This window comes from Gopherus evgoodei, unplaced genomic scaffold (genome assembly GCF_007399415.2).
Source record: "Gopherus evgoodei ecotype Sinaloan lineage unplaced genomic scaffold, rGopEvg1_v1.p scaffold_31_arrow_ctg1, whole genome shotgun sequence".
NCBI classification, from domain to species: Eukaryota; Metazoa; Chordata; order Testudines; family Testudinidae; genus Gopherus; species Gopherus evgoodei.
This window is the reverse complement of record NW_022059983.1, coordinates 1095113-1166154: the sequence shown is the minus strand read 5'-3', so window position 1 is coordinate 1166154 and position 71042 is coordinate 1095113. Positions and strand designations below refer to the sequence as shown.

Genomic DNA, 71042 nt, shown 5'->3' with positions numbered 1-71042 from the left:
GGGCCACTGGAGCTAGGGAGAGGGGCCCCACCTGTGTATGGCCTCTGGAGCTAGTGTTAAGGGCCCTAGGATTAGGACACCTGGAGCTAAAGTTAGGGGTCCAAAGGATAGGGCCTCTGGAGCTCGGGTTACAGGCTCCAGGGTTTGGGCCCCTGGAGCTAGGGTTAGGGACCAAAGGGATGGGGCCTCTGGAGCTAAGCTAAGGGGTTCCAGGGGTGAGGACCCTCGAGATAGGGTTAGGAGCCCCACGGGAATTGCCCCAGGAGCGAGGGTTAGGGTCCCCAGGGGTAGGGCCCGTGGAGCAAGGGTTAGAGGTCCCACTGGTAGGGCCTCTGGAGCTAGGGTTAGGGGCCCTATGGGTAGGGTACCTGGAGCTAGGGGTATGGTACCCACGGGTAGGACCCCTCAAGCTAGTGTTAGGAGCAACACGGGTAGGGACCCTGGAACTAGAGTTAGGGGCCCCAGGGTTAGGGCCCCTGCACGTAGGGATAGGATCCCCACGAGTAAAGGCCCTGGAGCTAGGATTAGGGGCCCCTCGGTTAGGGCCCCTGGAATTAGGGTTAGGTTTCCCATGAGTAGAGCCCCTGGAGATATGTTTAGGGGCGCCAGACGTAGGGCCCCTGTAGATAGGGTTAGTGGCCCTATGGATAGGTTCCCTGGAGCTAGGGTTTGGGTCCCAGGCTTAGGGCCCCTGGAGTAAGGGTTAAGGGCACCATGTGTAGGGTACCTAGAGCTTGGGTTAGGGGCCTCATTTTCGGGACTGTGGAGTTAGAGTTAGGGGCCACAGGTATGGGTCTCCTGGAGCTAGAGTTAGGGGTCCCAGGGATGGTTCCCCTGGAGCTAGGGTTAGGGGCCCCACGACTAGGGCCCCTGCAGCCACGGTTAGGGGCCCCACTGGTAAGGACCTTGGAACTAGTGTTAGGGGTCCCAGGGATGGGGTCACTGGAACTAGAGTAAGGGGTCACAGGAGTGGGGACTCTAGAGCTAGGGTTAGGGACCCCACATGCAGGGCCCCTGGAGCTAGGGTCAGGGGCCCAATGAGTAGGGCCTCTGGAGCCAGCGATAGGTGCCCCACGGGAAGGGACCATGGAGCTATGGTTACGGACCCCAGGTATGGGACCCTTGGAGCTAGGGTAAGGGGTCCCAAGGTGGGGCCCCTGGAGATAGGGTTACGGGCCCCACGGGTTGGGCCCCTGGAGCTAGGGTTAGGGGCCCCAGGGATGGGGCCTCTGGAACTAAGGTAAGAGGTCCCAGGGGTGGGGCCCCTGGAGCTAGGGTAGGGGCTCCAGGGGTAGGATTCTTGGAGCTAGGGTTATGGGACACACGGGTAGGGCCCCTGGAGCTAGGGATGGGGCCCGAGGGATGGGGCCCGGGAGCTAGGGTTAGGGGTCCCATATGTGGGGCCCCTGGAGCTAAGGTTAGAGGCCCCACGGGTAGGGTTCCTTGAACTAGGGTTAGAGGTCCCACGGGTAGAGCCCCTGGAGTTAGGGTTAGCAGCCCTATGGGTAGGGTCCCTGGAACGAGGGTTAGGGGCCCCACAGGCAGTGCCCCTGTAGCTAGCATTAGGGGGGGACCAGGATGGGGGGCCTTGAGCTAGGGTTAGGTGTCCCAGGGGTGGGCCCCCTGGTGCAAGGGTTAGGGGCCCCACGGGTAGGGCACCTGGAGTTAGGGTTAGGGGTCCTACAGGTAGGGTCTCTGGAGCAAAGGTTACGGGCCCCACAGGCAGGGCCCTTAGAGCAGGGTTACGGGCCCCAGGGGTCGGGCCCCTGGAGCTAGGATTAGGGCCCCCAGGGGATGGGCCCATGGAACTAGGGTTAGGGGTCCACGGGAAGGGACTCTTGCACTAGGGTTGGGGTCCCACAGGGAAAGTCCCTGGAGATAAGGTTAGGGGCCCCATGCAAAGGGCCCCTGTAGCTAGGGTTAGGTGCCCCAAGGATGGGGAACCTGGAGCTAGGGTTAGGAGCCCCAGGGGTAGGGCCTCTGGAGCCAGTGAAATGAGCCCCAGGAGTAAGGCCCCTGGAGCTAGGCTTAGAGGTCCCAGGGGTAGGGCCCCTGAAGCTAGGGTTAAGGGTCTGAGGGTCAGAGCCCCTGAAGCTAGAGATAACGGTCCCACTGGTAGGGCCCGTGGAGCTATGGTTAGGGGTCTCACGGGTAGGGCCCCTGAAGCTAGGGTTAGGGGCCCCAGGGGAAGGCCCACTGGAGCTAGGGTTAGAAGTCCACGAGTAGGGCCCCTGGAACTAGTGTCAGTTGCCCCATGGATATGAACCCTGGTTCTGTGATAAGGGGTGCAAGGGGTAAGGCCCCTGGAGCTCGTGTAAGGGGCCCTACTTGTAGGGCCCTGGAGCCAGGGTTATGTTCCCCATGGGTAGGGCCACTGGGGCTCGTGTTAGGAACCTCACTTGTAGGGCCCTGGAGGCAGGGTTAGGTTCCCCACGGGTAGGTCCCGTGGAGCTACGTTTAGGGTTCCCAGGGGTGGTGCACCTGGAGTTAGGGATAAGGGCCCGATAGGTAGGGACCCTGGAGTTGGGATTAGGGGCCCTAGGTGTAAGGCCCCTGGAGCTAGGGTTAGGGATCCACAGGAAGGGCCCCTGGAGCTTGGATTAGGGGCCCCAGAGGTAGGGCCGCTGGAGCTAAGGATACAGGACCCACGGGTAGGGTCCCTGGAGCTAGGGTTAGGCGTCCCACGGGTAAGGCCTCTGGAGCTATAGTCAAGATCCCAAGGGGTACCTCCCGAGGAGCTAGGGTTTGAGGTCCCAGGGGTAGGTCCTCTGGAGCTAGGGATTGTGGCCCCACTGGTAGGGTCCCTGGAGCTAGGGTTATAGGTCCCAGGAGTGGGGCTAATGGAGCTAGGGTTAGGAGTCCAGGGGTAGGGCACCTGGAGCTAGGGTTAGGGTCCCAAGAGGCAGGGACCCAGAAGCTAGGGATAAAGGCCCCAGAGATGGGGCCCACGGAGCTAGGCTTAGCAGTCTCAGGGGTAGTGCCAGTGTAGCTAGTGTTAGGAGGCCAAAGGGTAGGTCCCCTGGACTAGGGTTAGGTGTCCCACGGGTAGGGCCCCTGGAACTAGATTTAGGATCCCCACGGGTAGGGGCCCTGGAGCTAGGGTTAGGGGCCCAACAGGTAGTGACCCTGGTGCTAGGGTTAGGGGTCCCGGGATAGGGCCCCTTGAGCTAGGGTTTGGGTCCACATGTGTAGGGCCCCTGAAGCCAATGTTAGGGGCCAGAGGGGTAGAGTCCCTGGAGCTAGTGTTAGAAAGCCCAAGGATGTGGTCTCTGGAGCTAGGGTTATGGTTCCCAGGGGTGGGGTACCTGGAGATATGGTTACGGGCCCCATGAGTAGGGCCCCTGGAGATAGGGTTAGAGGTACCACGGGTAGGGCCCCTGGAGCTAGGGTAAGGGTCCTAGAGGTGGAGCCCCTGGAGCTAGGGTTAGGAGGCCAAAGGGTTTTGTCCCCTGGAGCTAGGTTAAGGGGCCCCAGGGGAAGGTCACCTATAGCTAGGGTTATGGGTCCCATGATTAGGGGCCACTGAACTTGGGTTAGGGGCCCAATAGGTAGAGCCCCTTGAACTAGAGTTATTGGTCCCACGGGTAAAGCCCCTGGAGTTAGGGTTAGCGGCCCTATGGGTAGGGTCTCTGGAGCTAGGGTTAGGGGCCCCACGGGTAGGGGCTCTGGATCTAGAGTTAATGGTCCATGGGTAGGGCCCCTGGAGCTACGGATTGGGTCCCCAGGGATGAGGCCCTGGAGTTAGGGTTAGAAGTCCCCAGGGTCAGGTCCCTGGAACCAAGGTTAGGGGCCCCACGGGTAGGGCACCTGTTGCTAGGGTTAAGTGTCCCACGGGTAGGGCCCCTGGAGCTAGGTTTACTGGCCCCACGGGTAGGGGCCCTTCATTCAGGGTTAATGGCCCAAGGGGTTAGGCCTCTGGAGCTAGGGTTAGGGTTTCCATGGGTAGGGACCCTAGTGTAGGGTTCGGGGTCGCAGGGGAAAGACCCCTTGAGCTTGGGTTAAGGACCACACATGTAGGGCCCCTGGAGCTAGGGTAAGGGGCCCCAGGGATGGGGCCCCTGGAGCTAGAGTTAGGGGACCCGAGGTGGGGCCCCTGGAGCTAGGATTAGGGGCCCCACGGATAGGGCACCTGGAGCTTGGGCTATGGGCAACACAGTGAAGGGACTCTGGTTCTAGGACTAGGGGTACTAAGGATACGGCCCCTGGAGCTAAGATTATGGGTCCCACAGGTAGGGGCCCTTGATCTAGGGTTAGGGGCCCCATGGGTAGGGCCCCTGGAACAAGGGTTAGGGGTCCCACGGTTAGATCCCCTGGAGTTAGGGTTGGGGCCCCACGGATAGGGCCACTGGAGCTAGCATAAAAGGCCCGAGGGATATGGTCCCTGGAGCTAGGGTTTGGGTCCCAGGGGTGGTGCTGTCATAAACAGATAGTTAAGAACAGATAGGGAAATTCATGCTAGTACCCATATTTTGGATGCTAACGTCCAGATTTGGGAATTATACTATGACATGGTGTGTAGTGTGTGGGAAAGATAAGAATCCAAAAGCCAGTAAAATTATTAAGTTTCTTTCCTCTGCTAGCTGCTTGTAAGCAGAGAGAAGGGGTTTGTTTTTTGTTTTTTCTTAACTATAGCCAGAGATTTTTTTTTCCTTGCTCCGGTCTGGCTGTGCATAGATATGGCCTCAGGCAAGAGCCATTAAGTTTAACAGGGGTCTTTTGTTAGACAATAGAACTCCAGCTGTGAGTCAACTACACCAGCAGAACACACATGCAAATGAAAGGTTTCCTTTTGTTCTAGTTTTATTCGGGAAGGCTTGTTAGAAAGACTCTGCTGCTTAGCAACAGAGCAGGCAGCAGTGGAACAGTAATTCAGAGAGTAAACCAGCAGAGGGCGCCCAAACACACAAAAAAATAAAAGCAGGAAATATGACTTCCAGGGCAAAAGTGGGGGCAGAGGGACAAATCAAAGACGCAGAGCACAAGCGAGATATGGAAAAAAAATACAAGAACTAGAAATAAAACAAAAAGAGATGGAGCTAAGAGAAAGAGAAAGAGAGGTGGCCCACAGAAGAGAACAAGAAGACAGAGAGGCAGCCTACAAAAGAGAGCAAGCAGCCAAAGATGCAGACCACCAAAGACCGCTGGAACTCCAGAGGGAGACCTACCAGCAGGCCCTGCAATTAGAAAAGGCCAAGCAACAGAACCCAGACAATCCTAACAACGTGTCTCAAGTTGTTGTGCCACATCCCAAAATATTTCCCACCTACAAGGCAGGTGATGACACTGAGGTCTTCTTAGAAAATTTTGAAAGAGCCTGCCTTGGGTACAGCATCCCTGAAGACCAGTACATGATAGAGCTGAGACCACAGCTCAGTGGACCTTTAGCAGAGGTGGCGGCTGAAATGCCTAAGGAGAAAATGAACGACTATAAACTTTTTCAAACCAAGGCCAGATACCGAATGGGGATAACACCTGAACATGCCCGTCGGCGGTTCAGAGCTCTAAAATGGAAACCAGATATGTCATTTCCCCGACACGCCTACCACATTGCAAAGAATTATGAAGCCTGGATATCAGGAACAAAGGTTAACAATCTGGACGAGCTGCACCTCCTGATACAAATGGAGCAGTTCTTAGATGGTGTTCCTGAGGAAATAGAAAGGTACATCCTAGATGGGAAGCCCAAGACGGTAATCGAGGCGGGGGAGATTGGAGCCAAATGGATGGAAGTGGCAGAAAAGAAAAAACCTACTGTCAAGGGGAGCGAATACCCCAGGGGGCACACTGACAATAAACCCTATAACCGAGGGCAGCACAAGACCCCACCGACAACCCAAGGAAAGCCACAGACGCCCTATTCTTCCCCCTCACCAGTCTCCAGTAACCCACCTCGACCCAGTGACCAGTCAGCTGGAAGATGCTTTAAGTGTAATGAACTGGGACATATAAAGACCAACTGCTCAAAGAACCCCAACCGAGTGCAGTTCATTACACCACCATCACACCAAAGACCCCCGGGCCCAGATGCCTCTCAGATACCCTTCGAGCGAAGGGAAACTTTGAGAATGGGCGGAAAGAAGGTTACTGTGTGGAGAGACACGGGGGCACAAGTGTCAGCTATCCACTAATCCTTGTTGGACCCCAAATTCATCAACCCAAAGGCCCAAGTGACAATTTACCCCTTCATGTCACAAGCTGTTGACTTGCCTACAGCTGAACTACCTGTCCAGTACAAAGGCTGGTCAGGAATGTGGACTTTTGCAGTCTATGACAATTATTCCATCCCCATGCTACTGGGGGAAGATTTGGACAACCAGGTGAAGCTTGCCAAGAGAATGGGAATGGTTACACATAGCCAAACCAGGCAAGCTTCCAGACCCATTCCTGTTCCAGAGGCCCCATCTGTGTTACAAGAGACCCAGACAGAGGTAGTGGACCTGGATCCTATGCCAACAATGGAAACAGCCACAGTGCTTCCAGTCCCAGACCAGGAACTGGAAAAGCAGCCAGCACCAGAACCGTTGCCAGCACTGATGACAGTGCTTGCAAATCCATCTTCAACCCCAACACCAGAGGGAGCCAGCGAGCCTGAACTGGCAGAAGCAGCAGATAACCACACCCAAGAGGCTCAGTCAGAGCCTGAAATACCCCCTGGTGCACCAGCGGAGGGCGGATCACCAGCAACGGAAACAACCCCATCACCTACATCGCTTCCAGAGGGACCAAGCCCAAGTCCACAGTCTGAGGAAGAACTGGTGTCTCCAGCTTCAAGGGAACAGTTCCAGACTGAGCAGGAAGCAGATGACAGCCTTCAGAAGGCTTGGGCGGTGGCACCGAGCACCCCACAGCCTCTCAGCTCTTCTAATCGATCCCGGTTTGTTGTAGAACAAGGACTTTTATACAAGGAAACTCTTGGTGGTTCCAACTAATTACCGGGAAAAGCTCTTAAGCTTAGCCCATGATCACCCCAGTGGCCATGCTGGGGTGAACAGAACCAAGGACCGGTTTGGGAAGTCCTTCCACTGGGAGGGGATGGGCAAGGACATTGCCAAGTATGTCCAGTCTTGTGAGGTGTGCCAAAGAGTGGGAAAACCCCAAGACCAGGTCAAGGCCCCTCTCCAACCACTCCCCATAATTGAGGTCCCATTTCAGCCAGGAGCTGTGGAATTCTGGGTCCTTTCCCAAAAAAGACACTCAGAGGAAAGCAGTACATATTGACTTTCGTGGACTTTGCTACCCGATGGCCGGAAGCAGTAGCTCTACGCAACACCAGGGCTAACGCTATGTGCCAGGCACTAACAGACATTTTTGCCAGGGTAGGTTGGCCCTCCAACATCCTTACAGATTCAGGATCTAATTTCCTGGCAGGGACCATGAAAGACCTGTGGGAAACTCATGGGGTGAACCACTTGGTTGCCACCCCGTACCACCATCAAACCAATGGCCTGGTGGAAAGGTTTAATGGAAATTTGGGGGCTCCTGGAGCTTAGGTAATGGGCCTCACGGATAGTTACCCTGGAGCTAGGGTTAGGGGTCCCACTAGTAGGGCATCTGGTGCTAGGGTTAGGGGCCCCATGGTTAGGGCCCCTGCAGCTAGGGTTAAGGGTCCCACTGGTTAGGCCCCTGGAGATAGGATTGGCTCGTCAGGGGAAAGGCCCCTGGAGATAGAGTTAGGGATCCCACGGGAAGGGCCCCTAGAGCTAGGGTTAGAAGCCCCACAGGTAGAGCCCCTGGAGCTTAGGTTACGGGCTGCACGGGTAGGGACCCTATAGCTAGGGTTTGGGGTCCCACAAATAGGGATCCTGAAGCTTGGGTTAAGTGCCCCAGGGGTAGGACCCCTGAAGCTTGGGATAGGGGTCCCAGGGGTAGGGATCCTGGAGCTAGGGTTAGAGGGCGCATGGGTAGGGCTCCTGGAGCTAAGGTTAGAGGTCCCAGGGTTGGGGCCCCTGGAGCTAGGATTCCAGTTCTGATGGTTGGGGCCCCTGGAGCTAGGGTTAAGAGCCCCACAGTTAGGGCCACTGGAGCTGGGGTTAGGGGACCCAGGGGCTGGGCCCCTGCATCTATGGATATGTGCCCCACGGGTAGGGCCCCTGGAACTAGGTTTAGGGGTCCTACAGGTAGAGCCCCTGGAGCTATGGTTAGGGAACCCACAGGTAGGGAACCTGGAGCTAGGGTTAGGGGCCACACGGGTTTGGCCCCTGTAGCTAGGGTTAGAGGTCCCAGGGGTAGGGCCCCTGGATCTAGTTTTAGGGACCTCACATGAAGTTCCCCTTGTTACCAAAATATCGGGTTTGCCTAGCTTGAGAGCCAATTAACAGCCTGTCAGGAATAAGGAAAAATGCTTTAGAAAAAAGAGAGAGTGTACCTTGGTACAAAAGACTCTGTCTTACACAAATTTTACAAACCTTTTATATATATTCAGACAAAGACCCTTGTGTGTTAATACTTGGTTGGTAAGTGTAAAATTTTATGCTTCCGTTATCTGGTAGTACTGACTGGTTTGGAGCAGGATTTTCCTGCTTTGAGACAGAGGAAAAGTTCAGGCTACTGTGTCCATGAGCAGTACTTACCCCCCCACCCCACTGGCAGCTTGTAATCTATTAAGGGGGGTCAGCCAGCTTTCCCAATCCCCCCAAGCCCAGATTGCCAGGCCCGTTACATAATTTACCATTAAGCTGAAGAGACAGGTACTGAGTTGTCTTACGGACAGCAGAACCTTTGGTTACAGCATTATACAGACATTTTGCACATTGTATTACTATTTAAACAATGTATAGGAAGAACAGACAGAAAATAATTTATTTAACAATTGTACAGAAAAGGCCAGTAAACCGTGACCCAAGGTCTGGGAGAAGGTTCTTAAAATTAAAGGTGTGATTAAGAGATACAGCATGAAAAACAACAGCAGCGTTCTTAATAGCCTGTACATTTTGTTTAATTAAGCCAGAATGATTAATATAAAAACAGCATTTTTTTCCGATGCGAGTACAAGCCCCCCCTTTTTTAGCATTTATAGCATTTAGCACGTGTTTATTTTGCATAGCTATTTTTGCTAGTTTGCCATCTGGGTTACAGTCCCTGACACTCTCAAGCTAGGGATATGGGCCCCAGGGTTACGGCCATTGGAACTAGGGTTAGGGGTCTCAACGGTAGTGCACCTGAACCTAGGGATAAGGGTCTCATGGACAGGGCCTCTGGAGCTAAATTAGGGAACCCATGGGTAGGGCCCCTGGGGCTAGAGATAGCAGTCCCAAGGCTAGGGCCCCTGGAGCTATGGTTAGGGGTCCCATGGGCAGGGCCCATGGAGCTAGGTTTAGGGGCCCCAAGGGAAGGGCCCCTGGAGCTTGGGTTAGGGGTCCACGGGAAGGGCCCCACGAGCTAATGTTAGGCACCGTACGTGTAGGGACCCTGGAGCTAGGGTTAGGGTTCCCAGGAGTGGGGCTCCTGGAGCTAGGGTTCGGGGTCCAAGGAGGAGGGACCCGGGAGCTAGAGTTAGGGGCCCAATGTATAGGACCCCTGGAGCTAGGGTTAGAGGCCCCAGGGATGGGGCTCCTGGAGCTAGGGTTAGGGGTCCTAGGGGTCGGGCCCATGTAGCTAGGGTTAGGGACCCAACGGGCAGGGCCCCTTGAGCTTGAGTTAGGGGCCCCAGGGATGGGGCTCCTTTAGCTAGAGTTAGGAGTCTCAGGGGTGGGGCCCCTGGAGCCAGGGTTAGGGACCCCAGGGGAAGGGCCCCTGGAGCAACCGTTAGGTGCCCCACGGGTAATGACCCTGCTGTTAGAGTTAAGGGTCCCAGGGCTAGGTCCCCTTGAGCTAGGGTTAGGGATCCTACGTGTAGGGCCCCTGGAACCAGGGATAGGGGCCCGACTGGTAGGGACCCTGGAGATAGTGTTAGGGGCCCCAGGGATGGGGCCACTGTAGCTAAGAGTAGGGGTCCCACGAGTTGGGTTCCTGGAGCTAGGGATAGGATCCCCACGGGTAGGGAACCTGGTGGCTAGGGTGAGGTGTCCCAAGGGTAGGGCCCCTGGAGCTAGGGTTAGAGGCCCACTGATGTGCCCCCTGGAGCTAGGGTTAGGGGTCCCAGGGGTGGGGCCCCTAGAACTAGGGTTAGGAGACCAAAAAGTTAGGCCCCTGGAGCTAGGGTTAGGGGTCCCTGGGTTGGAGCCCCTGCAGAAAGGATTACGTGTCCCATGGATAGGGCCCCTGGAACTAGGGTTAGGAGTCCCAGGGTTAGAGCCCCTGGAGCTAGGTTTAGGGGCCCCACGGGTAGGGCCCCTGGAATAAGGGTTAGGAGCACAACAGGCAGGGCCCTGGAGCTAGCATTAGAGACCCCACTGGTAGGGCCCCTGGAGCTAGGAATAGGGGCCCCAGAGATGGGGCCCCTGGAGCTGGGGTTATGGGTCCCAGGGTTGGGGCCTCTGGAGCTAGGTTTAGGGGCGCCACTGGTAGGGCCCCGTAAATAGGGTTAGGGGCCTCAGGGGTAGGGACCCTGGAGCTAGGGTTAAGGGTCCCACGGGTAGGGCCCCTGGAGCTAGGGTTAGGGGAGCCACTGATAGGTCCCCTGTAGATAGGGTTAGGGGCCCTAGGGGTAGGGACCCAGGACCTAGGGTTAGGGGACCCATGGGTAGGGCCCCTGAAACTTGGGTTAGGGGTCTCATGGGTAAGGCCCCTGGAGCTAGGGTTAGGGGCTCCACGGGTATGAGGCCCCTGGAGCTAGGGTTAGAGGCCCAACGGGTAGGGCTCCTGTAGCTAGAGCTTAGGGACCCACAAATAAGGTCTCTGGAGCTATAGTTAGGGCACCAAGGGGTAGGGCCCCTGGAGCTAGGCTTAGGGGTCCCACGAATGGGGCCCCTGGAGCTAGTAATAGGGGTCCCACATGTAGCGCCCCTGGAGCTAGGGTTAGTGTCCCCACGGGAAGAGCCCCTGGAGCTTGGGTTAGGGGCCCCACAAGCAGGGCCCCTGGAGTTAGGGTTAGGGGCCCTAAGGGTAGGACAAGTGGAGCTAGAGTTAGGGGACCCAGGGATCCACTCTTCTTCTCCCCCACCCTGTCTCCAAAAGAAAAAGAAAAAAAATTGTTTCTTGCCTTTTTTTTCCATGTCACCCTATGTCTACTGCATGCTGGTGGTAGACAGGGTGCTGCAGCGCTGAGCACCAGTCTCCCCTTCTTGGTGGCAGATGGTGCAAAGTGGTGGGTAGTCATTGCTATCATCAGCTGATGAGTGCTCCTGGCTGGCCTTGGTGAGGACAGCAAGGGGAAAATGGGTAAAAATGGGAATGATTCCCAGTTGTTCCTGGCAGATGGTACAAAAGGCTTGGTAACAGTCCTCATCATAACAGCTGGAGACTGAGCTCCATCAGCCCCCCTCCCTTTCATGTCTAAAGAAGATTCTGTACTCCCTGGACTATCATAGCAGGGCTCCTCTCCCCCCCCGCACCCTTTAATGTCCTGCCAGGGCTATGATAGCAGCTGGAGCCTGCCTCCCCTTCATTTTATCTCACTAAAAACTCAGTGTTTCTTATTACTTCATCACACAAATGGGGGAACACTGCCATGGTAGCCAAGGAGGGTTGGGGGAGGAGGGAAGCACAAGGTGGAGTTGTTGCACAGGCAGCCTCTAGAATGGCATGCAGCTTAGCATTTCTGCAGGATCTCTGGGGCTTTTACCCCAAGCAGCTGTGCTCTCTGGTTCTCTAGTACACTTGCCCCATATTCTAGGCATAACATAAAGAAGGGAATGACCAGGGGAATCATTCCTATTTTTGTCCATGCAGCCCCAGCCAAGTTCAGCAAGGCCAGCCTGGAGCACCCATGACAGCAGCAGACAATACAAAAGGATTGATAGCGTTTAAGACTGGAAGGAACCAGCCGATCACCTCAGAGGGACTGGGGTGCACCAATGCCCGAGGCCCTACCATGGCAAGGAATTGATTTGATGCCATTGACCGTACGTTTGAGGTAGTTCTGCGGGAAAGGAGCAGAAAAGTCACTCATTGCCTTTTGGCAGCAGAAGGTGCATGATGATTGATAGCTATCGTTGTCATACTCTTAGGTGCTCTTTTAGTCAATTTTGGTGAGGTCAGTTGGGGTGCCTGGGCAAACATGGGAGTGACTCAGTCAGGTCATTCCCATCTTCTGTCAAGCACCCAGGAGATGATGATGACCAGCAGTCATACTGCACCATCTTCTGGTGAGTAACCAGAAGGTGACGATGGCTAGCAATTGTACTACCAGCCTAAGATGTAAAAGCTGGATGAGTCAAAACAAGAAATTGACCTGATTTGTTCTGTGAAATCAATGGCCTTCTAAACCCAGGGTTCTGAGTTCAATCCTTGAGTGGACCACTCTGTGAGACAGTTGTTTATGTTTCTCCTTGATGCAAAGCCACCCCTTTTGTTGATTTTAATTCCCTGTAAGCCATGCCATCATCTCCCCTCCTTCCATCAGCTCAATGGCAGACAATTGTTTCGTGCCTTTTTTCAGCACAGAACCAGAAGCTGCAAAAGCAAAACCAGGTAAGGAAGTGACAGCAGTGCGGTGACGAGAGTGATGAGGACATAGACATGGTCATAGATTTCTCACAAAGTACGGGCCGGGCAATGTGCCCCGGCAATGTGCACATCATGCTGATGAGCTCTGCATGGTCACCTGTGCTGATCAGCTCACCACGCTGGCCAAACAGGAAATGAAATTCAAAAGTTCATGGGCCTTTTCCTGTTTACCTGGCCAGTGCATCTGAGTTGAGAGCGCTGTCCAGAGCGGTCACAATGGAGCACTCTGGGATAGCTCTCGGAGGCCAATACCGTTGAGTTGCGTTCATACTACCCATAATTCGACCGGGCAAGGCCGATTTCAGTGCTAATCCCCTCGTTGGAAGTGGAGTAAAGAAATCAATTTAAAGAGCCCTTTAAGTTGAAAAAAAGGGCTTTGTCGTGTGGATGGGTCTAGGGTTAAATCGAGGTAACGCTGCTAAATTCAACCTAAAGTCATAGTGTAGACCAGGCCTCAGAGGGATTTTATAGTTACTGGCTGGCTGGGTGTACAAACAAGGGAGCAACCCACCCCCATACCCTTTCATTGATCACACTTGGTAACTACTACGGAGAAGCACAGAATCATAGATTGCTTCGCTGAGTCTCCTGCAGGCCTTTCTAACGGCACAGCAGGGCTGCTCTTGGTTCTGCACAATGTTGTTTCGTTTAGCAGTGACTGTGAAGGCACTTCCAGCTATTTGGCTGTGGGAACTCTAGTATTAAGTGGACACCCTGTCTTAGCTGTGTATGGCTGTATTGCTTGTAGATTGATATATTCTGTATTGGTGTTACCAAGGGGAGTATTTTCTAGCTGGCTTCTATAATTTGTTTAACTTGTATGAAATATGAATATGCTCCCTCAGGCTTAACCACTTGCCTTTCACACACTCCCTGCCCCTCGCTCTCTGGGGTGGGAAGAAGCCACCAGCATGTGTGTCCATTGAATTTTTTTTATTTAATTACTTCTCATTGTTAAATTATTTACGACCGTTTCTTAAATTTCATTGCAATGCGTTTTCTTCCTGCCACGGTCACCTGGCAGCTCAGGGATGTGAGATTCTCCTCCATTGCATTTCTGCTCACAGAAAAAGAAGAGAGATCACACTTCAGCACCTTTGGAAATAAAAGCAACCTGGAAGCAAACCAACTGTCTCCTCAGTCTGCAGTTTGTGTCTCTTTTGGTGCAGTTGATGTGTGTGCAGGGAGACTGTGTGCTCACATGGGAATTCACCAGCCTTGGTGCAGGATTTGACTTGTTCCTGGAGTGAATGTAGCACTGTCAGGCACAGGCTATATGATCCCCTCCATTTATCATTGGTGCAGATACAGCCCAGGCAGTGCTAGTGCAACTTCCTCTCCTGCTGCCCTCCACCATCATCTGCACAGCCCACCTGTCAGGGCAGGAGGGGAATGTTGCTCCATGGATCTTGGGTCTCAGATGGGATTGCCCTGGGATGGGGGTGTGTGGTTATATCCAGTAGGTCATCAGACTGAGCCTTCTAATATCCTTAGTGATTGTTCCCACAATCGAGGATTTTGTGCTCAAACATCACCCAGCTTCCTGGCTGAAAAGACAACCAAAGTTTCCTTGCAATACACAGGAAGGAAGCAGACTTTCACCCAGATGGGGCTCAAACTTGCAATCACTGGCTTCAGAAACCAATGCCTTATCCATTAGGCCACCAGGGCCCTGATATACAACTGCTGAAGAGATGAGAATTCCTCTCAGAAAGGCACATTCCTCGTATTTGCTTCAACACCAAATAGCCCCTTTATGTGCCTTACAGAAATGTCTGCATCCCCTGGCAGCCTGGCAACTGGGCAGGTGACTGACAGAGCTGAGCACCACCTTTCAGCCAGCCATCTTTAGAGAGGAACCACACTCTAGAGTCACCCCTCCCTCCTCCAGCACCTCCATGTCTGTGGCTCTGAGTGGCAGTAGGATGATTAGGGTGCAAATCTAGGGCTGGAAGGTGGGTAAGGTCGGCCTGTAAGGAGTAACCAGGTGGGGCAGACCCAGGGGGAGGCTGTGGGCTGCTGGTTGGTCGTTGGGACCGGAGCTCTAGATCAAAGTTGCACAGCGACCTGATACCCAGGTTTATAGGGCAGACATAGTGACCCCCTTACTGGCCTCTGTGAACCCCAAACCCTTGTAACTAAGGGCATTGAGGAGTCTCTGTCCCTTAAAGCTTCTGGGAGCTCCCCAGCATGCTGCAGGCATCAGCCACCTCCTGCCTCACAGGTTAGACTCTTGGCGCTGTGCCAGCCACCCCCTCACTTGAGGGCCCAGTGTTAGAAGAAGGAGGCCTGGTGCTGGCAGAAAAGGGTTTTGATTGATTGACCTCTGTGGTATGGGCACAGGACGCTTCCACTGTGTCACTCTGCTGGCTTTTCTTTAGCAGCGCCTAGAGGCCCTGGCTCCAGGCTAGTGCCTGGTGAGCTCTGGCACTGGCAGGAAGCACTGCAGGGTGCAGGGCAGCAGCCCTGGCAAACCAGCTGCTGGTAGGTGTCTCTGTGGTATCATGAGTCAGTGAGTTCAGCTGTTAATGGAAAGGAGGGGGGGTTATGCTCCCCCAGGGATGCCACTGAAGGCTCCTCGTGGGCTCCTCAAGGTCTGCTGGGAGCCGTGATGTTCCCCTTTTGCCACCTTGAAACAAAGATTCACCTGCTGCCTACAAGAGTCTGGGGATCGCACTGCAAAGCCCATCTCCCGGCAGCCGTGCTGGAGGCTCAGGCTTAATCCTCAAAGCCGAGCACAAAACCTTCTGCCAGGAGCATTTCGCTTCCTCCCGCCTCCACCCAAGGAGCAAGGAAGAAAAGAGCGAGACACGAAGGCTCAAAGATGCCTCTCTCCCACTTCCCTGTACGCTGTGCAAAGCCCCTGGCCTGCCTCATGCCTTGTCAGGAAAGCGCGGCCATGCTGCCCAAGCCTCAGTCACATCCACAGCCTGGCCCACCTTAGGTGATGGAGCGCAGAGCCACGTGAGTCAACGGCAGGTCAAGTTGGGAACCTCGGCTCTTTCCCCTGACAGCCACACAGGGCTGCCTAGCATCCCAAGAGCCTCTCTCGTATTCTCCTGCAACAGCCGCCTGCCGGTGCGGGTGGGAAAAGGGACAAGGAAGTACTGCGGCCTCAGGCTGGGACAGAAGGGCCTCACCCTGCCCAGCCCTGCCTCTTGCCTTCAGCCCAGGCAGCCAGAGGTGCCAGGGAGCTCCCTGGCAGGCCGCCGCCTCAGCCAGGAAATAAGGAAAAGGGGATGAATGAAGAAATCAGCAAATAACAAGGAAATGAAGAGGTTTGTCTAACAGGTTTCTGTCCGATTTACCATCTTCTCAGCTACCACTCAAAGTTAAAGACCTGAAGTCAAACTATCGGCATAAGTATAGATGGTTAAATGGGAGTTAAAAGGAGCTGCTGTCACAAGTGTTAGGTGCCTGCAAGCAGCATGCAGACCGTTTAAAAACACTGCAATTAGAGGCCCAGATGAAACTTTTGCCCTAAATCAGAAACGACAATAGGAGGACCAGCAGAAAGCCACTCTAGGTAAAAGGCTGAATAATGGAGGCTTTTAGAGGCAAAAAGTCATCCCTCAAAATTTGGAAATCAGATCCTAGTGAGGATAATAGGAAGGTGCACAAGCTCTGGCCTGTTAAGTGTCAAAGTGAAACAAGCCAGGCCAAGAAAGAATCTGAGAAGCAACATGCTAAAGACACAAAAGTTAAGCATAAAACCAGTCAATGCGAGTCCTGCTCTGTCCCCGCAGAAAGGTGAACCTCCTCTGTGGCTGGAGTGAGCTTCTCTAAGCTGACCTCACTACAGACCTGTGCCAGGTAGTGCTCATTGTAAAAATGTTTCTTCTGACGGTTGGGAAAACGGGACCAGCAGTCCTCAGGCCGGCTGACACAATTAAAATCCTCCCCCCAACAACAAACATCATGCAGTCCAGAGGAAGGGAGCCTTTGATCTTCCCTCTCATGCCTTAACTGGGGACCGTACACACTAATATAGCAGTAAAAAGTGCCACAGAGCACAAAGTCTACCAGTAATGCCCTCCCTAGTCGGAGCTCCACCACCTTCTGCACTCACACCGCAAATGTGAAAAACAAGACTCCAGCCGCATCATTCCTCCCTGGCCAGGAGGCCCTTCCTCCAATCACTCTCTGTCTATTGAGCTACCCTAGAGTTGTTAATGTGCATTTCCTGAACACCCGCAATGTCCAAGTCCAGCTGCTCCAAGGCACTGGGCATCAAGCACCTCTTCCTGGGCCCCCAAATCCCTTCCACCTTCCACACAGTCATTTTCACAGATGAACCTTCCCTGCTACTGCCCTTGCTCAGCTGCGCAGAGGAGTTTTCAACCCCAATCCCTGCCTGTCACTGCCCAGCAGCCCTCTGGCACCATTCCTGAGGGTCACCCTGCCTTGCTCTCTTCCTGTCATGTTGGGAAAGACAGCTCTCATCGTTAAAGGTCAGGTGGGCCAACTAGGGGCAGAAGCCCATACTATGTTTTCCTACTGCAGAGCCCAAGATCAGAGACTCACCTTCAGTGCCAGCCAGAAGGGAGGCAAGTGAGGCATTATGCCCCAGGCCCCACAGGGGCCCCATGAGAAAACAGTATTGCAACTTTTTTTCAATGGAAGGGGCCCCCAAAATTGCTTTGCCCCAGGACAGCCCTCCCCACTTTGGGTGCAGGCATTGCTGTGCTGCCAGAAAACAAGCTGCTCCCGCACAAAGAGGACGAAAAAACCTGCCAAAGCCTGGGCTTGATCCATGGACTTTTAGCTCTTCAGTCTAATGCTCACCTAACTGAGCTATTTTGGCAGCCATATGGGGTTTTTTTGGCCTGTTTCTTCTCTGTCCAGGATGTTTTTGCAGCAGTTGGACACAAAAAGGATGTCATTGTGAGCGGCCCATGCAGACAAGACTCACTTTTGCCTGCCTTGCTGGGCTTGACTTGCTTCCTCACCTTGTTCCTGCCCTAGTGCCCGGGTTGACCTGGTGGTGGAAAGGGACTGGGGGCCACTGGCGTGGGGATGAAGTTGAACTGGACTCTGAGCTAGACTAGACCCTGGCGGTGAGAGTCTGGCCACTACTTGCCACCCAACCCTGTTGTCCTGGCTTCCCTCACTGGACGTCATTTCGGGAGGGAAGTGGGGCTTCTGCCTCCCCTCCCCGATTTTCACAGGGCAGAGGAGTGCGAACAGGAAAATGAATGGCTGCTCCACACCCCCACCGGAGGAACCTGACGTCCTTAGCTGTGGTGAGTAAGAAGTGGCTGTTGGCTGACAGGGCCTGTCCCCCAGGAGCTGGAACAGCAGCTGCCGCCCCCCTCTTGGCTCCAGGCTGTGGGAAATGCTCATTGCTTGGCTGCATGGTCGGATGCTGCTCCATGCTCTGGAGAGCGTCTGTCCTGCTCTGTCAACCTCCCGTCTTCACTGAGCCAGTCTGGTAAGGTCCCAAGTGCCCCCTTCAGCTTGGCAGCTGAGAGTCTGTGCAGACATCAGCCCCCCTAGCAGCCTCACAAGCAGCAGCAGCGCCAGCCCCCCCAGCACCACAGGGGCACTCAATGCACTTCCTGTGGGGAAATGGCTTCTTGGCATCCAGCTGCTAGAGTGAGAGCCAGTAGAGAGCAGTGTCTGGCTCACCTTGGGGGAGAAGGGACCTGATGAGTGCGGATCTCCCTCTATCTCCCCCACAATGCTTGTCAGTTTTATTGTCACCATGATAGTCAGTGATTCCCTTTAAGGCCGGCCCTAGAGGGATCCGGGGTCTGGGACATATCCCCATTTTCCTGCCAGGCCCTGCCCCTGCTCCACCCCTTCCCCCAAGCCCCCACCCTTGTCTCATCTCTTCCCAGCTTGTACCATTCCTCTCCCTCTCCCACATCTTCCTGTCCCTGCTCTTCCCCTACCCCACCCAGCGCCTCCTGAACCCCACTGAACAGCTGATCACTGGCAAGTGGGAGGTGCTGAAGGGGAGGAGGAGGAGCTTGTCAGCAAGGCCTGTAGTGGTGGTGGGGAGTTGGCTGTCAGTGGGTGCTGAGCACCTATTTTTTCTCCGTTGGTTCTGCAGCCCCAGAGCTCCCATGGAGTTGCTGACTTGGCTTCTTTTGCTCTCTAGAGAGAGGAGCAGAACCAGGGCTATGGCTGATCTATGGGGCACCAGGTGAGTGGCAAAGGCGTCAGGTGCTGAGAGTTTGCCTGACACCTCAGGGACACAGTGTGAGGTGACGTCCCAGGCATCTCTATGAAAGGAGCAGAACAGGATTTACTTGGAGTGGGGAGAGAATTGAGAGTGTCTCAGGGGGTTGTACAGAGGTATTGCCCGGGTGAGAGACTGGCTAAAACACAGGTCTTGCTGTGAGCAAGATTTGAACCTGAGCAGGGGAACCCTATAGGATTTCGACTCCAACACCTTAATCACTTGGCCATCACAGCTGTGAGTGCAAAAATGCCCCAGTGCCAGAGAAACTGGTAAAGAATCACAATGTCCAGGCTTGAAGTCATCCGAACTACAGAATTCCCACCGCAAACCTGGGTCCCAAAGCACAGGGGGGATTTGGGTTTGTTCTCTTTGCTTAGCCATGTGCAGTTGCACAGAGAGCACGTTTAAAAGTCTCCCCTCCCACAGAGCGGGAATGAGAAATGATTCTCAACTTGAAGCTTGATGTGAATGAGGATGTCTGGACCACAGAGCCAGTGACTGATCTTTGCTAGAGAAACCAGTGACACACGGAGCCAGGCTAAGGAAAATGTTTCCTGGAGTCAGTAACTGGATTAGCAGCAGTATTGTGCAGAGAAATGTCTCACAAGAGGAGTCAGAGCATTGGTGGTTCGGTAGCAGAAGTCACAGCTACAGTGGGGGAGGCCTACCTTTGGTTTCTGGCCAACAAAGGGATGAGTTTTATTGTCTCCAAATTTCAGTAGAAAAATTCAGACCCAAACTGTGTGTGGTGAGGGTTTCTCTGGTTTGTTTTGTTTTTCTCATTTGAAATGTCCTTGATCATTTTTTGGGGAAAACTATTTGGAGAAGGCCAAGGAGGAGTCCGTACAATTACAAATCTCCATAGGAGTGAGGGGGTCTCTCAGCACCAAGGGAGGGGTGGAGATTTTAATGGAGGGGAGTTGAGAAGATAAATGAGAGACTTTTGCTCCAGCAGAGGGAGAGGCTTGGCAGGTTCATTTTTACCAAGTGAACCCCCTCCCCCCCGCCACACACACATTGCTCCTCTGCTGCTGCTGCCCCAGCTCAAAGCCCACTGTCACCCCCCGCATGCGACCTACAGCTTCCCACTGACAAAGCCCTTATCTATCAGAGACAAAATCCCCTCGTCTGCCCCTTCTCCCGGCTGAGCCCTCCCCCCACAGAGCCCAGGACAACCCCGACCTAGACATGACAGGGGTTCGGGCTTAATCTTCAAGGCCGAGCGCGAAACCTTCAGCCGGGCATGTTTCACAAGCTTCCAACCTCAACCCAAGTGGCAGGGGAGAAACGGACGAGACACACCGGCTGGAAGACGACTCCCTCCCACTTCTCTATAGCCTTCTGTGACGTTATTAATAAGAACTGGGACCACAGAGATCATTGTTGCCACCACTGTTATATATGTGCAGCAAATATTGTGCAAAGTTTGGAGTGTGAGGTGTCTATGACAAGGTTATGATTTACTGGTTATAATTATGCTGGCTGTATGCATGTACCATTTTAGTTTTGAAGTTATGAATATGGGCTGTGTACTTGTATCTCAAATGTATTTGATTTCAAGTACTCTCAGTGTCATCAGCCCCCGACTCCTTCAGGAGTCCATAGCAAAGAGACCCCCCACACTGTCCTGGACTCCCCCACAGGTGCTTCCCACCCCAAGCCCAATGGAGCACCAAGGATTAAAGTGGCAGCATCTAGTGTCAGTGGGGTTCAGTGGCTCAGGCCAGAAGCCTGAGCTGGGGACCTGCCCCCATAACACTGTTTGAGGGCCTGGGCCTGAGGTGTTCACAGCCCCCTCCTCATCCCTCCCTGAGCCCAGCCTGGCTCCTCACCTGGAACGAAGCAGAAGCATTCTTCGTACATGCTGCTGTCCAAGTCCCAGAAGCTGCTGCTGTCCCATGGGGGGAAGTGGGTCGAGCTGCTGGGGCTGGGAGAGGGATCCTCCACCTCCTTCCCTGGGAAGGTTGGAAGGTCCTCACTGACCAGGCAGGGCAATGCCTCCTCCTGGAAATCGGGGCTGGGCTCCTGGGGCTGCGGCTGCTGCTGCTGCCCACACAACAAGCCTTGGAGCCACCCTGCCCGGTTCTGTTCCTGGGCTGAGTCCTGCCTGCCCAGCTGTATCCAGGCCCAGCTCCATTTTGGCCTGGCCGGTGTCTCTCCCACCTCGGCACCTGCGCCAGGAGCAGGTTTCCTCTTCCAGAAGGCTGGGCACTTCCACCTCCTGGCCCGGCTGGTAGCTCCTTCCCCGCCAGTGGGGACGGAGGGGCCACTCCGCTCCTGGGGAAGATGGCAGCTGCTTCCCTCAGGCTCTGGGGCCACGTGCAGAGCCTTCTTCCTGAACATCCTCAGGAGTCTGGCCATCCTGGAACCGAGCGGGGAGCAGACGTGAGTCTAGGGTCAAGGCAGCCTCTCCCTAACCAGCCTGTTTGGTCCCTCCCCATCCCTGCCCCAGCCAGAGCAGCTCCTCCTCCCCCCACTGGGGTGCAGGGAGTGCAAGCTACACACACTGGCAGGAGTTCATTGCATGATCTGCTCCCCCTCAGCGTTCCCCCTCCTCATCCCTGGGGCTGCAAGAATGAGGGAGTCTCGTCCTTTTCGAGCACTGGGGTCAGTCACAAAGACCATCGGTCACTTTGGACAAGCAGCTCCCTCCTGCCAGCCCAGGACACACTCACTCTCTCCCACACCCCCCGCTCAGGCTAGAGAAGGAACAGAACCCAGGAGTCCGCACTTCTCCTGGGAAACCATTCCCCACTTCAACGTCCCTAGGCATAGCAAGGCCAAGACCCCCTAGTTTCCCATTGATTTCCATGCTCAGCAGCTCCCCGGGTCTGGCCCAGCTCAGAGACTCTCAGCCTAGGGAACAGTCTCCCACAAGGGAAGGGCTGGGAGCCCCATTGCTGGAACCTTCTCAAACACACTGGAGATGGCTCTGGAGAAGCCCCTCCCCGGTCTGAGAGTGAGGGGCTTCTGAGGGCTGTTTGCAAATCCAATGTCCTTTGGGAGAGATTCTTTCCCTCTCTTTCTGCCTCTCCCCAGACAGACCCAAGGAACCCTAGTGCCACTCACTTACTCTGGTGACGGAACGATGGATGGACGATGTTCAGTGTCATCCCTCGCCCTTCTCCTCACTCTCCAAGCCCAAGGCAGGCTGGAGACGGGAGTGGTGACCTGAGGAGTTACCCTGCCCAGCCAGCAGGCAGAGTGATGACACTGGGTGATCGGCTGGCTGGGAAAACAAGAGTCTGTCTTATTGCCAGGGAAAGGAGAAACTTGGCCAACAGCAGGGGGTGCAGAACAGCACCCTAGTGCGAGGGTGACAGCGCCTCTGGGATCCTGAAATCTCAGCACTTTACACACCTTCCTGGAGCCTCCCAACCCCCCTGGGCTGTTGGGACTGTGACCCCCAACCCTACTGATGAGAAACTGGCCTGGGGAGGGGAAGCTACTGGCTCAGGGTCACACCAAGTGTCAGATGTATGGATGGGACCCAGCAGTCCTTCTTTCCAGGACCCTTCGCTAACCACTGCTGCACACTCCCTCCCACAGCTGGCAATTACAAGCAGGTCCTCATGGCCGCTCTCCCTGCCTTTGCGAGGGAGTGTGCTCCGCTGGAGTCACTGGACCAGGGACGGGAGTCAGGACTCCTCAGTTCCATTGCTGGGGATTTAATACTTTCCCTCTATTGGAAACTGCTGGGAGAATCCCCCAGCCAAAGCTACTGTGACAGTGCTAAGCAGCATCTGACTATTCAAGGGCGGAGCGCACTGCCCAGGAAGAGAAGTGTTTGGCTCTGGGGTTTCACTTCAGCCCAGTCTAGGGAGAGGGACCCAGCCAGGAAGTTTGGCTCAAGACCAATTCTCCAATTTGTTAAAGGCGTTTTGAATTGCAATCCTGTGATCATTTGCAAATTTTAGAAGCATGCGCTGCAGTCCATTTTCCAAATCAGTAATGAAAATATTGAATAGTACCAGACCCAGGACTGATCCCTGCCGAACCCAACAGGTACACCCTCTCTGTTGGACAGCCGAACATGGAGAAGGGCTCTTAGAGTCTGGAAATTTCCACTACATGCATCTGACGAAGTGGGTATTCACCCACGAAAGCTCATGCTCTAAAACGTCTGTTAGTCTATAAGGTGCCACAGGATTCTTTGCTGCTTTTACAGATCCAGACTAACACAGCTACCCCTCTGATTCTTGGAGTCTGGGCTTTCAACCAGCTCTGCACCCACATCACACTCTATGCGTCTAGACTGCATTTCCCTCATTTGCTTGTGAGACTGTCCTACAGGACTGTGTCAAAAGCCTTAGTAACACCGAGCTAGATCCCATCTACTGTTTACCCACCTCCACTAGGCCCGGAGACCTGCCGAAGAAGGAAAGAGGATTGGTTTGGAATGATTTGTTCTTGACAAATCCATGCTCACTAGTCCTAAGAACCAAAGTATCCTGTAGGTGCTGCTGACACACTAATTCTTTAAGAATGTATTCCAGTATCTCTCCAGCTGTGGAAGTGAGGCTAGCTAGTCTGCAAGTCCCAGGGGTCTCTTTGTTCCTGTTTTAAAGATAGCTCCTGTCTTGTTCATGGATGGGAAGATGTTCTTTTTCAGGGATCTCAGACGAAAACTGAAGCACAACACCTGGTTTGTTCAGGCCACAAAAACAGAGGCAGAAACCTCTTCTCTCCTGCTGGCAAAGAACCCCAGGCACCTAAGAGACAGGGGCTCACATCCCTGAATGGGCTTTAAAAAAGGCAGTGGTTAAAAAGTTTGGCCCTGACTATTTCTTGTTTCCACAGATTAGACATTTTAGCAAACTTTAGAATTCCTTGGTGCTAAAAAGCATGAAACTCCCCTTTCTCCTTCACAGAGGGCTTTAACGCCCCTTATCTCACTCAGGCTCATGACTGCCCAGAGTTCGAGAATTGTCCCTGTTCCCATTGGACAGATGGGGAGAAGCCTGAGGTCCAGAGAAGGGAAGTGACCTACCCAAGGGCCTACACAGCAAGGTGGTGGCAGAGCCAGAAAGAGAAGCCACCAGTCCTGACTCCTGTTCTAACAAACAGCAAACCCCCCCCCCAGAGGCAGGGATAGAGCCCAGGAATCGAGAGAGTGGGGAAATTTCATTGAAACCATTTCTGTCAGAAAATCCCCTTCAGACTTAACCAGTTTGTTTCTCAAAATCAAAACAAGTGAGATGAAAGTTCTTTGCAAAAATATTTTGTTGCAAAACAAAAGCATCTCCTGTTTGTCACAGTGTGTTAAATTGTCTCTTTGCACACAAAGGGGAGACACTTAGATCTCAAAAATTAGAAAAGATGCTTCAATCTGAGCCAAGTAGTTGCTGCTCTTAATTTCAAAATTAAAAAAATACAAAGAAAAAGACTATTTCAGCTATTTTATTATGTCATAATCTGCTCTGAGTAAATGTGATAGGACACCTCATATTACGCGCTACTTCTAGTGACACTCTTCAATTCATAGATTCATAGACTCTAGGACTGGAAGGGACCTCGAGAGGTGATCGAGTCCAGTCCCCTGCCCTCATGGCAGGACCAAATACTGTCTAGACCATCCCTGATAGACATTTATCAGGGCTCTTGGGTCCTTTTCCCAACTCTGTCACTGTCCGGCTGTGTGACCTAAGACAAGTCAATTCTGCTTTCTCAACCTTAGCTTCTCCCTCTTTCAAGTAGGGATAATAATGATCCGCTCCTACCTACCTCTCGGTGGGTGGAGGATGAGGATGCATTGCAGACGATACCAAACTGGGAGGGATTGCAACTGCTTTGGAGGACAGGGTCAAAATTCAAAATGATCTGGACAAATTGGAGAAATGGTCTGAGGTAAACAGGATGAAGTTCAATAAAGACAAATATAAAGTGCTCCACTTAGGAAGGAACAATCAGTTTCACATATACAGAATGGGAAGAGACTGTCTAGGAAGGAGTATGGCAGAAAGAGATCTAGGGGTCATAGTGGACCACAAGCTAAATATGAGTCAACAGTGTGATACTGTTGCAAAAAAAGCAGACGTGATTCTGGGATGCATTAACAGGTGTGTTGTAAACAAGACAAGAGAAGTCATTCTTCCGCTTTACTCTGCGCTGGTTAGGCCTCAACTGGAGTATTGTGTCCAGTTCTGGGCACAGCATTTCATGAAAGATGTGGAGAAATTGGAGAGGGTCCAGAGAAGAGCAACAAGAATGATTAAAGGGCTTGAGAACATGACCTATGAAGGAAGGCTGAAGGAATTGGGTTTGTTTAGTTTGGAAAAGAGAAGACTGAGAGGGGACATGATAGCAGTTTTCAGGTATCTAAAAGGGTGTCATCAGGAGGAGAGAGAAAACTTGTTCACCTTAGCCTCTAATGATAGAACAAGAAGCAATAGGCTTAAACTGCAGCAAGGAAGATTTAGGTTGGACATTAGGAAAAGTTCCTAACTGTCAGGGTAGTTAGACACTGGAATAAATTGCCTAGGGAGGTTGTGGAATCTCCATCTCTGGAGATATTTAAGAGTAGGTTAGTGGTTTGTTATTGAAGTGGATGGGTGAGATTTCGTGGCCTGTATTGTGCAGGAGGTCAGACTAGATGATCATAATGATCCCTTCTGACCTTAAAGTCTATGAGTCTATGAGTCAGGAACAGTCTCCCTGATGAGGCCATAGCACACCTGATGGCTGAGCTTTGTGATTTTGTCCTCACCCACAACCATTTCAGATTTGGGAACAACATACACCTTCAAGTCAGTGGCACTGCTATGGGTACCCACATGGCCCCAGAGTATGCCAACATTTCTATGGCTGAAGTAGAACAATGCTTCCTCAGCTCTCGTCCCATAGCACCCCTCCTCTACTTGTGCTTGCGCTATGATATGACATCTTCATCATATGGACCCACAGGAAGGAGGCGCTTGAAGAATTCCACTTGGATTTCAACAATTTCCACCCCACCATCAACCTCAATCTGGACCAGGCCACACAAGAGATCCACTTCCTCGAAACTACAGTGCAAATAAGTGATGGTCACATAAACACCGCCCTATACCGGAAGCCTACTGACCACTTTGCTTACCTACATGCCTCCAGCTTCAGTCCAGGACACATCACACAATCCATTGTCTATAGCCAAGCCCTAATATACAACACCTACAAGTTCTTTATCAAGCATTCTTAAAACTACAATACCCACCTGGAGAAGTGAAGAAACAGATTGACAGAGTGGGATGGGTACCCAGAAGTCACCTATTACAGGACAGGCCCAACAAGGAAAATAACAGGACACCACTGGCCATTATGTACAGCCCCCAGCTAAAACCTCTCAGCACATTATTAATGATATACAACCTATCCTGGGGAAATGATCCCTCACTCTCACAGACCTTGGGAGACAGGCCAGTCCTCACTTACAGACAGCCCCCCAACCTGAAGCAAATACTCACCAGCAACTACACACCACGCCCCAGAAACAGTAACCCAGGAACCAATCCCTGTAACAAATCCTGTTGCCTACTCTGTCCCCATATCTACACTAGCAACACCATCAGAGGACCCAACCACATCAGCCGCGCCATCAGGGGCTCATTCATCTACTAATGTGATATATGCCATCATGTGCCACCAATGACCCTCTGCCATGTACATTGGCCAAACTGGACAGTCTCTATATAAAAGAATAAATGGACACAAATTAGACATCAGGAATGGTAACATACAGAAGCCAGTAGGAGAACACTTCAGTCTCCCTGGACATTCAATAAAAGATTTAAAAGTAGCCATCCTTCAACAAAAAAACTTCAGAAAAAGACTTCAAAGAGCAAGTGCAGAAGTACAGTTTATTTGCAAGCTTAACACCATTAATTTGGGCTTGAATAGGGACTGGGACTGGTTGGCTCACTAGAAAAGCAATTTCCCCTCTCTTGGTATTGACACCTCCTCATCAATTATTGGGAGTGGACCACATCCACCCTCACTTAATTGACCTTGTCAACACTGGTTCTCCACTTGTAAGGTAACTCTCTTCTCTTCATGTACCAGTATATTTATGCCTGTATCTGTAATTTTCACTCCATGCATCTGAAGAAGGGGGTTTTTACCCACGAAAGCTTATGCCCAAATAAATGTTAGTCTTTAAGGTGCCACCGGACTCCTCATTGTCTATATGAAGAAAGAAGCAAATAAAATGAAATAAACCATCCTGTATACAATTAATTCTGTATAAGAATTAATATCGGGCAAGATTCTGTTGTTGTGCAACTCCCATTGCTTTCAGTATAAGTTGTTTTTTGCAAGAAGTACCTCCAGAATGATGACTCTGGGCCTTTATTTATGCCTGGAGCCAAACCCACAGCTTTACTGAGGTTGCAAAAATCTTAATATCTGTGTTCGTGTGATAATTTTTGCTCACTACTGTGGTTTCAGGCTTAATCTCATTTCAAAAGCAGAGATGCTAAACTATTATTGTAATATTTCTGATCCAGTTAAAACCCTGATGTACTGTCAATCTTTTAAAAAAAGTTTATTCAAGAGATTTCCAACAAAATTTTCCCCCCTCCTCCGCCAAATAGATTTAAATAGATTCTGTCAAGAGTTGGACACACATGCCATCTCTTTTTGGGTGGAGTGTTTTCATGAACCAATTCCCTGAATGTTTGGAGGAGTGCTCTTCATTGCCGCCACTTGTGAAACATAGTGTTAGAGCTCTTCGGTCTCTGTGATGAACCACTGGAACTTCATATCTCTGTCCTTGTACATCATGACATTGAAAAGGATTCCAAAAGGGAACCCGAAGAAGAAAAGTCAAAATTCAGAATAAGCCCCATGTTATTAATTAAATGAAAGGTAATGATCTCAGAACAATAATAATATGTAGATCTTATATAGTTGTTTTTACAAAGAAGATCAGTCTCATTATCCCCATTTTGCAGATAAAGAAACTTAGTCCCAGGCTAGTGTTCTGTCCATGAGGCAATACTGTCTCCCTACAGCACAATAGTATGCAGTTCATTCAAATTAACAGATTTAATATAAACAGATTGTAGGACAGAAAAGGGTTTAGTTAGCTTAATTTAATGAAAAAAAAAACAACAACCCTGCTTTATAGTTTGTGTATAAAGTGCAGGTTTTGTTAACAGTTGTGGGAAGGCCTTGAAATAATACAGCTTAACTGGAAAAGCTAGACCTGAAAGGTAACTGATAAGACAGAAAGAAGGAGAAGCCCCATTTAACAGAGACGGTTAATAATAATAACGGATTGTGCATGTTGAACCAGCAACAACCCCAAAATGACCAATTGATCATGTACCTCAGAATTGTCAAACTGGAAAACAGCAAAAGTAATAAGAAAAGATATGCATATTTACCATACACTCGAGAAATAACCATACAGTTATTGAAATGCCTTCACTCTGACTGGCTAACAGACATCACTAGCCAGTGTATTATGAATACTGAGAAATAACAATATCATAATTCTATAAATTGGAGACCCTATGTACACTATATTCTTATATGTGATAACTTTTTGAAAATATTTCAACATTGTATGTAGAAGGGATGGAAGGGAAAGGTGAGTGTAGAATTATTAGGTAACTATAATTTTCCAAAAAGAAAATTCCTCCTATTAAATCCTTTCTGATGTGGATCTCTGGCTGGTCCTGAAACTGTTTCCAGTCCTACACTAATGGAGAGGCTGATTGCTATGATGTGTAACATTGGCGGTGGAAATTAAGGGGCGGGGGGTGGGGGAAGAAATGTGGAAAGACCAGAGGGTTAACCGGGAAAAAACAACCCTGATACTGTTTTTAATACTTAGGACATGTCTCTTCTAATTATCCACTTTCAAGAGTCAAAATGTTCACCTAAGTGGTTTCCTCTGTTATTGTTCAGCTGTTTAAAAAGTCAAAGACAAACACATTTGGGGATTATAACAGGATTTTATTTTCTATTACATGAAAATTGGCATGATATAAATTAACTGTTATTGCACCCATGAGACAAAAGTTTAACACCAATTTATACCATTTATACCCAGGATTCTGTATAAAACAGCTCCTCAAAATGTGTAAAAAGGTTTTTGACAACTTGTTCTTGCAGGGTTTTTTTTTAAGAGTTGTTTCCATTTTTCTTTTGCTGATATTTCTTTATACGCAGGAAGCCAGGATTTTGTGAAAGTACAGAACTATAAGGAAGTGTGAATGAATAATCCCAAGGGGAGGAAGCCAGGCAGTGAAGCGAGTGAATGTGCGACTATGAGCGAAGAGCAGCAACACCTAGTGGCTAACAACTCATTATTAAGTCAAGTGATTATAGACACAATTTGGAGTTTATTTTTAACTGGAAAACTGAGGGTGGAGAATTAGGGGAAATGCATGCTTTTGGGTAGAAATGGCATAGCCTAGGGATTCAAGCACAGTTTCTAGCACATTGTGGCTAGCAGGAGTAGTCCACAGTTTGTCAGAGAATTAATGCACTCTGACATGTACCAGGATGGCCGAGTGGTTAAGGCGTTGGACTTAAGATCCAATAGACACATGTCTACGTGGGTTCAAACCCCACTCCTGGTAGCTCCTGTTTTGGGAACGGATAGCTCGGTGGTTTGAGCATTGGTCTGCTAAACAGAGGGTTGGGAGTTCAGTCCTTGAGGGTGGCCATTTAGGGAACTGGGGTAAAGATCTGTCTGGGGATTGGTCCTACTTTGAGCAAGGGGTTGGACTAGATGACCTTCTGAGGTCCCTTCCACCCCTGATATTCTATGAAATATCATATTCACATGAGAAATGAACAAGGACTGAAGAGTCCAAGTAACTTGCATACTTACCAGTACCTCTGAAATACCCACGAGTAAACTGGTAACCCATAGTCTGATTTCCCTGTGATTCCATGAACATGGAGGGAGGAGAGCACAACCTTTTGGGGCCCTGTTCTTCCTTGCCGCAGGATCCCACAGGATTCCATCTGCTAGGATTACTGGATTGAGTACCTACAGGGATCCCTTTTCTATGATAATCAGCTGGAGTCCCTTAATACAACTTGAAGCTGTCTTAATTTGCCCTGGGTCTCCTCTGCAGCTGGTACTGAGTACTGAATCCACAGGATGATTGAGGAAATGACTGTGTTACCCTGAAAACTGGGTATGGCTACCCCTAGAATAACTTGCCTATCGCTCCCTTATTCTGTCCCTCCCGAGGTATGGGTTTCCAGGGCAGGTAAGAAAACACTAAAGGAAATGGTAGTAACCGTCTGACAAAATGATTGACATAGGCAGTGTTATTTTTCCAAAAACAAAGTATCTTTTATTAATGTGACTAATAATCCTGACTACAATGTATTCTAAGAATAAAAAGCATACACAGGTCCCTTACTGCAAGTTAAAGAGCATTTAAACTGCAGTAGTAGACAGTCTAAATTATTCTAAATGACGCACTCTGTTGCTGCTGCTGCTGCTCTGGTCAGCACCAGTTAACAGTCAGTTTGGAACTTTCCTTTGAAATTCTCGCTCTTTCTACCTCGCTCCTTCCAGCAGCTCTTCTTGCTCCTTCCCAGAAGCTCTTCTCGCTGGCTCTTGACTGCCAGCACACTGCCTTTTATACGCTGTATCTGAATTTTATTTTATACTATCTAGTATTAACCCTTACAGAATGTTAGGATATAGATATTCAGGCCTGCCTGTAAAGGCCTATACTTTAAGAATTTAGGTGTATTTTTATCACTTATGTAGTTATAGAGGTATAAAACAAAGAATCAAAATCGCAAGTCCGCCTGTGTATAAGCCTTCTCTCATTAGTCTAAGGCAGGGGTGCACAAACTACGGCCCAGCGGGCCAGATCTGGCCCCTCAGGGCTTTGGATCCAGCCCACGGGATTGCCCCCCCATGGTGCCGCGGGCCCCATGCCGCTCTTAGAAGCGGCCGGCACCACTTCCCTGTGGCCCCCAGGCAGGGGGGCAGAGGGCTCTGTGCATTACCCTTGCCTCCAGGCACTGCCCCCTGCAACTCCCGTTGGCCAGGAATAGGGACCCACAGCCAATAGGAGTTTGGAGGAGATACCTGGATGTGCGGCAAGGGCAGCGCACATGGAGCCCTACACCCCCCTCCTCCACCAGGGGCTGCAGCACTTCCTGGAGTGTCGTGGCATGGGGCCAGGGCAGGCATGCAGGGAGCGTGCCCTGGCCTTAGTGCATGCTGCTGCCACCCCAGAGCTGCTTTATGTAAGCAGCACCGGGCTGGATCCTGAACCCTGCCTGCACCCCGCCCCCCAACTTCCTGCCCTAAGACCCCTGACTGCACCTCGCACCCCTCCTGCACCCCAACCCCCTGTCCTGAGCCCCTCATACGCCCTGCACCCATCCTCTGCCCCAATTAGGGTGATCAGATGTCCTGCTTTTATAGGGACAGTCCTGATTTTCGAGTCTTTTTCTTATATAGGCTCCTATTGCCCCCCCCCCCACCTGATTTTTCACATTTGCTGTCTGGTCACCTAGCCCCAATCCCTTACCCTGAGCCCCTTCCTGCATACCGCACCCGCTCCCACACCCCACACTCCTGCCTGTATTCTAGCCCCCTGCCTCAGCCCTATGTTCATGGCCCTGCATGCAATTTCCCTACCCAGATGTGGCCCTCGGGCCAAAAAGTTTGCCCACCCCTGGGCTAAGGCCTTTGGCTTAGCAGCATGGGAAGCCATAAGCTGGGAAGCATCTGGTCATATCCTCACATTCCAAACCAGTCACATTGAAATAAGGTGCTGTTGGGATGATCTTGTCCTGATAATGACAATCACCACCAGATAAAGAAACACATTTTAAGATAGCATCCTGTCTGGCAAGAAATCACTTATTAGTTGTGGTTGTGAAACCCTCATTTCTGTATTGTTTTATCTTTATGGCCCCCACTTTTCTATTGTTAATCTGTCTGGTTCTCTAATTATTTCTGTCTGCGGTATAATTAATTTTGCTGGGTGTAAGTTAATTAAGTTAGTGGGATGTAATTGGTTAGAGAATTATGTTACAATATGTTAGGATTGGTTAGTTAAATTTCAATAAAATGACTGGTTAAAGTATAGCTGAGAATATTACTCTATAAACTGGGGTCAAACAGGCAGTGGAAGGGGAAATTGCTTGCTAAGGTGAGGGAATGGGAATAGGGAATGGGGACCAGGGAATAGGGCACAGGCAAGGCTCTGTGGCATCAGAGCTGGGAAGGGGACACGGGGTAAATGCTCTGTGGCATTAGAGCTGGGAACAGAACATTGGGGAGCTATCAGTGTATAGAGATAAGCCCGACTGGTGTGAAGGCCTTTGGAATATGTTTGCTTGGAAACTAACCCCAATAAACATTGCATTGTCTGCACTTTGGACTTCTGCTCTTTTGCTGCTTGCTGTCTGCGTGACAAAACCAGGGAAGTGGGAGGGTTGAGGGAAAGCCCTCTAACACTGAACATGCTCTCTATTAACCATTACCTCATCCTTAGCTACCTGGAGAAGAAGCCTCAAACAAGCCCAGACTGGAGCTGCTTGACCTTTCCTTAACCTCCTACTCTATATGCTCACTTGCATTGTTTTTGCCTCACAGCAATGATTTCTTCATCTGACTTTGCAGCCCAGGCTCCAGATCTAGCCTACTTCATGGCCATTCTTCATTTTATGTAACTCTCACCAGTGGGCATGCTCAGCTCAGATACAGCATTTTAACTATAGCTCTGGTCATGTGACCTACAACATAAATAGGTAAGTGACCGGCAGCTTTCAGTTGGTGAAGTGACTTCTGCTTATTCAAGGAAGAAGCCAGGGACACAAAATGGAGGTTAAGACTACAAAATGGAGTCTGGAGAATTTCACCAGTATCAATGGCATGACTCCTGCAGGAGAAACACTGCCTGGACCCAGTAGAGCCATGAGGAGGAGGAGCCATCAATGTCGAACACTTTTCCCTCCATCAATCTGGAGAGCCCTTTCCTGCAGAACACCAAGATCCACAGAGTTGGGAGGTTTCTCCTTATCCAAACTCTGCAGCCCTCTCCATGTTTCTTCCTTCAGGGGACGCTTCATAAAAAACTCTAAAAGTTCAACCCTCTGGACTTTTCTTACCTCTATGTCCCCTTCTGCAAGTTTCTTCGATGGAGGTTGTGGTCTAGCCATCAATTAACATTGTGTCCCAAAGAGTATGCACTGACTTTTCAATGAATAAAGAAATGACCAGGAAAAAACTACATTGGTTGGCATTCTCTCACAGAATTTTTGTTTTGTTTTGAAGGAACTGCCCACAAAACAATCATTTTAAGACTTTACTATATAATTCCAGCACCTGTGTCTTCTTAGCATCCAGTACAATGGTTAAAATTATAGCAGCAGTATAGAAAGTGCTTCTTAATTATGTTATTCTGTTTCTAACAAGCCACATACAATAAAGAGCATGATGTATACTGCTCCATCCTGTATCATCTCCTCTAAATTCCTATCTGTCTATGAGTCCAAGTCATGATTTCCTTTTGCATTTGAAAATTCTCCATGAGCTTGAGCCATTCTAAATTTGGTTTTACATTCATCTAGTCTCTCACCAAGTTACTCTTATTTTGCAGTCTCTGCCTCTCTTCCTCTGTTCCTTCTTCCTGAGCCTCCACATTTCGGAGTTGCTCTTTCAGTTGTGCTGCCAGATGTATCTGGAGCCCTGTCCCTCAATTTTTCTCCCAGTCATTGCCTTTTTATCTGTCTTTGTTGATTACTTCCTCCTTCACGTCACAGTTAACCATGGGAGATGACAAGTGACAGATAAAGTGCGCAGAACAGGGGTTTGATAAGGTGACATTCATTCTATTCCTAGGCTGTGAGTTGATTCATAGAACATTTTCTTAAATTCTGTGCAGTCATTCTTATGGAAGAAAATTCCCTTCTGTAAAATCTCATACAGCGTTACTGTACCAGGTGATTGTCAGCTTGGAGAATCTGGGCTTGTCATAACATTTCTTCCCAGATCTGGACCTTAGCGTCCAAAATATGGGTGTTAGCATGAAAACCTCCAAGCTTAGTTACCAGCTTGGACCTGGTAATTGCTGCCACCAGCCAGGAATTATACAGTGCCTAGCTCACTGTGGTCTCCCCAAAACCTTCCCAGGGGACCCCAAGACCCAGATTCCTTGAGTCTCACCACAAAGGGAAATAACCCACTTCCCTTCTCCCTCTTCCCCTCCAGGTGTTCCCTCCCTGGGTTCCTGGAGAGATATACAGATTCAAGCTCCGTGAATCTAAACAAAGGGATTCTACCCTCCCTGCTTCAAGTCCTTGAAACACAAGTACTGAGAGATCTACCCTCTCTCCCCCCTCACCCAGAGGGTATGCAAAGTCAGGCTTAGTAAATCTAACAGAAAGAGACTTTCCCCCTCCCTTCGTTTCTTAGCCTTAACCAGTGAAAAACACTCAAACAGGTCTTAAAAAGAAAGCTTTATATAAAAAGAAAGAAAAAGGACATAAATGGTCTCTGTATTAAGGTGACAATATACAGAGTCAATTGCTTAAAGGAAAAAAAATGAATAAACAGCCTTATCCAAAAAGAATACAATTTAACACATTCCAGCAACTACACACATGTAAATACAAAAAAACCAATATAAACCTATTGTCTTACTATCCTTGTAGTTACAACTTGGAAACAGAAGATTAGAAAGCCTGGAGATAGAAAAATCACTCTCCCAGAGCCGAGAGGGCACAGACACAAGACAAAGAACAACGAACTCACACCCAAAACTTCCCTCCACCCAGATTTGAAAAAGTCTTGTTTCCTGATTGGTCCTCTGGTCAGGTGTTTCAGGTTACTGTTTGTTAACCCTTTTATAGGTGAAAGAGACATTAACCCTTAGCTATCTGTTTATGACAGGGCTGCCAACATCGGGAAAGAGAGTTAAATTTTCTCATTGGTTTTCTATCATTCTTTGAAGACAATATTGACTGGATTTGGTCTGGCAAGGCCCTTTACATAGATGCCAACTGGTACTTAGACATGATATGACCCTTGTCTCATCTAGGTAAGTTTTCATCAATTTCCCTCCTTACTGTTCTCTCTGTGTTGAGAAAGCTTTGGGCTACTACTCTGCATCTCTGAGTCAATAAAATAAATTAAGGAGGCATTGATTCTGTTAATGATCACTAATGACGAAGGGTGCAAGGTGCCAGCTTCCTGCAAATTAGTAATCTTTGTATATTGCCGTGGAAGCCAACTCTTGATGTTGATTTTCTTGCAAAACAGTGCCATTTTTTGGAGAAGGTTATCAAAAAATTATTAATGATGTGGATGATGGGATTAGCACTACAAGTGTAAATAAGTAATATTATTCCTTCTGCTCACATTGGCTAATTAAAATGCTTGATAAAATTTGCATGAAACATTACATATAATTTGAATACCTGCATCTTAAATAATACAGCAAAACACCCCCACTGCACCGCTTACTCCCATAAAGCCATCAGTTTTCTCTTCCTAATATCCATCAGTTTCCCTCAGATACATCAGTTCCCCCAACCGCTCTGCAATCCCATTAATGACCCTCCCATAATTTGTGTTTCCTGTACCCACTTCCACTGCTGGGGTAGAATATCTTCTCTTAGCAGTGTTTACCTAGAACTAATGATTATGGGACTTCATTGAATAAGATACTCCTCTGAAGACCTCAGAGAGTTGGTAGCAGTGTTATTGGATGGGTTTTCCCTGCTCCTGTTACCTTTCATAGGGCGCTATGCTTTGCAAGAAAATCTTTTAGGGTTGGGGCAGTGGGGAGTAGCTATCTGAAGAATCTGCTAGGGGAGAGCAGAACATAATACTCACTGAAGACCCAGGGACATGGTGGATTAGCTGTCTGGTCACATAAAGAAGGTGTGGGAGAGAGGGAGAAAAGATTACAGCGTTCCCCTGGATATATCTAATGTTAGGAAGTGGATCTAGGGCTTGTTGGGGGAAGGGAACAGTAAAAGCAGTTGTCAAAAAGAGGCATGGTTCACTGACTTCCCAACCATGTAAACCACCTCAGCCCATGTGCACTGAACTTCTGTGAGCATGAGCTAAAGTACAAACACCAAATCTTGAAGTGAGGTTTCATTTCAGTGGGTCTGATGTGCAGCTGTGTTTTGTAACATAGATTGTTTCTAAATGCCTGAGGACTATGTTAGTAAGTGTCTACATTATAGTGCTTTACTTTTTACCTTGCTTGGTGTGGTACAGGGGACTGGCGCTTCAGCCACTCTCAGAGCACAAAGGGGACAAAATCTTCCCTCAACAGGACAGGTTGAGACTCACCTTGCATAGGAAATTCTTGGCTGGCACAACTCCACACCGACCCCTGCCATTCCTGCCTTTGTCATAGGGGCATGTGGAAAATATAAGGGAGTTGCTGTAACTTACATTGGGGATTGAATGGCCCCAAATTTGGGAAATACAAAAGTGTCTTTAAGCCACTTTTGTCCCCCTTCCCTTCTGATCCTGTACCTAGCACTCTTTGGCTGGACTAGATAACATGGCTTAGGAGAATGGCTATTGTAACTTACATCCACTGGTGGGTGTATTATATGTCCCACTCTGTGCTTACTCCACTGAGGATGTGAGTTTGTTACAAGTCCTAGCCACAGAGTATAGCTCAAATTGTAAAGACTTCTGCTTTTTTGCCCTAAAGATGCTCTGCTGTCCGTCAAGATGATAACTAGTGCATAACCACTACATCGCATTAATGACACCAAATCCAAGCACACAGACCTGTGCTAAAAGAAGACTCAGGCCTGGTCTACACTACGTGTTTAAACCGATTTTAGCAGAGTTAAACCGATTTAACGCTGTACCCGTCCACACTACGAGACCCTTTATATCGATATAAAGGGCTCTTTATATCGGTTTCTGTACTCCTCCTCAACAAGAGGAGTAGCCCTAAAATTGGTATTACCATATCGGATTAGGGTTAGTGTGGCTGCAAATCGATGGTATTGGCCTCCGGGCGGTATCCCACAGTGCACCACTTTGACCACTCTGGAAAGCAATCTCAGCTCGGATGCAGTGGCCAGGTAAATAGGAAAAGCCCCACGAAATTTTGATTTTCATTTCCTGTTTGCCCAGCATGGAGCTCTGATCAGCACGGGTGGCAATGCAGTCCCAAATCCAAAAAGAGCTCCAGCATGGACCGTACGGGAGATACTGAATCTGATCGCTGTATAGGGAAACAAATCTGTTCTATCAGAGCTCCATTACAGAAGATGAAATGCCAAAGCGTTTGAAAAAAAGATCTACAGGCTGCACAGTGCTGCGTGACAAGCATAACGGGAAGCCAGAGACTCAAACGGATGCTCATGGAGGGAGGGAGTGGGTACTGAGGACTCCAGCTATCCCACAGTCCACAGCAGTCTCCGAAAAGTATTTGCATTCTTGGCTGAGCTCCCAATGCCTGTAGGGTCAAACACATTGTCCGGCGTGGTTCAGGGAATAGCTCGTCAATTTACTCCCTCCCCCCCACACGTGAAAGAAAAGGGAAAGAAATCGTTTCTTGACTTCTTTGAATGTCACCCTATGTCTACTGAGTGCTGCTGATAGACGCGATGCTGCAGCAGTGAAGAGAAGTGTCCACTCCTGTTTCCTCCCTAATTGCAGGTGGTGCAATAGGACTGATATCTGTCATCATCCTCAGCCTGTGAGTGTTCCTGGCTTGCTTCAGGTGAGGTTGACCAGGGGTGCCTTGGTAAAAATAGGAATGATTCCTAGTAGATAATACAGAATGGCTAGTAATGGTCTTCATCATAGCAAGTGGGGGCTGAGCTTCAATCAGCCCCTTTCCTTTCATGTGAAAAGAAAAGATTCTGTACTGTCTGGACTATCATAGCAGTAGGGTGCTGGGCTCCTTTTCCCCACGCTGCTTAATGTCCTGCCTGGACTGTCATAGCACCAGGAGGCTGCCTCCCCCTCATTTTATGTCACTAAAAACTCAGTGTTTCTTATTCCTGCATTTTTTATTATTTCATGACACAAATGGGGGGGGGACACTGCCACAGTAGCCCAGGAAGGTTAGGGGAGAAGGGAAGCAACGGTGGGGTCATTGTAGGGGCACCTCCTGTGAATAACATGTAGCTCATCATTTTTGCAGGATCTGACAAAGAGCAGCTGTATTTTCTGATACACTGCTTTTCTAGTACATTTACCCCATACTATAAGCACAACTAACTCCATTTTCAGAAACCATAAAAGAAGGATTGACTCAAGGGATCATTGCTAGTTTTGTTTTTGAACCCCCAGCCAATGGTTTCCATGATAGCAGTAGACAGCATAGAAGAACAGATAACCATTATCTCACTGCCAAATTACACTAGCAGCAGACAGTACAGAACAACTGAGAAATATCTCTGCTATTACACAAAAGCAAATAAATGCTGCTGTGTAGCGCTGGAGTATCGCCTCTGTCCGCGGAATCCAGTACACATATGGTGACTGTAAAAAAAAAAGCTGAACGGGCTCCATGGTAGCCGTGCTATGGCATCTGCCAGGGCAATCCAGGGAAAAAGTGCATGAAATGATTGTCTGCCATTGCTTTCCCGGAGGAAGGAATGACTGACGACATTTACCCAGAACCACCCGTGACAATGATTTTTGCCCCATCAGCCACTGGGCTCTCAAACCAGAATTCTAAGGGGCGGGGGAGACTGCGGGAACTATGGGATAGCTATGGAATAGCTACCTACAGTGCAACACTCCGGAAATAGACACGAGCCTCGGACCATGGACGCACACCGCCAAATTAATGTGCTTAGTGTGGCCGCATGCACTCGACTTTATACAATCTGTTTTATAAAACCGGTTTATGTAAAATCGGAATAATCCCATAGTGTAGACATACCCTTAGATAAATGTCTATCAGAGATGGTCTAGATAACATTTGATCCTCCCATGAGGGCAGGGGACTGGACTTGATGATCTTTTGAGGTACCTTCCAGTCCTAGAATCTATGAATCAAAGAGTGTCACTAAAAGTATGCGTAATATGAAATGTCCTATCTCATTTACTCAGAGCAGACTATGACATAACAGAATAGCTGAAATAGTCTTTTTTGTTTGTATTTTTTTATTTTGAAATTAAGAGCAGCAACTACTTGGCTCAGACTGAAGCATCTTTTCTAGTTTTTGAGATCTAAGTGTCTCCCCTTTGTGTGCAAAGAGACAATTTAACACACTGTGACAAACAGGGGAGGCTTTTGTTTTGCAACAAAATATTTTTGCAAAGAACTTTCATCTCACTTGTTTTGATTTTGAGAAACAAACTGGTTTAGTCTGAAGGGGATTTTCTGACTGAAATGGTTTCAATGAAATTTCCCCACCATCTTGATTCCTGGGCTCTATTCCTCGCTTTGTGGGGTGGGTTGCTGTTTGTTAGAACAGGAGTCAGGACTGGTAGCTTCTCTTTCTGGCTCTGCCACCGCCTTGCTGTGTAGGCCCTTGGGTAGGTCACTTCCCTTCTCTGGACCTCAGGCTTCTCCCCATCTGTCCAATGGGAACAGGGACAATTCTTGAACTCTAGGCAGTCGTGAGCCTGAGTGAGATAAGGGCAGTTAAAGCCCTCTGTGAAGGAGAAAGGGGAGTTTCACGCTGTTTAGCACCAAGGAATTCTAAAGTTTGCTAAAATGTCTAGTCTGTGGAAACAAGAAATAGTCGGGGCCAAACTTTTTAACCACTGCCTTTTTTAAAGTCCATTCAGGGATGTGAGCCCCTGTCCCTTAGGTGCCTGGGGTTCTTTGCCAGCAGGAGAGAAGAGGTTTCTGCCTCTGTTTTTGTGGCCTGAACAAACCAGGTGTTGTGCCCCAGTTCTCATCTGAGATCCCTGAAAAAGAACATCTTCCCATCCATGAACAAGACAGGAGCTATCTTTAAAAGGGAAACAAAGAGACCCCTGAGATTTGCAGACTAGCTAGCCTCATTTCCATAGCTGGAGAGATACTGGAATACATTCTTAAACAATCAGTCTGTCAGCAACACCTACAAGATACTTTGGTTCTTAGGACTAGTGAGCATGGATTTGTCAAGAACAAATCATTCCAAACCAATCCTCTTTCCTTCTTCGGCAGGGTTCCAGGCCTAGTGGAGGTGGGTAAACAGTAGATGGGATCTAGCTCGGTGTTACTAAGGCTTTTGACACAGTCCTGTAGTACAGTCTCACAAGCAAATGAGGGAAATGCAGTCTAGACGCATAGAGTGTGATGTGGGTGCAGAGCTGGTTGAAAGCCCAGACTCCAAGAATCAGAGGGGTAGCTGTGTTAGTCTGGATCTGTAAAAGCAGCAAAGAATCCTGTGGCACCTTATCGACTAACAGACATTTTGGAGCATGAGCTTTCGTGGGTGAATACCCACTTCGTCAGATGCATGTAGTGGAAATTTCCAGACTCCAAGAGCCCTTCTCCATGTTTGGCTGTCCAACAGAGAGGGTGTACCTGCTGGGTTCGGCAGGGATCAGTCCTGGGTCTGGTACTATTCAATATTTTCATTACTGATTTGGAAAATGGACTGCAGAGCATGCTTCTAAAATTTGCACATGAGTACAGGATTGGAATTCAAAACGCCTTTAACAAATTGGAGAATTGGTCTTCTTGAGCCAAACTCCATGGCTGGGCCCCTCTCTCTAGATGGGATGAAGTGAAACCCCAGAGCCAAACACTTCTCTTCCTGGGCAGTGCGCTCCGCCCTTGAATGTCAGATGCTGCTTAGCACTGTCAGAGCAGCTTTGCCTGGGGGATTCTCCCAGCACTTTCCAATAGCGGGAAAATATTAAATCCCCAGCAATGGAACTGAGGAGTCCTGACTCCCAGTCCCTGGTCCAGTGACTCCAGCGGAGCACACTCCCTCTCAAAGGCAGGGGGAGCAGCCATGAGGGCCTGCTTGTAATTGCCAGCTGTGGGAGGGAGTGTGCAGCAGTGGTTAGTGAAGGGTCCTGGAAAGAAGGACTGCTGGGTCCCATCCATACATCTGACACTTGGTGTGACCCTGAGCCAGTAGCTTCCCCTCCCCAGGCCTGTTTCCCATCAGTAGGGTTGGGGTCGCAGTTCCGACAGCCCAGGGGGGTGGGGAGGCTCCAGGAAGGTGTGTAAAGTGCTGGGATTTCAGGATCCCAGAGGCGCTGTCACCCCTGCACTAGGATGATGTTCTGCACTCTCTGCTCCTGTCCAAATTTCTCCTTTCCCTGGCAATAAGACAGACTCTTGTTTTCCCACCAGCCGATCGCACAGTGTCATCACCCTGCCTGCTGGCTGGGCAGGGTAACTCCTCAGGTCACCACTCCCCTCCCCAGCCTGCCTTGGGCTTGGAGAGTGAGCAGAAGGGCGAGGGATGATACTGAACATCTTCCATCCATTGCTCCGTCACCAGAGTAAGTGAGTGGTATTAGGGTTGCTCGGTGCGGTCCCCTGTCTGTCTGGAGAGAGGCAGAAAGATGGGGAGAGAATCTCTCCCAAATGAGATTGGATTTGCAAACAGCCCCCAGAAGCCCCTCACTCTCAGACTGGGGAGGGGCTTCTCCAGAGCTGTCTCCAGTGTGTTCGACAAGGTCCCAGCAATGGGGCTCCCAGCCCTTCCCTTGTGGGAGACTATTCCCCAGGCTGAGAGTCTCTGAGCTGGGCCAGACCCGGGGAGCTGCTGAGCATGGAAATCAATGGGAAGCGAGGGGGTCTTGGCCTTGCTATGCCTAGGGACGTTGAAGTGGGGCATGGTTTCCCAGGAGAAGTCCGGACTCCTGGGTCCTGTCCCTTCTCTAGCCTGGAAGGGGGGTGGCAGGGGGAGAGTGTGTCCTGGACTGGCAGGAGGGAGCTCTTGTCCAAAGTGACCAATGGTCTTTGTGACTGACCCCAGTGCTCGAAAAGGACGAGACTCCCTCATTCTTGCAGCCCCAAGGATGAGGAGGGGGAATGTTGAAGGGGAGCAGATCATGCAATGAACTCCTGCCAGTGTGTGTAGCTTGCACTCCCTGCACCCCAGTGGGGGGAGGAGGAGCTGCTCTGGCTGGGGCAGGGATGGGGAGGGACGAAACAGGCTGGTTAGTGAGAGGTTGCCTTGACCCCAGACTCACGTCTGCTCCCCGCTCGGTTCCAGGATGGCCAGGCTCCTGAGGATGTTCAGGAAGAAGGCTCTGCACATGGCCCCAGAGCCTGAGGAAAGCAGCTGCCATCTTCCCCAGGAGCGGAGTGGCCCCTCCGTCCCCACTGGCTGGGAAGGAGCTCCTGGCCAGGCCAGGAGGTGGAAGTGCCCAGCCTTCTGGAAGAGGAAACCTGCTCTCGGCGCAGGCGCCGAGGTGGGACAGGCACCGGCCAGGCCAAAATGGAGCTGGGCCAGGATGCAGGTGGGCAGGCAGGACTCAGCCCAGGAACAGAACCGGGTAGGGTGGCTCCAGGGCTTGTTGTGTGGGCAGCAGCAGCCCCAGGAGCCCAGGCCCAATTTCCAGGAGGAGGCATTGCCCTGCCCAGTCAGTGGGGACCTTCCAGCCTTCCCAGGGCAGGAGGTGGAGGATCCCTCTCCCAGCCCCAGCAGCTCGGCTGGCTCCCCATGGGACAACAGCAGTGCCTGGGACTCGGACAGCAGAGTGGTCGACAGACGCTTCTGCTTTGTTCCAGGTGAGGAGCCAGGCTGGGCTCAGGGAGGGGTGAGGAGGGGGCTGTGAACACCTCAGGCCCAGGCCCTCGAGCAGTGCTATGAGGGCGGGTCCCCAGCTCAGGCTTCTGGCCTGAGCCACTGAACCGCACTGACACTAGATGCTGCCACTTTAATCCTTGGTGCTCCATTGGGCAGGGAGTGGGAGGTACCTCCCAGGGAGTCCAGGACAGTGTCGGGGGTCTCTTTGCTATGGACTCCTGAAGGAGTCGGGGGCTGATGACACTGAGGGTACTTGAAATAAAATACATTTGAGATACAGGTACACAGCCCATATTCATAACTTCAAATACAAAAATGGTACATGCATACAGCCAGCATAATTATAACCAGCAAATCATAACCTTGTCATAGACGCCTCACACTCCAAACTTTGCACAATATTTGCTGCACATATATAACAGTGGTGGCAACAATGATCTCTATGGTCCCAGTTCATATTAATAACATCACTGAAGGCTATAGAGAAGTGGGAGGGAGGCATCTTCCAGCCGGTGTGTCTCATTCATTTCTCCCTTGCCTCTTGGCTCGAGGTGGAGGTGACGAACTGGGAATGTTCTTAATGTTTGCTCTGAATACTGTGTTGGTGCCTCAGTGTCCCCTATGCAGTTCTTAATAGCTAGGTGGTGGGATAAGGGTGTGTGATTGCTGCAGAGCAAAGGGCCAGTGCACCTAAATGCCTGGCACTCTGTCTTCTAGCAACTGATGGCCTGGGCCCCTCCCCTGCAAAGGTGCCAGCTGAAGGTGTTGGAGACAAAGAGGTCAGGTGACCTCCTGGCCTGGGAAAGGAGTTGAGCAGAGAGGAAGGGCTGGAGGGGATTGTTAGTCTGGAGCAGGCTGGGGACGAGGAGTGAAGTGCAGACGTGGGGGTCTGGCTCACTGACCCCCAGAATGGACCCTGCCGAGGGGTCCGGTTCTCTGTACCTGCAAGCTCTGTTTTAGACCCTGTTCCTGTCATCAAATAAATCTCTGTTTTCCTGGCTGGCTGAGAGTCACGTCTGACTGCAAAGTGGGGGTGCAGGACCCTGTGGCTTCCCCAGGACCCCGCCTGAGTGGGCTCGCTGTGGGAAGTGCACAGAGGGGCAGAGGATGCTGAATGCTCCAAGGAGAGACCCAAGAGGTGAAGACATGTGAGCTTCTTGCCTTGAACAAGTCTGCTCCAAGGGAGAGGAGGCTCCCCAAAGTCCTGCCTGGCTTTGTGGGGAGCTGTTCCAGAGCATCGCCCGGGGACTCCATGACAGGGGGAAGGGAGAGAAACGTGCCCGGTTGAAGGTTTTGCTCTCAGCATTGTAAATTAAGCCCAACCTCCCGGCATGACTGGGTTGGGGTTGTCCTGGGCTATGTTGGGGGAGGGCTCAGCTGGGAGAAGGGGCAGACGAGGGGATTTTGTTTCTGATAGATAAGGGCTTTGTCAGTGGGAAGCTGTAGGTCACATGCGGGGGGTGACAGTGGGATTTGAGCTGGAGCAGCAGCAGGGGAGCAATGTGTGTGTGGCGGGGGGGTTCACTTGGGAAAAATGAACCTACCAAGCCGCTCCCTCTGCTGGAGCAAAAGTCTCTCATTTATCTCCTCAACTCCCTTCCATGAAAATCTCCACCCCACCCCTGGCGCTGAGAGACCCCCTCACTCCTATGGAGATTTGTAATTGTACGGACTCTTCCTTGGCCTTCTCCAAAGAGTTTCCTTGAAAAATGATCAAGGACATTTCAAATGAGAAAAACAAACCGAACCAGAGAAACCCCCACCACACAAAGTTTGGGTCTGAATTTTTCTACTGAAATTTGGAGACAATAAACCTCATCCCTTTTTCTTGGCCAGAAACCAAAGCTAGACCTCCCCCACTGTAGCTGTGACTTTCTGCTACCAAACCACCAATGCTCTGACTCCTCTTGTGAGACATTTCTCTGCACAATACTGCTGCTAATCCAGTTACTGACTCCAGGGAATATTTTCCTTAGCCTGGTTCTGTGTGTCACTGGTTTCTCTAGCAAGGATCAATCCCTGGCCCTGTGGTCCAGACATCCTCATTCACATCAAGCTTCAAGTTGGAATCATTTCCCATTCCCACTCTGTGGGAGGGGAGACTTTTAAACGAGCTCTCTGTGCGACTACACATGGCTAAGCAAAGAGAGCAACCCCAAATCCCCCCTGTGCTTTGGGAGCCAGGTTTGCGGTGGGAATTCTGTAGTTTGGATGACTTCAAGCCTGGACATTGTGATTCTTTACCAGTTTCTCTGGCATTGGGGCATTTTTGTGCTTACAACTGGGATGGCTGAGTGGTTAAGGCGTTGGTGTTGAAATCCACTAGGGTTCTCCTGCACAGGTTCAACTCTTGCTCACAGCGAGGCCTGTGTTTTAGCCAATCTCTAACCCGGGCGATACCTCTGTACAACCCCCTGAGACAGTCTCAATTCTCTCCCCACTCCAAGTAAATCCTGTTCTGCTCCTTTCATAGAGATGCCTGGGACGCCACCTCACACTGTGTCCCTGAGGTGTAAGGCAAACTCTCAGCACCTGACGCCTCTGCCACTCACCTGGTGCCCCATAGATCAGCCATAGCCCTGGTTCTGCTCCTCTCTCTAGAGTGCAAAAGGAGCCAAGTCAGCAACTCCATGGGGGCTCCTGACCATCTCCTCCTCCTCCCCTTCAGCACCTCCCACTTGCCAGTGATCAGCTGTTCAGTGGGGTTCAGGAGGCGCTGGGTGGGGTGGGGGAGGAGCAGGGACAGGAAGATGTGGGAGAGGGAGAGGAATGGTGCAAGCTGGGAAGAGATGAGACAAGGGTGGGGGCTTGGGGGAAGGGGTGGAGTGGGGGCAGGGCCTGGGCAGGAAAGGGGGGATTTGTCCCAGACCCCGGATCCCTCTAGGGCCGGCCCTAAAGGGAAACGCTGACTATCACGGTGACAATAACACTGACAAGCATTGTAGGGGAGACAGAGGGAGATCCGCACTCATCAGATCTCTTCGCTCCAAAGGTGAGCCAGACACTGCTCTCTCCTGGCTCTCACTCTAGCAGCTGGATGCCAAGAAGCCATTTCCCCACAGGAAGTGCATTGAGTGCCCCTGTGGTGCTGGGGGGCTGGCGCTGCTGCTGCTTGTGGGGCTGGCAGGGGAGCTGATGTCTGCAGAGACTCTCAGCTGCCAAGTTGAAGGGGGCACTTGGGACCTTACCAGACTGGCTCAGTGAAGACGGGAGGTTGACAGAGCAGGACAGACGCTCTCCAGAGCATGGAGCAGCATCCGACCATGCAGCCAGGCAATGAACATTTCCCACAGCCTGGAGCCAAGAGGGAGGCGGCAGCTGCTGTTCCAGCTCCTGGGGGACAGGCCCTGTAAGCCAGCAGCCACTTCTTACTCACCACAGCTAAGGGCGTCAGGTTCCTCCGGTGGGGATGTGGAGCAGCCATTCGTTTTCCTGTTCGCAGTCCTCTGCTGTGTGAAAATCGGGGAGGAGAGGCAGAAGCCCCACTTCCCTCCCTAAATGACATCCAGTGAGGGAAGCCAGGACAACAGGGTGGGGTGGCAAGTAGTGGCCAGACTTTCATCGCCAGGGTCTAGTCTAGCTCAGAGTCCAGTTCAACTTCATCCCCACGCCAGGGCCCCCAGTCCCTTTCTACCACCAGGTCAACCCGGGCACTAGGGCAGGAACAGGGTGAGGAAACAAGTCAAGCGCAGCAAGGCAGGCAAAAGCGAGTCTTGTCTGCATGGGCTGCTCACAATGACATCCTTTTTTTGTGCAATTGCTGCAAAAACATCCTGGACAGAGAAGAAACAGGCCAAAATAAACCCATATGGCTGCTAAAATAGCTCAGTTAGGTGAGCATTAGACTGAAGAGCTAAAAGTCCATGGATCAAGCCCAGGCTTTGGCAGGTTCTTTCATCCTCTTTGTGCAGGGGCAGCTTGTTTTCTGGCAGCACAGCAATGCCTGCACCCAAAGTGGGGAGGGCTGGCCTGGGGCAAAGCAATTTTGGGGGCCCCTTCCATTGAAAAAAAGTTGCAATACTGTTTTCTCATGGGGCCCCTGTGGGGCCTGGGGCATAATGCCCCACTTGCCTCCCTTCTGGCTGGCACTGAAGGTGAGTCTCTGATATTGGGCTCTGCAGTAGGAAAACATAGTATGGGCTTCTGCTCCTAGTTGGCCCACCTGACCTTTAATGATGAGAGCTGTCTTTCCCAACATGACAGGAAGAGAGCAAGGCAGGGTGACCCTCAGGAATGGTGCCAGAGGGCTGCTGGGCAGTGACAGGCAGGGATCGGGGATGAAAACTCGTCTGCGCAGCTGAGCAAGGGCAGTAGCAGGGAAGGTTCATCTGTGAAAATGGCTGTGTGGAAGGTGGAAGGGATTTGGGGGCCCAGGAGGAGGTGCTTGATGCCCAGTGCCTTGGAGCAGCTGGACTTGGACATTGCGGGTGTTCAGGAAATGCACATTAACAACTCTAGGGTAGCTCAATAGACAGAGAGTGATTGGAGGAAGAGCCTCCTGGCCAGGGAAGAATGATCGTGCTGGAGTCTTGTTTTTCACATTTGTGGTGCGAGTGCAGAAGGTGGTGGAGCTCCGACTAGGGAGGGCATTACTGGTAGACTTTGTGCTCTGTGGCACTGTTTACTGCTATATTAGTGTGTATGGTCCCCAGTTAAGGCATGAGAGGGAAGATCAAAGGCTCCCTTCCTCTGGACTGCATGATGTTTGTTGTTGGGGGGAGGATTTTAATTGTGTCAGCCGGCCTGAGGACCGCTGGTCCCGTTTTCCCAACCGTCAGAAGAAACATTTTTACAATGAGCACTACCTGGCACAGGTCTGTAGTGAGGTCAGCTTAGAGAAGCTCACTCCAGCCACAGAGGAGGTTCACCTTTCTGCGGGGACAGAGCAGGACTCGCATTGACTGGTTTTATGTTTAGCTTTTGTGTCTTTAGCATGTTGCTTCTCAGATTCTTTCTTGGCCTGGCTTGTTTCACTTTGACACTTAACAGGCCAGAGTTTGTGCACCTTCCTATTATCCTCACTAGGATTTGATTTCCAAATTTTGAGGGATGACTTTTTGCCTCTAAAAGCCTCCATTACTCAGCCTTTTACCTAGAGTGGCTTTCTGCTGGTCCTCCTATTGTCGTTTCTGATATAGGGCAAACGTTTCATCTGGGCCTCTAATTGTAGTGTTTTTAAACGGTCTGCATGCTGCTTGCAGGCACCTAACACTTGCGACAGCAGCTCCTTTTAACTTCCATTTAACCATCTATACTTATGCCGATAGTTTGACTTCAGGTCTTTAACTTTGAGCGGTAGCTGAGAAGATGGTAAATCGGACAGAAACCCATTCGACAAACCTCTTCATTTCCTTGTTATTTCCTGATTTCTTCATTCATCCCCTTTTCCTTATTTCCTGGCTGAGGCGGCGGCCTGCCAGGGAGCTCCCTGGCACCTCTGGCTGCCTGGGCTGAAGGCAAGAGGCAGGGCTGGGCAGGGTGAGAGCCTTCTGTCCCAGCCTGAGGCCGCAGTACTTCCTTGTCCCTTTTCCCTCCCGCACTGGCAGGCGGCTGTTGCAGGAGAACACGAGAGAGGCTCTTGGGATGCTAGGCAGCCCTGTGTGGCTGTCAGGGGAAAGAGCCGAGGCTCCCAACTTGACCTGCCATTGACTCACGTGGCTCTGCGCTCCGTCACCTAAGGTGGGCGAGGCTGTGGATGTGACTGAGGCTTGGGCAGCATGGCCGCACTTTCCTGACAAGGCATGAGGCAGGCCAAGGGCTTTGCACAGCGTACAGGGAAGTGGGAGAGAGGCATCTTTGAGCCTTCGTGTCTCGCCCTTTTCTCCCTTGCTCCTTGGGTGGAGGCGGGAGGAAGCGAAATGCTCCTGGCAGAAGGTTTTGTGCTCGGCTTTGAGGATTAAGCCTGAGCCTCCAGCACGGCTGCCGAGAGATAGGCTTTTGCAGTGCGACCCCCACACTCTTGTAGGCAGCAGGTGAATCTTTGTTTCAAGGTGGCAAAAGGGGAACATCACGGCTCCCAGCAGACCTGAGGAGTCTACGAGGAGCCTTCAGTGGCATCCCTGGGGGAGCATAACCCCCCCTCCTTTCCATTAACAGCTGAACTCACTGACCCATGATACCACAGAGACACCTACCAGCAGCTGGTTTGCCAGGGCAGCTGCCTGGCACCCTGTAGCACTTCCTGCCAGTGACAGAGCTCACCAGGCACTAGCCTGGAGCCAGGGCCTCTAGGCACTGCTGAAGAAAAGCCAACAGAGGGACACAGTGGAAGCGTCCTGTGCCCATACCACAGATGTCAATCAATCAAAACCCCTTTCTGCCAACACCAGGCCTCCTTCTTCTTACACTGGACCTTCAAGTGAGGGGGCGGCTGGCACAGCGCCAAGAGTCTAACCTGTGAGGCAGGAGGTGGCTGATGCCTGCAGCATGCTGGGGAGCTCCCAGAAGCTTGAAGGGACAGAGACTCCTCAATGCCCTTAGTAACAAGGGCTTGGGGTTCACAGAGGCCAGTAAGGGGGTCACTATGCCTGCCCTATAAACCTGGGTATCAGGTTGCTGTGCAGCTTTGATCTAGAGCTCCGGTCCCAATGACCAACCAGCAGCCCACAGCCTCCCCCTGGGTCTGCCCCACCTGGTTACTCCTTACAGGCCGACCTTACCCCCCTTCCAGCCCCAGGTTTGCACCCTAATCATCCTACTGCCACTCAGAGCCACAGACATGGAGGTGCTGGAGGAGGGAGGGGTGACTCTAGAGTGTGGTTCTTCTCTAAAGATGGCTGGCTGAAAGGTGGTGCTCAGCTCTGTCAGTCACCTGCCCAGTTGCCTCGCTGCCAGGGGATGCAGACATTTCTGTAAGGCACATAAAGGGGCTATTTGGTGTTGAAGCAAATATGAGGAATGTCCCTTTCTGAGAGGGAATTTTCATCTCTTCAGCACTTGTACATCAGGCCCCGGTGGCCTAATGGATAAGGCGTTAGCTTCTGAAGCCAGCAATTGCATGTTTGAGTCCCATCTGGGTGAAAATCTCCTTTCTTCCTGTGTATTGCAAGGAAACCTTGGTCATCTTTTCAGCAAGGAAGCTGGGAGATGTTTGAGCACAAAATCCTGGATTGTGGGAACAATCACCAAGGATATTAGAAGGCTCAGTCTGATGACCTAATGGATATAACCACACACCCCCATCCCAGGGCAGTCCCATCTGAGACCCGGGATCCATGGAGCAACATTCCCCTCCTGCCCTGACAGGTGGGCTGTGCAGATGATGGTGTAGGGCAGCAGGAGAGGAAGTTGCACTAGCACTGCCTGAGCTGTATCTGCACCAATGATAAATGGAGGGGATCATATAGCCTGTGCCTGACAGTGCTACATTCACTCCAGGAACAAGTCAAATCCTGCACCAAGGCTGGTGAATTCCCATGTGAGCACACAGTACCCCTGTCCCCCACACATTCTGCACACACATCAACTGCACCAAAAGAGACACAAACTGCAGACTGAGGAGACAGTTTGTTTGCATCCAGGTTGCTTTTATTTCCAAAGGTGCTGAAGTGTGATCTCTCTTCTTTTTCTGTGGGCAGAAATGCAATGGAGGAGAATCTCACATCCCTGAGCTGCCAGGTCACCGTGGCAGGAAGAAAATGCACTGCAATGAAATTTAAGAAACGGTCTTAAATAATTTAACAATGAGAAGTAATTAAATAAAAAAAATCCAATGGACACACATGCTGGTGGCTTCTTCCCACCCCAGAGAGCGAGGGGCAGGGAGTGCGTGAAAGGCAAGTGGTTAAGTCTGAGGAAGCATATTCATATTTCATACAAGTTAAACAAATTACAGCAGCCAGCTACAAAATACTCCACTTGCTAACATCAATACAGAATATATCAATCTACAAGTAATACAGCCATACACAGCTAAGACAGGGTGTCCACTTAATACCAGAGTTCCCACGGCCAAATAGCTGGAAGTGCCTACACATTCACTGCTAAACGAAACAACATTGTGCAGAACCAAGAGCAGCCCTGCTGTGCCGTTAGGAAGGCCTGCAGGAGACTCAGCAAAGCAATCTATGATTCTGTGCTTCTCCGTAGTAGTTACCAAGTGTGATCAATGAAAGGGGATGGGGGTGGGTAGCTCCCTTGTTTGTACACCCAGCCAGCCAGTAACTATAAAATCCCTCTGAGGCCTGGTCTACACTATGACTTTAGGTTGAATTTAGCAGCGTTACCTCGATTTAACCCTAGACCCATGCACACGACAAAGCCCTTTTTTTCAACTTAAAGGGCTCTTTAAATTGATTTTTTACTCCACTTCCAACAAGGGGATTAGCACTGAAATCGGCCTTGCCCGGTCGAATTTAGGGTAGTATGGACGCAACTCAACGGTATTGGCCTCCGAGAGCTATCGCAGAGTGCTCCATTGTGACCGCTCTGGACAGCGCTCTCAACTCAGATGCACTGGCCAGATAGACAGGAAAAAGCCCACGAACTTTTGAATTTCATTTCCTGTTTGGCCAGCGTGGTGAGCTGATCAGCACAGGTGACCATGCAGAGCTCATCAGCATGATGTGCACATTGCCGGGGCACATTGCCCGGCCCGTACTTTGTGAGAAATCTATGACCATGTCTATGTCCTCATCACTCTTGTCACCGCACTGCTGTCGCTTCCTTACCTGGTATTGCTTTTGCAGCTTCTGGTTCTGCGCTGAAAAAAGGCAAGAAACAATTGTCTGCCATTGCGCTGATGGAAGGAGGGGAGATGATGGCATGGCTTACAGGGAATTAAAATCAACAAAAGGGGTGGCTTTGCATCAAGGAGAAACATAAACAACTGTCTCACAGAGTGGTCCATTCAAGGATTGAACTCAGAACCCTGGGTTTAAAGGCCATTGATTTCACAGAACAAATCAATTTCTTGTTTTGACTCATCCAGCTTTTACATCTTAGGCTGGTAGTACAACTTCTCCAATAGCTCATCGGTGCGTGGCATTGGATAGTTGTCTGGATGAGTTACTGCATTTAGCTTACGGTAGTCCACGCAAAAGCGTATTTCCCCATCTGGTTTGGGTACCAGAACCACTGGAGATGCCCATGCACTGGTAGATGGGCGGATTACACCCATCTGTAGCATGTTCTGGATCTCCTGTTCTATAGCAGCTTGAGCATGAGGAGACACCCGATAGGGTAGGGTTCTGATTGGATGAGCATTACCTGTGTCAATAGAGTGGTATGCCTGTTCAGTCCATCCTGGGGTGGCTGAGAACAATGGAGCGAAGCTAGTGCACAGCTTCTTGATTTGTTGCCACTGCAGATGTTCCAGGGTGGTTGAGAGGTTCACCTCTTCCACGCCACCATCTTTTTTTCCTTTGTAGTAGAAACCATCAGGCCACTCAGCATCATCTCCTCCCTGGACTGTAAACTGACAAATCTGTAAGTCTCTGGAATAAAAGGGCTTGAGAGAATTAACATGATGCATTCTGGGCTTTAGGGAGGAATTGGAAATGCTATGAGGTCGTTACCAGCTCCCAGGCACTCTTGGATCGTGAATGGCCCTTACCATGATGCTTCCATCTTATGGGCCTGTTGCGCCTTCAAGACCATAATCTGGTCTCCTACCTTGAAAGAACGCTCTTTGGTATGTTTATCATACCAGGCCTTTTGCTCTTCCTGAGCAACCTTTAGGTTTTCTTTAGCAAGGGCTAAAGACTGCCGGAGGGTGTTTTGTACGTTGATTACAAAGTCCAGAATATTAGTCCCTGGAGAAGGCATAAACCCCTCCCATTGCTGCTTCACCAACTGTAATGGCCCCTTAACGTCGTGACCATACACAAGTTCAAATGATGAAAACCCTAAACTGGGATGTGGTACAGCCCTGTAGGCAAAAAGTAGCTGCTGCAATACTAGGTCCCAGTCATTGGAGTGTTCATTTACGAATTTACGTATCATGGCCCCCAAATTTCCATTAAACCTTTCCACCAGGCCATTGGTATGATGGTGGTACGGGGTGGCAACCAAGTGGTTCACCCCATGAGTTTCCCACAGTTCTTTCATGGTCCCTGCCAGGAAATTAGATCCTGAATCTGTAAGGATGTTGGAGGGCCAACCTACCCTGGCAAAAATATCTGTTAGTGCCTGGCACATAGCGTTAGCCCTGGTGTTGCGTAGAGCTACTGCTTCCGGCCATCGGGTAGCAAAGTCCACAAAAGTCAGTATGTACTGCTTTCCTCTGAGTGTCTTTTTTTGGGAAAGGACCCAGAATATCCACAGCTACTGGCTGAAATGGGACCTCAATTATGGGGAGTGGCTGGAGAGGGGCCTTGACCTGGTCTTGGGGTTTTCCCACTCTTTGGCACACCTCACAAGACCGGACATACTTGGCAACGTCCTTGCCCATCCCCTCCCAGTGGAAGGACTTCCCCAACCGGTCCTTGGTTCTGTTCAACCCAGCATGGCCACTGGGACGATCATGGGCTAAGCTTAAGAGCTTTTCCCGGTACTTAGTTGGAACCACCAACTGTTTTTGCGGATGCCAGTCTTCCTGGTGTCCACCAGAAAGAGTTTCCTTGTATAAAAGTCCTTGTTCTCAACAAACCGGGAACGATTAGAAGAGCTGAGAGGCTGTGGGGTGCTCCGTGCCGCCGCCCAAGCTTTCTGAAGGCTGTCATCTGCTTCCTGCTCAGTCTGGAACTGTTCCCTTGAAGCTGGAGACACCAGTTCTTCCTTAGATTGTGGACTTGGGCTTGGTCCCTCTGGAAGCGATCTAGGTGATGGGGTTGTTTCCGTTGCTGGTGAACCGCTCTCCGCTGGTGCACCAGGGGGTATTTCAGGCTCTGACTGAGCCTCTTGGGTGTGGTTGTCTGCTGCTTCTGCCAGTTCAGGCTCGCTGACACCCTCTGGTGTTGGGGTTGAAGATGGATTTGCAAGCACTGTCATCAGTGCTGGCAACGGTTCTGGTGCTGGCAGCTTTTCCAGTTCCTGGTCTGGGACTGGAAGCACTGTGGCTGTTTCCATTGTTGGCATGGGATCCGGGTCCACTACCTCTGTCTGGGTCTCCTGTAACACAGATGGGGCCTCTGGAACAGGAATGGGTCTGGAAGCTTGCCTGGTTTGGCTACGTGTAACCATTCCCACTCTCTTGGCAAGCTTCACCTGGTTGTCCAAATCTTCCCCCAGTAGCATGGGGATGGAATAATTGTCATAGACTGCAAAAGTCCACATTCCTGACCAGCCTTTGTACTGGACAGGTAGTTCAGCTGTAGGCAAGTCTACAGCTTGTGACATGAAGGGGTAAATTGTCACTTGGGCTTTTGGGTTGATGAATTTGGGGTCCAACAAGGATTCGTGGATAGCTGAAACTTGTGCCCCCGTGTTTCTCCACGCAGTAAACTTCTTTTCACCCACTCTCAAAGTTTCCCTTCGCTCGAAGGGTATTTGAGAGGCATCTGGGCCTGGGGATCTTTGGTATGATGGTAGGGTAATGAACTGCACTCAGTTAGGGTTCTTTGGGCAGTTGGTCTTTATATATCCCAGTTCATTACACTTAAAGCATCTTCCAGCTGACTGGTCACTGGGTCGAGGTGGGTTACTGGAGACTGGTGAGGTGGAAGAATAGGGCTTCTGTGGCTTTCCTTGGGTTGTCGGTGGGGTCTTGTGCTGCCCTCGGTTATAGGGTTTATTGTCAGTGTGCCCCCTGGGGTATTCGCTCCCCTTGACAGTAGGTTTTTTCTTTTCTGCCACTTCCATCCATTTGGCTCCAATCTCCCCTGCCTCGATTACCGTTTTGGGCTTCCCATCTAGGATGTACCTTTCTATTTCCTCAGGAACACCATCTAAGAACTGCTCCATTTGTATCAGGAGGTGCAGCTCGTCCAGATTGTTAACCTTTGTTCCTGATATCCAGGCTTCATAATTCTTTGCAATGTGGTAGGTGTGTCGGGGAAATGACATATCTGGTTTCCATTTTAGAGCTCTGAACCGCCGACAGGCATGTTCAGGTGTAATCCCCATTCGGTATCTGGCCTTGGTTTGAAAAAGTTTATAGTCATTCATTTTCTCCTTAGGCATTTCAGCCGCCATCTCTGCTAAAGGTCCACTGAGCTGTGGTCTCAGCTCTATCATGTACTGGTCTTCAGGGATGCTGTACCCAAGGCAGGCTCTTTCAAAATTTTCTAAGAAGACCTCAGTGTCATCACCTGCCTTGTAGGTGGGAAATTTTTTGGGATGTGGAACAACAACTTGAGACGGGTTGTTAGGATTGGCTGGGTTCTGTTGCTTAGCCTTTTCTAATTGCAGGGCCTGCTGGTAGGTCTCCCTCTGGAGTTCCAGCTGTCTTTGATGGTTTGCATCTTTGGCTGCTTGCTCTCTTTTGTAGGCTGCCTCTCTGTCTTCTTGTTCTCTTCTGTGGGCCACCTCTTTTTCTCTTTCTCTTAGCTCCATCTCTTTTTGTTTTATTTCTAGTTCTTGTATTTTTTTTCCATATCTCGCTTGTGCTCTGCATCTTTGATTTGTCTCTCTGCCTCCACTTTTGCCCTGGAAGTCATTTTTCCTGCTTTTATTTTTTTTCTGTTGGGGCGCCCTCTGCTGGTTTACTGTCTGAATTACTGTTCCACTGCTGCCTGCTCTGTTGCTAAGCAACAGAGTCTTTCTAACAAGCCTTCCTTAATAAAACTAGAACCAAAGGAAACTTTTCATTTGCATGTGTGTTCTGCTGATGTAGTTGACACACAGCTGGAGTTCTATTGTCTAACAAAAGGCCCCTGTTAAACTTAATGGCCCTTGCCTGAGGCCATATCTATGCACAGCCAGACCGGAGCAAGGAAAAAAAAATCTCTGGCTGTAGTTAAGAAAAAACAAAAAACAAACCCATTCTCTCTGCTTACAAGCAGCTAGTAGAGGAAAGAAACTTAATAATTTTACTGGCTTTTGGATTCTTATCTTTCCCATACGCTGCACACCATGTCATAGTATAATTCCCAAATCTGGACGTTAGCGTCCAAAATATGGGTACTAGCATGAATTCCCCTATCTGTTCTTAACTATCTGTTTATGACAGCACCACCTCTGGGACCCAAACCCTAGCTCCAGGGACCACATCCCTCGGGCCTTTTATGCTAGCTCCAGTGGCCCTACCCGTGGAGCCCCTAACCCTAACTCCAGGGGATCTAACCGTGGGACCCCTAAACCTTGTTCCAGGGCCCCTACCCATGGGGTCCCTAACCCTAGATCAAGGGGCCCTACCTGTGGGACCCATAATCCGAGCTCCAGGGGCCGCATCCTTGGTACCCCTAGTCCTAGAACCAGAGTCCCTTCCCTGTGTTGCCCATAGCCCAAGCTCCAAGTGCCCTATCCATGGGGCCCCTAATCCTAGCTCCAGGTGCCCCACCTCGGGTCCTCTAACCCTAGCTCCAGGGGCCCCATCCCTGGGGCCCCTAACCCTAGCTCCAGAGGCCCTACATGTGTGGTCCTTAACCCAAGCTCAAGGGGTCTTTCCCCTGGGACCCCTTACCCTACACCAGGGTCCCTACCCATGGAAACACTAACCCTAGCTCCAGAGGCCTAACCCGTTGGGCCATTAAGCCTGAATGAAGGGCCCCTACCCATGGGGCCCATAAACCTAGCTCCAAGTGCCCTACCCGTGGGACTCTTAACCCGTGGGGCCCCTAACCTTGGTTCCAGGGGCCTGACCCGGGGGACTCCTAACCCTAACTCCAGGGCCCCATCCCTGGGGACCCAATCCATAGCTCCAGGGGCCCTACCCATGGGCCATTAACCCTAGATTCAGAGCCCCTACCCATGGGGCCGCTAACCCTAACTCCAGGGGCTTTACCCGTGGGAGCACTAACTCTAGTTCAAGGGGCTCTACCTATTGGGCCCCTAACCCAAGTTCAGTGGCCCCTAATCGTGGGACCCATAACCCTAGCTATAGGTGACCTTCCCCTGTGGCCCCTTAACCTAGCTCCAGGGGACCAAACCTTTGGCCTCCTAACCCTAGCTCCAGGGGCTCCACCTCTGGGACCCTTACCCTAGCTCCAGGGGGCCTACCTGTGGGGCAACTACCCTGGCTCCAGCTGCCCTACATGTGGGGCCCCTGACCCTAGATCCAGGGGCCCTACCCCTCTGGCCCCTAACATTGGCTTCAGGGGCGCTGCACATGTGGACCCAAACCCTAGCTCAAGGGGTCCTATCCCGGGACCCCTAAACCTAGCACCAGGGTCACTACCTGTTGGGCCCCTAACCCTAGCTCCAGGGGCCCTACCAGTGGGGATCCTAAATCTAGTTCCAGGGGCCCTACCCATGGGACACCTAACCCTAGTCCAGGGGACCTACCCTTTGGCCTCCTAACACTAGCTCCAGTGGCACCACCCCTGGGACCGCTAAGCCTAGCTCCATGGGCCCCATCTCTGGGGCCTTTATCCCTAGCTTCTGGGTCCCTGCCTCTTGGGACCCTAACCCTAGCTCCAGGTGCCCTACCCCTGGACTCCTAACCCTAGCTCCATTAGCCCCACTCCTGGGACCCATAACCCTAGCTCCAGGGACCCTACCAGTGGGGCCCCAATCCCTAGCTCCAGGGGACCTACCCCTGGGACCTCAAACGCTAGCTCCACGGGATGTACCCCTTGGGATCTTGACTATAGCTCCAGAGGCCTTACCCGTGGGACGCCTAACCCTAACTCCAGGGACCCTACCCGTGGGTCATGTATCCTTAGCTCCAGCGGCCCTACCCGTGGGGCCCCTAATCCAAGCTCCAGGGGCCCTTCCTGCGGATCCCTATCCCTAGCTCCAGGGGCCTTACACCTAGGGCCCCTAACCCCAACTCCAGGGTCCCTACCTATCGGGCCCTTATCCCTAACTCCAGGTGCACCACCCCTGGGAACCCTAAACGTAGCTCCACGGGACCTACCCATGGGGAACCTAACCCTGCCTCCAGGGCCCTACAAGTGAGGTTCCTAACACGAGCTCTAGTGGCCCTACCCGTGGGGAACATAACCCTGGCTCCAGGGCCCTACAAGTAGGGCCCCTTACACAAGCTCCAGGGGCCCTACCCCTTGGACTCCTTATCATAGAACCAGGGTTCATATCCGTGGGGCAACTGACACTAGCTCCAGGGGCCCTACTCGTGGACTTCTAACCCTAGCTCCAGTGGGCCTTCCCCTGGGGCCCCTAATCCTAGCTTCAGGGGCCCTACCTGTGAGACCCCTAACCATAGTTCCACGGACCCTACCAGTGGGACCGTTATCTCTAGCTCCAGGGGCTCTACCCCTGAGATCCTTAACCCTAGCTCCAGGGTCCCTACCCCTGGGACCTCTAAGCCTAGCTCCAGGGGCCTTACTCCTGGGGCTCATTTCGCTGGCTCCAGAGTCCCTACCCTTGGGGCTCCTAACCCTAGCTTCAGGTTCCCAACCCTTGGGGCACCTAACCCTAGCTACAGGGGCCCTTTGCATGGGGCCCCTAACCTTATCTCCAGGGACTTTCCCTGTGGGACCCCTAACCCTAGCGCAAGAGTCCCTTCCCGTGGACCACTAACCCTAGTTCCATGGGCCCATCCCCTGGGGGCCCTAATCCTAGCTCCAGGGGCCCAACCCCTGGGGCCCGTAACCCTAGCTCTAAGGGCCCTGCCTGTGGGGCCCGTAACCTTTGCTTCAGGAACCCTACCGGTGGGGCCCCTAAACCTAGCTCCAGAGACCCTAACTGTAGGACCCCTAACCCTAACTCCAGGTGCCCTACCCGTGGGGCCCCTAACACTTGAACCAGGGGGCCCACCCCTGGGACACCTAACCCTAGCTCAAGGCACCCCATCCTGGTCCCCCCCTAATGCTAGCTACAGGGGCCCTGCCTGTGGGGCCCCTAACCCTCATTCCAGGGGCCCTACCCATAGGGCTGCTAACCCTAACTCCAGGGGCTCTACCCGTGGGACCCCTAACCCTAGTTCAAGGGACCCTACCCGTGGGGCCCTTAACCCTAGCTCCAGGGACCTCACCTATGGGACCCCTAACCCTAGCTCCAGGGCCCCATCCCTTGGGCCCCATCCCTAGCTCCAGGGGCCCTACCTGTGTGTCCCATAACCCTAGCTCCATGAATCCTACCCCTGGGACCCCTACCCTAGCTCCAGGAGCCCCATCCCTGGGACCTCTTACCTTAGTTTCAGAGGCCCCATCCCTGGGGCCCCTAACCCTAGCTCCAGGGGCCCAACCCATGGGGCCCGTAACCCTATCTCCAGGGGCCCCACCCCGGGACCCCTTACCCTAGCTCCAAGGGCCCCATACCTGGGGTCCGTAACCATAGCTCCATGGGCCCTACCCGTGGGGCACCTATCACTGGCTCCAGAGGCCCTACTCATTGGGCTCCTAACCCTAGCTCCAGGGGTCCTGCATGTGGGGACCCTAACCCTAGCTCTAGAGTCCCCACTCCTGTGACCCCTTACCCTAGTTCCAATGGCCCCATCCCTGGGACCCCTAACCCTAGTTCCAAGGTCCTTACCAGTGGGGCCCCTAACCATGGCTACAGGGGCCCTAGTCGTGGAGCCCCTAACCCTAGCTCCAGGGGAACCACCCCTGGGACCCCTAACTCTAACTCCAGGAGACCCATACCTGTGGCCCCTAACTCTAACTCCACAGTCCCAAAAATGAGGCCCCTAACCCTAGCTCTAGGTACCCTACACATGGCGCCCCTAACCCTTACTCCAGGGGCCGTAAGCCTGGGACCCAAACCCTAGCTCCAGGGAACCTATCCATAGGGCCACTAACCCTATCTACAGGGGCCCTATGCCTGAGGCCCCTAAACATATCTCCAGAGGCTCTACCCATGGGAAACCTAACCCTAATTTCAGGGGCCCTAACCGTGAGGCCCCTAATCCTAGCTCCAGGGCCTTTACTCATGGGGATCCTATCCCTAGGTGCAGGGGCCCTACCCCTGGGGCCCCTAACCCTAGTTCCAGGGTCCCTATCCGTGTTGCTCCTAACACTAGCTTGAGGGTTCCTACCCGTGGGTACCATATCCCTAGCTCCAGGTACCCTACCCATAGGGCCCCTAACCCTAGTTCCAGAGGCCCTACCAGTGGGACCTCTAATCCTAGCTCCACGGGCCCTATCCCTGGGGACCCTAACCCTCGCTCCTGGGGCAATTCCCGTGGGGCTCCTAACCCTATCTCGAGGGTCCTCACCCCTGGAACCCCTTAGCCTAGCTCCAGAGGCCCCATCCCTTTGGCCCCTAACCCTAGCTCCAGGGGCCCAAACCCTGGAGCCTGTAACCTGAGTTCCAGAGGCCTACCCTTTGGACCCCTAACTTTAGCTCCAGGGGTCCTAATCCTAGGGCCCTTAACGCTAGCTCCAGAGGCCATACACAGGTGGGGCCCCTCTCCCTAGCTCCAGTGGCCCTACTACTGTGGCCCCTAACCCTAGCTCCAGGGACTCTACCCGTCGGGACCCTAACCCTAGCTCAATGGAACCTACCCGTGGGACGCCTTATCCTGGCGCCAGGATCCGAACACGTGGGGCCCTTAATTCTAGTTCCAGGGGCCATACCCATGGGGTCTCTAATGCCAGTTTCATGGGCCCCACCCCTGGGACCCCTAACCCTAGCTCCAGTAGCCCCATCCCTGGGGCCCCTAACCCTAGCTCCAGGGGCCCCACACCTGGGTCCCCTAACCCAAGTGAGAGGGGCCCTCCACATGGGAGCCCTAACCCGAGGAAGAGGGGCCCTCCACGTGGGGCCCCTAACTTTAGCTCCAGGGGCCCTATCCATGGGGCTCTTAACCCTAGCTTCAGGGCCCCCCACCCCCGGAAACCCTAAACCTAGCTAGAGGGGCCCCATACCTGCGTCCCCTAACCCAAGCTCCAGGGGCCCCATCACTGGGACCCCTAAACCTAGCTCCAGGGGCCTCACCCCTGGGCCACTAATCCTAGCTCCAGGGGCTCTGCTTGTTGTACCCCTAACCCTAGCTCCAGAGGCCCTACGTGTGGGACCACTGACCCTAGATCCAGGGGCCCTACCCCTTGCTCTCCTAAACATAGCTTCAGGGACATTACCTGTGAGGCCCTTTACCCTAGCTCAATTGACCCTACCCATGGGGCCCTGAAGCCTAACCCCAGGGGCCCTACCCGTGGGGCCCTTAACTCTAGCTTCAGGGTCCCCACCCCTGGAAACCCTAACTCTAGCTCCAGGGGCCCCAGCCTTGGGACCCCCATCCTTAGATGCAGTGGCCCTACCCCTTGGGCCCCTTACCCTAGCTCCAGGGGCCCTACCATGGGGCCAATAACTCTACCTCCTTGGACCGTACCTGTGGGGTCCCTAACCCCAGCTCCAGGGGACTCACCCCTGGGACCCCTTACCCTAGCTCCAGGATTCCCATCCCTGGGGCCCCTCACCCTAGCACCAGGGGCCCTAACCATGGGGCCCCAAACCTTATCTCCAGGGACCTGACCCGTGGGGCCCTTAACCCTAGCTCCAGGGGCCCTATGTATGCTGCCCCTAACCCGAGCTCCAGAGGCCCTACCCATGGGAGCCCTAAACGAAGCTCAACGGGCCCTGCCCATGGGTCCCCTAACACAAGCTCCAGGGGCCCGACCCGTGGGACCCTTTACTCTAGCTCCAGGGGCCCCATCCCTGGTAACCCTAACACTAGCTCCAGGGACCCCACACCTGGGATCTCTAACCCTAGCTCCAGCGGTCCTAACCCTTGGTTCTCTCCCCCTAGCTCCAGGGCCCCTACCCTGTAACCCCTACCAATGGGGCTCCTAACCCTAGCTTCAGAGGTCCTACCTGTGGGGCCCCTTACCCTAGCTCCGGGGCCCTACGCGTGGATCTCCCGACCCTAGTTCCAGGGGGTCTGCCTATGGGGCCCCTAACCCTAGCTCCAAGGCCTCTACCCGTGGGACCCCTAACCCTAGTTCCAGGGGCTCTATCCGTACGGCCCTTATCCCTAGCTCCAGGGGAGCAATCTCTTGGGCCTCTAACCCTAGTCCCAGGGTCCCTAATCATGGGACCCCTAACTGTAGCTGCAGGGGCTCGACCCCTGGGGCCCGAAACCCTAGTTCCTGGGGCCCCATCTCTGGGTCCCCTAACCGAGCTGCAGGGGCCTTACCCACAGAGACCCTAATCCTAGCTCCAGGATCCCTACCCTTGTGACCCCTAACACTCGATCCATAGGCCCTAACCGTGGGACCCCTAACCATAGCTCCAGAGGCCCTACCCGTGGGTCCCCTAACCCTAGCTTCAGGGGCCCTACTCCTGAGGCCCCTAACCCTAGCTCCAGGGTCCCCATCCCTGGGGCTCCTAACCCTAGCTCCAGGGGGCCTACCAGTAGGACCCCTAAGCCTAGCTCCAGAGGCCCTGCCCGTGAGGCCTTTAGTCCTAGCTCCAGGGGCCCCACCCCTGGATAGCTTAACACTAGCTCCAGGGGCCACAACCCTGGGACCCTTAGCCCTAGCTCTAGGAGCCCTACCCCTTGGACCCCTGACCCTAGCTTCAGGGACCCTACCTGTGGGGCTCCTTACTCTAGCTCCAGGAGCCCATCCCATGGGACCCTGAACCCTAGCTCCGGGGCCCCACACCTGGAAACCCTAACACTCGTTCCAAGGGCCGCACCCCTGGCACCTCTAACCATACCTCCAGGGGCCCAACCCATGGGGCCCCTACCCTAGCTCCAGAGACCTTTCCCGTGTGACCCCTAACCCTAGCTCCAGGGGCTCTATCAGTGGGGCCCCTAACCCAAGCTTCATATGCCCTGCCAGTGGGAGCCCTGACCCTTGCTCAAGGGTCCCTCCCTTTGGGGCCTCTAACCCAAGATCCAGGGGCCCGACCTGTGGGACCCATTACACTTGCTCCACGGGACCCACTCCTGGAAACCCTAACCCTTACTCCAGGAGCCCTACCCTTGGGGCCCCTAACTCTAGCTCGAGGAACCCTACCCCTGGGATGCCTAACCATAGCTACAGGGGCCATACCCGTGGGGCCCCTAACCCTAGCTCAAGGGGCTCTACCTGTGGGACCCCTAACCTTAGATCCAGAGGCCCTACCCCTGGGACCCCTAAAACTAGCTCCAGTGGACCTACCCCTAAGATCCCTATCCCTAGGACCAGGGCCCCTACCCGTGGAACCCCTAACTGTAACTCAAGAGGCCCTACCCATAGGACCCCTAACCGTAGCTCCAGGGGCCCTACCCATGGAATCCCTAACCATAGCTAAAGTGTCCCTAGCCCTGGGACAGCTAACCCTAGCTCCAGGGGCACTACCGCTGCGATCCCTATCCCTAACTCCAGGGGCCCCAACCTTGGGAATGCTAACCCTAGCTCCAGGGGCCCCATCCCTTGAGCCCCTAACAATAGCTCCAGGGGCACTACCCGTGGGGCCCCTCACCCTAGCTCCAGTGGCGCTATGTCTGGGAACCCTAAACTTAGCTCCAGGGGCCACAACCGTGGGGCCCCTAACCCTACCAAAAGGGACCCAACCCGTGGATCCCTGAACCCTAGGTCCAGGGGCCCTACCCCTGGGGCCCCTAAACCTAGCTTCAGTGGCCCTACTCGTGGGGCCCTTAACCCTAGTTCAAGGGGCCTCACCCCTGGGACCCCTAACCCTAGCTCCAGTGGCCCTACCCTTGGGGCTCCTAACCCTAGCTCCAGTGGCCCCATCCCTGGGGCTCCAAACCCTTGCTCCAGGGGCTTGACCCCTGGAAACCCTAACACTAGCTCCAGGGGTTCTACCCCTGGGAACCTAACGCTAGCTTCAGGGGCCCCACTCCTGGGACCCCTACCTCTAGCTCAAGGGGCCTTACCCGAGGGACCCTTAACCCTAGCTCCAAAGGCCCACTCCCGTTACCCCTACCCCTATCTCAAGGGTCCCTACCAGTGGGGCTCCTAACCTTAGGTCCAGGGGCTCTACTCCTTGGTCCCCTAAATCTAGCTGCAGGGACCCTACCCATGGGGACCTTACCCTAGGTGCAGGGACACTATCATGGGGCCCCTAACCCTAGCTCCAAGGACCCATTGTGTGGGGGCCCTAACCCTAGCTCCAATGGCCTTTCCCATGGGACTACTAACCCTGTCTCGAGGGGCACTAACCTTGGGGCCCCGAGCCCCAGTTCGAGAGGCCCTGCAGGTGGGGCCCCATATCCTAGTTTCAGGGGCTCTACCAATGGAAAACCTAAACCTAGTTCCAGTTGCCCTACCCGTCGGGTCCCTACCCCTAGCTCCAGGAGAGCTACCCCTGGGGACCATAACCCTAGCTCCAGTGGCCCTTCTCGTTGGACCACTAACTGTAGCTCCAGGGGCTCTACCCCTGGGGCCCCTAACCCTGGCTCCAGGGTCCCTATCCCTGGGTCCCCTAACCGTAGCTCCAGAGGCCCTAGCCGTGGGATCTCTAACCATAGCTCATGGAGCCCTACCCATCGGGGCCCTAATCCTAGCTCCAGAGGCCCTACCTGTGAAACCCCAAACCCTAGCTTCAGGGGCCCTAAGCATGAGGCCTCTTACCCTGGCTCCAGGGGCCCTACACATGGGACCCCTAACCCTAGCTACAGGGGATCTGCCATTTGGGCCCCTTACTCTGGCTCCGGGGCCCAACATGTGGGGCCCCTAACCCTAGTTCCAGGGCCCCTACCCTTGGGGACTCTAACCCTAGCTCCAGGGGCCCCACCCCTAGGTTCCGTATCCCCAGCTCCAGGGGTCCCAGCTCTGGTGCCCTTAACCTTAACTCCTGGGGACCTACCTATGGAATCCCTAACCCTGGCTTCAGGGGCCCTACACATGGGGCCCTTAACCATAGCTCCAGGGCCCATAACCGTGGGGCCCCTAACCCTAGCTCCAGGCACCTTACCAGTGGGGCCTCTAACCCTAGTTCCAGGGGCCCTATGAGTGCGGCCCCCAATAGTAGCTCCAAGGGACCTACTCCTGTTGCCCTTAATTCTAGTTCCAGGGGCACCAGCCCTGGGACCCCTAACTTTAGCTCCAGAGGTCCTACCATTAGAGAATCAAACCCCAGTTCCAGGGGCCCTACCAGTTGAGCCCCTAACCCTAGCGCCAGTGGCCCTACCTGTGGGGCCCCTAACCCAAGATCTAAGGGCTCCACCTCTGGGACACCTAACCCTAGATCCAGGGGTTCCATCCCTCAGGCCTCTAACCCTAGCTCCAGGGGCTCTCCCCATGGGGCCCCTAACCCTAGCTCCAGGGCCCTACCTGCGGGGCCCCTAAACCTAACTTCAGAGGCCCCACCCATGGGACCCCAAACCCTAGCTCCAGGGGCCCAAGCCTGGGGCTTCTAACCCTAGCTCCAGGAGCTCTATCCGTGGGGTCCATAACCCTAGTTCAAGGGGCCCTACCCTTGGGGACCCTAACCTTAGCGCCAGGGGCCATACCCATGGGAAACCTTAACTTAGCTCCAGGGGCTCTATTCCTGGGGCCCCAAATCCTTGCTCCAGGGGCTATACCTGTGGGGCCCCTAACCCTAGGGCCAGGGGCCCTACCAGTGTTGCCCCTAGCCCTAGCACAAGGGGCCCTACTCCTGGGTCCCCAACCCTAGTTCCAGGGGCCCAGCCCATGGGGCCCCTCACTCTGGCTTCAGGGACCCTACTCGTGGGGCCCCTAACTCTAACTCCAGGGGCCCTACCCGTTGACCCCTAAAGCTAGCTCCAGGGGCCCTACCCCTGGGGACCCTTACCCTCGCTCCAGAGGCCATACCTGTGGGGCCCCTAAACCTATATCCAGGGGCCACACCACTGGGACCCCAAACCCTAGCTCCAGGGGCCCCACTCCTGGGACACCTAACCCTAGATCAAGGGCTCAGTCCTTGGGCCCCAAATCCTATCTCCAAGGACCTTACCCATGGGGCCCCTAATGCTAGCTCCAGGGGCTCTACCCGTGGGACCCCTAACCCTAGGTCCAGGGGCACTACCCATGGGGCCCCTAATGCTAGCTCCAGGGGCTCTACCCGTGGGACCCCTAACCCTAGGTCCATAGGCTCTACCCCTGGGGCCCCTAACCCTAGCTCCAGGGCCCACCCCTCGGACCCCTAACCCTAGCACCATGAGCCCCATCCGTGGGGCCCCTAACCCAAACTCTAGGGTCCCTTCCTGTGGGGCCCCTAACCCTAGCTCCAGAGGCCCTACCCTTGCGACCCCTATCCCTAGCTCCAGGAGCTATACGCGTGGGGCCCCTATCCCTAGCTCCAGGGGCTCCATCCCTGGGGCCCCTGACCCTATCTTCAGGGGCTCCATCCCTGGGGCCCCTGACCCTATCTCCAGGGGCCTTACCCTTGGGAACCCTAACCCTATCTCCAGTGGCCCTACCCATGGAGACCCTAACCCTAGCTCCAGAGACCCTTCCCTTGGGATCCCTAACCCAAGCTCCAGAGGCCCTGTCTGTGGGACCCCTAACCCTAGCTCCTGAGGTCCTACCTGTGGGAGCTCTAACCTCAGCTCCTGGATTCATACCGATTTGACCCATAATCCTAGCTCCAGGGGACCTACCTGTGGGACCCCTAATCTTAGCTCCAGGGGCCTTTCCCCTGGGGAGCCTAGCCCTACCTTCAGGGGCCCTACCTGTGAGGCGTCTAACCCTAGTTCCAGGGGCCTCACTCCTGGAACCCCTAACCCTAGCTCCATGGGTCCCATCCCTGGGGCTCCAAACCCTAGCTACAAAGGCGCTTCCTTTGGGATCCCTAACCCAAGCTCAGGGGGCCCTATCTGTGGGACCCCTAACCCTAGCTCCTGAGGTCCTACCTGTGGGAGCTCTAACCTCAGCTCCTGGATTCATGCCGATTTGACCCATAATCCTAGCACCAGGGGACCTACCTGTGGGACCCCTAATCTTAGCTCCAGGGGCCTTTCCCCTGGGGCGCCTAGCCCTACCTTCAGGGGCCCTACCTGTGAGGCCTCTAACCCTAGCTCCATGGGCCCCATCCCTGGGGCTCCAAACCCTAGCTACATGGGCCCTACCCCTGGGGCCCCTAACCCTAGCTTCAGGGGCCCTACCAGTGGGAACCCTAACCCTAGCTCCAAGGGCCCTTCCCGTGGGGTCCCTAACCCTAGCTCCAAGGTCGCTTCTCGTGGGACCCCTAACCCTATTTGCAGGCCCCCTACCCCTGGGGCCCCTAACCCTAGCTTCAGAGGCCCTACCCGTGGGGCCCCTTACCCTAGCTCAAGGGGCCCTATCCATGGGGCCCCTAACCCTAACTCCAGAGGTCCTTCCCGTGGGAGCCCTAAGCCTAGCTCCAAAGGCCCTATCTGTGGGGCCCCTAACCCTAGCTCCAGGGGCCCTGCCCGTTGGACCCCTTAGCCTAGCTCCAGGGTCCCTTGAAACACCCGGGAAAATGTGTTTGACTGTTCAGGCATTGGGAGCTCAGCTAAGAATGCAAATGCTTTTCGAAGACTGTGGGGACTGTGGAATAGCTGGAGTCCTCAGTCCCCCCTCCCTCTCTCCATGAGCGTCCATTTGATTCTTTGGCTTTCCATTACGTTTGTCACATAGCACTGTGCTGAGTCCCGGCTGTGGACTCTGTCTATCATAGCCTGGAGATTTTTTCAAATGCTTTGGCATTTCGTCTTCTGTAATGGAGCTCTGATAGAACAGATTTGTCTCTCCATACAGCGATCAGATCCAATATCTCCCATACGTCCATGCTGGAGCTCTTTTTGGATTTGGGACTGCATTGCCACCCGTGCTGATCAGAGCTCCATGCTGGGCAAACAGGAAATGAAATTCAAAAGTTTGCGGGGCTTTTCCTGTTTACCTGGCCAGTGCATTCAAGTTCAGATTGCTTTCCAGAGTGGTCACAGCGTTGCACTGTGGGATACCGCCCGGAAGCCAATACTGTCGAATTGCGGCCACACTAACCCTTATCCGACATGGCAATACCGATTTCCTGCTACTCCCCTCGTTGGGGAGGAGAACAGATATCGGTATTAAGAGCATTTTATATCGATATAAAGGGCTTCATTGTGTGGACGGGTGCAGGGTTAATTCGTTTTAATGCTGCTAAATTTGGTTTAAATGCGTAGTGTAGACCAGACCTAAGAAAGCGGCTGTTTGACCTACAAACAACGACAAAGTAAAACCTGCAAGAGCAGCCTTTCAACTCAGAGGTCGAATAATAAGATGTTACTAATAACTGACGAAAGAGTTACAAACGACTCAAAACCATATTCAGTACAAACCAAATGGGAACACAGACAACACCACTTTTCTTCGCTGCTCTTCAACCACGATATTCTCCTCACAGGGAGGTCCACCGCTCCTGGGCGTTCAGTGCCACAATAACAGGGTGATGTGTGCAACGGATGGAGGAAGCTGCTATTCCATCTCCCTAGTCCAAAAATCAGTTTAATAGCTAGTCCTGAGATAGAGTAAGTATCAGTTATTAAAGTCATAATTTAACATTTTGATTCCAGCCAATGTTAAAATGATCTAACATTCAGGTTAATAGAAACATTTCTAGTCCTCTGCATAGAACTCTTAAATGATGCAAAAATAGCAAGTTTGCTTTAAAAAGTCATAAAAGGGACATCATCCAGAATCTGACACTTGGTGAAATGTAGGTCTAGAACACACAACCAGTTTGGGGATTGTGCCCTGCTTCTTAACAGTCTGCCCTGAGGTTGCCACTCACAGTCACAAGCTACTCCAGATAGCTCATGCCCTCTCATGGATCAGTAACTGGTTAGCAGCTTGGAAAGAAAGAGTAGGACTAAATAGTCAGTTTTTGCAGTGGAAAGGGGTAAATAAAAGGCTTCCAAAGTATGAGACGAGGCTATAGACATTAGGGCTGGTCAGTTTAGACAAGATTGTAGAGCACCAGTTCTCAACCAGGTGTCTGCCAAAAGAAACCAGGCTTGACCCACCTCCGCAAGCCACCAAGCCTGCCTGCCTTGAAGGGGGGGAGAAAGGGCACATCAAAAATTGCAGCATCAGTGCAGAAGAGAGAACTCTTCCCCTGCCATTATCAGTAAGGATTGCCTCACAGCCACTGACTCCCTGAACAGAAATAGCAAAAGTCCAACCACAATTCTACTTTCTTTCCACTACAAGAGATAATGGATGGGAGCTGCTGTCCTGAGACTGTCCTGCTGCTGCCCAGGTGCATGGCAGACAGAGCTGGGCCAGCAAGCTGCGGGTTTTGATCCCTTGAAGGACCAGAGGGAAAAGAGACAAGTGCTCTTGTATCAGAGAATGGCTTTGATCCATTGACCTCTGGGTTATGGGCCCAGCACGTGTCTGCTGCAGCACTCTGCTGGCTCTTTACTCCCCTGCCACCCAGCCACCTCTATCTGGATTAGTGCCTTACGAGCTCTCACGCTGGCAGGCAGATGCGCCGGCTGCTAGGCAGCTGCCCTGGTCACAGGATTTTACAGCTTCTACAGGGTAAAAGGGATCTATTTGGGGTTCGGACCCCATTGGGAGCTGGGTAGCTGAGTGCCGGAGACGGGAGAACTTCTTAAACTGTTTTCAGTTAAGCCTTCAGCTTGTGGGGGACGAGGTTCAGCCTTGGATCCGTGTCTGCAGCAGGCAAGCGCCTCTGGCTCAATCGGCCCCTACCCTGCCCCCGCTGTATTAGCAGACTAAAACCCAGAGCAAAGACACACGCCTTGCAAAGGAACAGGAGCTGGGATCTCGAACAAATGTCAACATTTTACTAAGATGACGTTCAATGAGGAAAAATGTGCACGGTACAGCATTTAGGCGTAGAAGTTTCTGGTGATCAGGGAACAATGTACAGATTACCCAGGGGGTGCGAAGTTCGGTTTAAGATCGGGTGGTGTAAGGAATACAGAATCTGCAATAGCCCTGACTGGGGGAAAAAGGTTAACGTACAGACACTGAGTTAGGAGGGTATGTTGTCCATGTGAGGGCTACGTTCAGGTGTGGAGTTTAAGCGGGTAAGACAATGAGAATGGATTGACCCGCGTTTGGTGAGTTTTAACGTTCAATGTTTTTTAATCTTTGCCACAATCTAGTTTAAGCAGGGTCGGTATGAACTCTCCCCTGCCATCTGTTGGTGATCTGTTGTAAAGGCCTTTTGGGGCTGATGTCATTTGCATGGTTACACCCACCCCAGATTGCATGAGGGGAGTGCTTGTCCAAATGGTCATTTCAGCTGCTGTGGGATCCCCAGTCTCTTTGTTATTGGGGCAGGAGTAATCCAGTGTATTTTCCTGTTTATTTTGGATCAAGGACAGAGTAACTGTACCTGGCATTTGAGGCCTGAGCTTGACCCTCGCCTGTAAAGGACTCATCATTAAGGGGTATGGGTTGCAAACACCAAAAGCAGGTAGGAAATAGGAATGGATGTTTGTTTGGGCGCTGCATGTGTTTGGTTTGATTGATTTTCTGTCTGGTGTCTATAGACAGAAGTATTTTTGAATATTTTAGAATTGTTGTTAGTACTGAAGTCTCTCATCTTAAACTTATGCCATTAGATTTCTCTACAGTATGCTTTGGTGCTGAAAGGTAAAAGGTTGCTCTGTGTGCACTGTTATGGAGTGAAGTTACAAAGGTTGGTTGCAGGGAGGGTGCATGTACCACAAAAGTTGTGCCCCTCTCACCCCAGCTTGGGTCCCAGAGTCCAGAATTTGCATAAACTCACCCCCTGACCTGTGACTAACAAGCTTGTCCTGCTAACTCTTCCAGCAAAAAAGGCCAAAGAAAGTGTATGCAAGCGCTGTATCGCAGCCCCAGTGCTATTTTTGGTTCCTTCCCACAGATCTTTCACTCCACACCAGTCCAGTTCCTTGCTGTTACTTGTCCAACCACTGCATACATATGCTAGACCGGACCCTGAGCTGATTCCTGACTGTTGTGCTCCATACAGCCTGGCCTGTCTGTGTCTCTGTGGTGCAATGGGTCAGCATGTTTGGCTTTTAACTGAAAGGATGGTGGTTCAAGCCCACCCAGGGACAGTGATAAGCCTGTGCTACTTCCTTGCTTTCCTGAGGTCTGCGGGCAGGGCCGGCTTTAGGCCAATTCAGCCAATTCCCCTGAATCGGGCCCTGCAGCCAAGCCCTGCTGGTGCACTGTACCAGGGTGGCCCAGCCCCTCCAGGGGGCAATTTAAAGGGCCTGGGGCTCCCAGCAGGGACTGGAGCCTCAGGCTCTTTAAATTGCCACCAGAGCCCCACTGCTGGAGCCTTGGGGGGCAGTTTAAAAAGTCTGGGGCTCCCCTTGCTTCTACTGCCCCGGCCCTTTAAATAGCCCCCGAAGCCCCGCCACTTCCCCAGGGCTCCTGCAGCTATTTGAAGGGCTGAAGTGGTAGAAGCAGAGGAGGCCCAGGCTTTTTAAATAACCCCCAGAGCCTTGGGCTAACAGGGGGCTCCAGCTGCCTCTGCCTCCCTGGTCCTTTAAATAGCTCCTGGAGCCCTGCTGCTTCCTCAGGGCTCCTGCAGCTATTCAAAGGGCTGGGGCGGTGGAAGCAGGGGAGCCATGGGCCCTTTAAAAAGCCCCCGAGCCCTGGGCTGCTGCTGCTACCTTGGTGGAGGAGGAGGAGGAGGGGGCACTTAGCGTACAGCGTAGGCTGTACCCCCTGTACCCGCACCCCTGCCCACAGCCAGCCCCTGCTGCACCCCCTGCCCTGCCTGCACCAGCCCTGCACCCCCTGCCCTGTCTCCAGCCAACCCCTGCTGCACCCCCCTGCCTGAAGTCAGCCAGTCCCACACTCCTCTGTCTCCAGGCCTGCCAACCCCTGCGCACTCCCCTGAGGCCTGCCTGAAGCCA

At 52.2% G+C, this 71042-nt stretch overlaps 2 non-coding genes across 2 annotated transcripts; both read left to right on the top strand.

Moving 5' to 3' along the window:
• Window positions 1-29215: 29215 nt before the first annotated feature.
• On the top strand, window positions 29216-29298 carry TRNAL-UAA. Its single transcript has one exon. It is a non-coding gene; the product is annotated as a tRNA-Leu (tRNA).
• Window positions 29299-70158: 40860 nt separating this feature from the next.
• TRNAK-UUU lies at window positions 70159-70232 on the top strand. The gene has a single exon. It is a non-coding gene; the product is annotated as a tRNA-Lys (tRNA).
• Window positions 70233-71042: the final 810 nt, after the last annotated feature.